General features: G+C 45.4%; 5 long non-coding RNA genes across 12 annotated transcripts in view; 1 reads left to right on the forward strand and 4 right to left on the reverse strand.

Annotated features, from left to right (window-relative positions):
- Positions 1 to 27,853: 27,853 nt before the first annotated feature.
- Positions 27,854 to 32,082, reverse strand: LOC123129022 (uncharacterized). Its single transcript, XR_006463572.1, has 2 exons — positions 31,984 to 32,082; positions 27,854 to 28,795 (listed from the first exon to the last, which is right to left on the reverse strand). It is a non-coding gene; the product is annotated as an uncharacterized lncRNA (long non-coding RNA).
- Positions 32,083 to 36,427: 4,345 nt separating this feature from the next.
- LOC123131358 (uncharacterized) lies at positions 36,428 to 37,942 on the reverse strand. Its single transcript, XR_006464156.1, has 4 exons — positions 37,724 to 37,942; positions 37,589 to 37,635; positions 36,781 to 36,966; positions 36,428 to 36,567 (listed from the first exon to the last, which is right to left on the reverse strand). It is a non-coding gene; the product is annotated as an uncharacterized lncRNA (long non-coding RNA).
- A 1,164-nt stretch (positions 37,943 to 39,106) lies between these two features.
- On the reverse strand, positions 39,107 to 40,122 carry LOC123131359 (uncharacterized). The gene is made up of 3 exons (XR_006464157.1): positions 40,063 to 40,122; positions 39,321 to 39,418; positions 39,107 to 39,240 (listed from the first exon to the last, which is right to left on the reverse strand). It is a non-coding gene; the product is annotated as an uncharacterized lncRNA (long non-coding RNA).
- A 4,853-nt stretch (positions 40,123 to 44,975) lies between these two features.
- On the reverse strand, positions 44,976 to 50,439 carry LOC123129023 (uncharacterized). 5 transcript variants are annotated; one of them, XR_006463576.1, is made up of 9 exons: positions 49,705 to 50,439; positions 49,045 to 49,207; positions 48,778 to 48,832; positions 48,204 to 48,228; positions 47,234 to 47,294; positions 46,885 to 46,943; positions 46,533 to 46,667; positions 45,792 to 46,223; positions 44,976 to 45,513 (listed from the first exon to the last, which is right to left on the reverse strand). It is a non-coding gene; the product is annotated as an uncharacterized lncRNA (long non-coding RNA). The 5 variants fall into 5 exon arrangements; XR_006463574.1 differs by lacking the exons at positions 48,204 to 48,228; positions 48,778 to 48,832; positions 49,045 to 49,207; positions 49,705 to 50,439 and having other exon boundaries at positions 46,885 to 47,649; XR_006463577.1 differs by lacking the exons at positions 48,204 to 48,228; positions 48,778 to 48,832; positions 49,045 to 49,207; positions 49,705 to 50,439 and having other exon boundaries at positions 45,792 to 45,894; positions 46,044 to 46,223; positions 46,533 to 47,649.
- Positions 50,440 to 71,183: 20,744 nt separating this feature from the next.
- LOC123131360 (uncharacterized) overlaps positions 71,184 to 72,089 on the forward strand; it is a 3,058-nt gene continuing 2,152 nt past the window's right edge. Inside the window, exon 1 of one of the 4 annotated variants that reach the window (XR_006464161.1) lies at positions 71,184 to 71,836. This is a non-coding gene — a long non-coding RNA (uncharacterized lncRNA). The other 3 variants (XR_006464162.1, XR_006464160.1, XR_006464159.1) reach the window with 3 other exon arrangements.

Here is a 72,089-nt window from a genome sequence, read left to right on the forward strand (position 1 = left end):
TGCATTTCGTATTTATGACAAATTATGCCCATCAAGTTGACATAGATATTTGTATATAGGAGGTAGTTGAACCAGAAATTTCAACCGACCCTATTGTCGAGAGGTTAAATTTAGTTGAAAGAGAAAACGAGGATTTGAAGGAAAAATTGAAAAGATTTGAGGGGGAGAAGATGGAATTGGAGTTGCATGTTGCCGATGTCGTCGATGATCACAAGATTAAGATGGAGAAAATGCGCTTGAAGATTAGAAAGATTAGAAAATATGCCATTCATAGTGAGGCTTGGTATCATTATGCTGTTGGATCAATTGTTACCTTAGTTACGATCTTGATCGCATTTGTTGTTGCATTTAAATTCTTTAGCTAGAGAGTTATTTGTTTGTTGCATTTAAGTGTTGTATGATCTTTATGTATGAACTTTATGTATTGTATTAATTTGGTGTTTTCGGTGCTGTGTATTGAAGATGAGCCGGCAATGGATGTACGATGACCGATGCTCTCCCGAGTTCATTAATGGCGTGCGTACTTTTCTGCTTGCGGCTGAGGCAAACAAGCGGGCGGATGGTTTTATGCCTTGTCCATGTGCTGGCTGTAAGAATGGTCACAATTATTCTACGTCAAGAACCATTCACGTCCACCTATTTGAGTCCGGTTTCATGCCCCACTATAATGTTTGGACCAAGCATGGAGAAAGAGGGGTTATGATGGAAGACAATGAAGAAGAAGAGGACGACGACAGCTGTCCTGGCCATGGGTTCCCTGAATACGATGATACAACAATGAGAGAAGAAGCTGAGCCGGTAATGCGGGAAGAAGCTGAGCCGGCAATGCGGAAAGAAGCTGAAGAAGAGGCATCGGATGAGCCCGTTGATGATCTAGGTCGGGCCATTACCGATGCAAAGAGAAACTGCGCAAGTGATTTGGAGAAGAAGAAGTTGCAGCGCATGTTAGAGGATCACAAAAAATTGTTGTACCCAAATTGCGTAGGTGACAAGAAAAAGCTGGGCACCACACTGGAATTGCTACAATAGAAGGCAGAGAATGGTGTATCTGACAAAGAATTTGGAAAGTTGCTGGTAATGATAAAGAATATGCTTCCAAAGGACAACGAATTGCCCGAGAGTACGTACGAAGCAAAGAAGGTTGTCTGCCCTCTAGGGTTAGAGGTGCAGAAGATACATGCATGCCCTAATGATTGCATCCTCTACCGCGGTGAGTACGAGGATTTGAATGCTTGCCCAGTATGCGGTGCATTGCGCTATAAGATCAGCCGCGATGACCCTGGTGATGTCGAGGGCGAGCGCCCCAGGAAGAAGAATCCTGCCAAGGTGATGTGGTATGCTCCTATAATACCACGGTTGAAACGTTTGTTCCAAAACAAAGAGCATGCCAAGGCGATGCGATGGCATAGAGAAGGCCGTAAGAAAGACAAAAAGTTGAGAGTAACCGCTGACGGGTCGCAGTGCAGAAAAATCGAAAGAAAGTACGGGAAGTAGTTTGCAGATGACGCAAGGAACATATGGTTTGGTCTAAGCGTAGATGGCATTAATCCTTTTGAGGAGCAGAGCAGCAACCATAGCACCTGGCCTATGACTCTATATTTGTATAACCTTCCTCCTTAGTTGTGCATGAAGCGGAAGTTCATTATGATGCCAGTGCTCATCCAAGGCCCTAAGCAACCCGGCAACGACATTGATGTGTACCTAAGGCCATTAGTTGAAGAACTCTTACAACTGTGGAATGGAACAGGTGTACGTGCGTGGGATGAGCACATGGGGGAAGAATTTGACCTAAAGGCGTTGTTGTTCGTGACCATCAATGATTGGCCTGCTCTCAGTAACCTTTCAGGACAGACAAATAAGGGATACCGCGCATGCACACACTGTTTGGACGATACCGACAGTATATATTTGGCTAATTGTAAAAAGAATGTGTACCTGAGACATCGTCGATTTCTTCCGAGTAGGCATCCCGTAAGAAAGAAAGGCAAGCATTTCAAAGGTGAGGCGGATCACCGGATGAAGCCTCGCCACCGTACTGGTGCTGATGTACATGATATGGTCAAGGATTTGAAGGTGGTCTTTGGAAAGGGTCCATGTGGACAACCTGTTCCGAATGACGCTGACGGACGCGCACCCATGTGGAAGAAGAAATCTATATTTTGGGACCTGCCCTATTGGAAAGACCTAGAGGTCCACTCCGCAATCGACGTGATGCACGTAACGAAGAATCTTTGTGTGACCCTGCTTCTCGTCGAATATAAAGGGAATAATAAACATGGCAGAGAAAAAGTTTTAGAACCTAAAGTCTCATGACTGCCACGTGATTATGCCGCAACTGCTTCCGGTTGCATTGATGGGGCTTCTGCCGGAAAACGTTCGATTAGCCATTGTGAAGCTATGTGCATTCCTCAATGCAATCTCTCAGAAGGTAATCGATCCAGAAATCATACCAAGGTTAGAGAATGATTTGGTGCAATGTCTTGTCAGTTTCGAGTTGGTGTTCCCACCATCCTTCTTCAACATCATGACGCACGTCCTAGTTCACCTATGTGAAGAGATTAACGTTTTGGGTCCCGTATTTCTACACAATATGTTCCCCTTTGAGAGGTTCATGGGAGTCTTAAAGAAATATGTTCATAACCGTGCTAGACCAGAAGGAAGCATCTCCAAGGGCCATGAAAATGAGGAGGTCATTGAGTTTTGTATTGACTTTATTCCTGACCTTAAGTCGATTGGTGTTCCTGAATCGCGACATAAGGGCAGACTGGATGGAAAGACACGCTAGGAGGGGAATAAATAATATGTATGGACGGACATTCTCTCACTGAAGCACACTACACAGTTCTACAGAATTCTGCCTTGGTGGCTCCGTATATGGATGAACATAAGAATTTGCTACGCTCCAAACACCCGGAGCGGTCTGATGACTGGATTACACGTGAACAAATCAGGAGTTTCGTCAGCTGGTTGCAGACACGTACCATGCATGACGCCTCTATTGAAGATGACCTGTACTTGCTGTCCCAGTTACCATCTTCGAATATAATGACTTTCAAAGGTTACGAGATAAATGGTAATACATTTTACACGATCGCCCAAGATAAGAAGAGCACCAACCAAAACAGTGTTGTCCGCTTTGATGCAGAAACCAAGACGGAAAAGGAAACATATTATGGTTATATACAGGACATATAGGAACTTGACTATCGACGTGGTTTGAAGGTCCCTTTGTTTCGGTGCAAATGGGTCAATATGACACGAGGCGTCGTAACGGAAGACCCGCAGTACGGAATGACAACAGTGGATCTCAACAATCTTGCGTATGCAGACGAACCATTCGTCCTAGCCAATGATGTGCCACATGTTTTCTATGTGCAGGACATGTCTACCAAGCCGAGAAAAAGAAAAGATAAGAAAGCGAATGCATCGTACGATGAGCTAAAGCGGCACATAGTTCTTTCTGGGAAGAGAAACATCGTGGGAGTGGATGACAAGACAGACATGTCAGGAGATTATGACAAGTTTGATGAAATTGCTCCATTCACAGTGAATATTGACCCGGACATCCAGTTAAATGATGAAGATTTTACATGGCTACGGTGCAACGGGACACAGGCGAAAAAAAAGTTTCACACCCAAAGATCTGGGATGTGATCGGCTTCACTATCATCACTTTCTTCTGTGTTTCACACCCAGGAAGGAATCTCTGTAATAGTTAGGGTAGCTAGTTATGTGTTTTGGCATTTGAAACGCGAAGAAATTTTATGTGCAAGCAAATTCTTTCATGCATTTACTGATTTTTTCACCTAAATGACCCTGAAATTGAAAAGCATTTCAAATGAACTCAGAAAAGGTTGAAAGTTGGCATGGTATCATAATTTCACCCACATAGCATGTGCAAAAAAGTAGAGAGGGTTACCGCAAAAACTGGATGCACTTCGTGTACAAAATGGACAATCTTTTTCGAAGTATCAGGGTTTCGGACGAAAACTCATCCGTTACAAAGGCATTTCATTTTTTAAATAACCTAAGCATTACCAATTGAATATAATAATAAAACACACTAATATTAAACATGAAAAAAAGAATCACTGAAAAATCTATTTTCAAAGTTAAGTTATTCACAAACTAGTGATTCACACAAATTTCAAATAATTTAAAATTTAAACTATTCAAATTTGTAAACTACCGGTACTAACAGAAAGTTTGTAATTTTTTATACGTAAAGCAAAAATATTCACAAACAAACTCTAAATACAGCAAAAAACAACTCTAAAATAAATAAAACAAAAATAAACAAACAAAAAAATAAGAAAAAAAAGCCCACCTACTGGGTCACAGCGGCCTGCATACGACTAGAAACCCAAATTCTAGTTGGGCCAGGATGCAGGCCCACTAGCCCAGTAGGCCCAACAGGGCATCGCAGAAGAGGTAGGCCCAGAAGGCCTGCTTAAGAGAGGAGCTCGAGACAGCAGCGACGGCGGGGCTTATAAGCAGGTGCGAGTGCCTCTCGACTAGCGAGGTGGGACTAAACTTCTGCGCCCCTCGCCTGGCAGCGCACACCCTTTAGTACCGGGGCGTGGCTCCAACCGGTACTAAACGGGGGGCCTTTAGTACCGGTTGGTGCCACGACCCGGTACTAAAGGGGGTGCGGTTCCCGCCGCTTCGCCTGGCCAAAACAGACCTTTAGTATCGGTTGGTGGCTCCAACCGGTACTAAAGGTGTGTTCTATATAAGAAACACTTCGAAATATTTCAGTTTCACATCTCACTTCTCTCTGCCGCCGCCCCGTCCCGCGCAGTCGCCGCTCCTGTCGCGCCGTCCCCGTCGACTCCGCGACGCCCGCGTCCTCATCGCATCGTTCCCGTCGACTCCGTGGCGCCCCCGTCGCCGTCCCCTCGCCTCGCCGCCGTCGCCTTGGATCGCGACCTCGCCTCACCGTCGTCGTCGCCTCGACCTCCCCCGCGCATGTTGTGAGCCCCTCCCCCGGCCCCTCTCCTCCCTCCAATCAATCAAAGCCACCGCGCGCCGACGCCGGCCGTAGCGCACACACACACTACATGCACACACACACACACACACACACACACACACACACACACACTACACACGCACACACACACATTTTTTTCTGTTTTTAGTTTTTAGTTTTTTCTGTTTTTCATACAAAGTTTTAGATGAATTAATTAATTAGATTAGATTAATGTCAAATAGTATATAGAAATGTTAGTTATAATATATATAATGTCAAAGGTTTTTTCTGTTTTTTATCAAATGTTATAGAAATGTTAGTTATATAGAAATGTTAGAAATTTTGGAAATGTTAGTTTTAGCTAGATGAATTAGATTAATTTCAAATTGTTAGACGATGATCGATGTTTTTTTAGTTTCTTATATTTTTAGTTATAAAATTTAGAATTTGCATATATGAAATCATAATCCATCATTTAAAAAATGTTACTTTGCTTTTGCGGCATATAGTATTTGTTGTCAACGATGCCCGGCCCGCATCCTCGCCGTCGACCCGTTCGTGACGACGTTCTGCTTCAGATGACCCATGTCCGGGACTGGGCTCCGCCGGGCTGGCACTGGGAGGTGCTACCTTCAGGGGCGCGACGCTTGGTGAGGAACCCGGCCCCGGGTCCCGTCGTCGACCCTCATCTCCTTTGGTGGCGTTCGCGTGGGCCACTTTCGGTGCGGAGGGAGCCGGCCCCACCGGAGGTGGTACGTCGCCGTGTCAGGGAGGAGGACGAGCACGTCCATCGCTACATGGCTGCTATGGACCTCAGGTTCTCCAATACCTGGTAGGTTCTTTTGGGAGATCACCCGAGCTATGATCCAGTGATGGTTCCTTCTCTTTGGGTGTCCACCGCCCGCACCTCAGGAACCACGAGTGGCCTAGATTACTCTGTAGTATTCTATCTTTATTAGCTTGCTAGCTAGCTAGCTAGTGATGTATTCGATATTATATCTATTATTCGAGACGATGTATTCAAGATTATATCTATTATTCGAGACGATGTATTCGAGATTATATCTATTATTCGAGACGACGTATTCGAGATTATATTTGATGATGCTTATTATGTACTATGATTGATTCAGTTTTTTCTTATTAATTGATTGCATCCATGCATTGTAATTTGAATATATTTCTTTTGGATATGGCGGACAATACCGGCAGAGAGGGAGAAGAGGCCCTGTTCAATATCATACGCAATCCTCGCGGGCCAGATGATGATCAGAATGAAGAAGATTATGACGGCTCCGAATATCTAAACAACACCGGGGAGGGTGATATGATATTCCATCGCGACGACCGAATTGATGAAGTCATGAACTATGAACATGACGAAGAAAATGTTGATCTTGAAACAACAAAGACCGGCGAGGTATATATATTTATATAAGCAGGCATCTGGTGATCATCACATGTTTTAAATGACATGAAGATATATTAACGAATCGATCTTTCTTCTTTCAGCCATCCGGATCGAGCAAATCTTCAGGCAACAGGAAACGAGGCCCGAACAAAAAGTTGAAGGAGGGCGTAAAGTACAATATCGAGGCCATCAAACCTAATGGCGAACCATTAGCGCCTAAGAAGATTGCGGACAAGTTCATTCGTCAGTGCGGAGTTCTTGTGAAGGACCAACTCCCGATCTCCCTTCAAGAATGGAGAGAGCCAGCAAAGCCACGTCCAGGAGTTACTTTTGTCGACGACAGACAAAAACTTCTGCTTTGGGAAACGCTCATGGAACATTTCACCCTACCAGATCATTTCACAGATGCAAATGTGGAGAAAGTCAAGGACGCTGCTCTTAGAAAGATGGCGGTTGCATTCAAGAACCACAAGATTCGTGAATGGGCCAAGTACGTCAAGGGAGGAAGGAAGACTCCAGTATTCGAGGGAACACTAGAGAAGCAAAGTTCTCATTGGGACGACTTCATGAAATTCAAGGATTCGGAATTATCTAAGGAACGGTCGAGAATAAACAAGGCCAATGCCGCAAAAAAGGATAAGTTCCATAAGCTGGGGCCAGGTAGCTATGCGGTGGGAATGACTAAGTGGGATAAGTCTGAGAAAGAGATGCTGGATGCAGGTGTCACTCCAGAAACATTGAGCTGGCCCCCCAGGTGCAGGACTTGGTTCTATGCGCATGGGGGGGAGTTGGACCCGAAGACAGGCAAAGTTTCGAAGAAGGCATGTCTGGACGGAGCCGAAGATAAGCTACTTGTTGCAATAGAAGAGGCTCGATCGGGGGTGTTCGAGCCCAAAAGAGAGAACGACGAGCTTACACGTGCCCTGGGAAATCCTGAACACCCAGGAAGAACACGAGGCATGGGCGCTATGGCGTGGTATGAGGGGTTTTCGGACTGGAACGCCGACTACAGAACCCGTGCGAGAAATAAGATTGCGGAGGAGAAGAAGAGGAAGATGGAGGAGGAGCAGAGGAAGCTAGACTATGAACGCCTTCAAGGCCTAGAATCAGCGCACGCGGACTTGGCAGTCAAATTCCAGCGGCAGCAGGAGCAGATCGACTCACTTAGCCAGCAAAGAGGGTCTCAGCAGCTGCAGCAGCTAGCAGATGATCCACCATTGGATAGCACCGTCCCATCCATGCCGAGAAGCAGCGTGGATTCCGCCCCGGGCGACGCATTGCTGGATAGCTACCCAGTGGATGACATCACGGAGAACACTAACTGCGAGCTACACTTCAAAATGAAGAACATATCCATGAAGGTGGCGGACGCCCTTGCTTTTACAAATCCCCCCGAGGCAACCTTCCATTGCAACCCGATTCCAGCGGGCTATGCTCGTGTCTTGGTTGATGAGGTGGTGGACCAATATTCGGGGCTAGAGCTTGACATTTATGGAGGTGACGATGAGCACACACTGGGAGAGGCCAACCATCGTATCATCCTATGGAGAAATGATTGCATCATCTTTCGAAGGCCACCGGCACCGCGTCATCCGACTCCTCGTCGAAGTCCGCCACCGAGTCAGCAGACTCCCGCTCCTCCAAGTCCACCAACGCGTCAGGCCACTCCTCCTCCAAGTCCGGCACAACTTCAGGCCACTCCTCCTCCTCCAAGTCCGGCAAAGCGTCAGGCCACTCCTCCTCCAAGTCCGGCACAGCTTCAGGCCACTCCTCCTCCAAGTCCGGCACAGCTTCAGGCCACTCCTCCTCCTCCAACTCAGCCACGTCAGCCGTCTTCGCCGCCTCAGCAATCACGGAAGAGAGCCGCCTCAGCTATGGTGTGTAGCGGTACAAGTCGAGGTAGTACTGGAGGTACAGGCGGAGGCAAGCGATTTCAATATGGTCCAAGCCTCGCGCCTCTTCCGCAGAGGCCTTACGACAACTCCGAGGAAGAAAACGTAGCCATATCGAAGGCCGAGGTGGAAGCCCATTTTGTACCGAAACTGCCATTGTCGCCAAGGGAGAAAATGCCTGTGGAAAAGATTGACCACTTCATTCGTATGGCTAGAGCACCAGCTCCCAAGCCTATTGACACAGACTATGAGCGCCACATCAAGAAGTTAAATCGAGCACGTCTACAGAAAGAGTCGAGCTCGAGCTCGAGCAAATCAGCTGGCAAAAGGAGCGGTAAAACCGTTCCCCAGCTGGGAGAACAGGCGGCGCAATCAATCCCCCCGCTTGTTGTGCCAACAACACATTAGAGTAGGCGCGCCCAATATTATTGTGGGCAAACCGTTAACGTTCCCGGGGTGGGCGATGTAGTAATAACCGAGGAGCATATTGCGCAGGCTGAAGTGATCGGGATCACTGTTGGACAACTCCTTGATATCGAGCCCATGTCTCCGACTAAAGAGGAGGAAATAAAACGGAAATATGACCGGGGCCAACCTTTGGTCGAGCCAGACGAGGTCAAGAACCTCCCAACGAGAATGTATGAATTGCATCGATGGTACATGGACATTACCAAGATTTCCAATCGAGAGTTCCTCATGGTGAATGTCAAGGAGGAGCATTACTATCATGAGAAAGCTCTGGCCGTTGAGTATTCAGAACTGTTTCAGCTATACAATCAAGACGCACTCGACAAATCTATCGTCAGTTGCTATTGTGTGTAAATGATTTCTTTCTGTAATTTAAGTCTCAAGTTAGCTGTAGTGATCATTTTGATCAATCATTACCTGTAATTATCCTCACTATATTCTTTTCTGTGGTATTATGCAGGATGAAGATTTATGAAATGAAAAAAGGTGGACGCTATGGCATTGGGTTCGTTGACCCAAATACCATTAATGAATACACATGGAAATTAAATCCATATCACGAAAAAAAGTGTAGATGAAAGCATGCTACAGTTCTTCAAGCGCCTCAAATACAATGAAGATATACTACTTCCTTACAACTTCGAGTGAGTCACACTGTCTTATACTACAAATTCTGTTTTTGCCTACTAGCTAGCTACATGTTTTTGCTTACATATGCCCGCTTAATTAAGACATGCAAACGTGTGTGCATGCAGATTTCACTGGATCTTGTTAATCATTAAAGTTGATGAAGGAACAGTTGAAGTACTAGACTCACTACTTAAGAAAGCAAGTGACTACACCATCGTGAAGGGGATAGTCAACAGGTAATTTCAATCATTATTAACTATATCTCGGCCTATTTAATTAGTTCGTAATTTCCTGATAATAACTATTTAATAACTCATTTATTTATTTTCTTTGTCGGCGGGCAGGGCTTGGGCAAAGTTCATCAGGGCCACTCCAGGCCCATGGAAACAAGATCTGAAATGGTATCGACCCCAGGTAAGTAATTAAGTAGTACTAGCTAGCTGCCATCTCTTTAATTATCATGCTTGATTAATTATTATCTGATCAAATTTCATTCTCGTAAAGGCCCTGAAGCAGGCGACGGGGAATAATCTGTGTGCATACTACATTTGCGAGAACATTCGCATGATAGCGTCTGAAAGGAGCAAATCTCAAAAACAAGAGTGGGTACGTTTGTCAAAACACTATTCACAATTTTTACATCATTATCGATATCTAGTCACACAACTAATACACATGCATATTGATCTCCTTTTTAACAGTTCAAAGAGGTGCGGGAGCAGCTCCTACCAACGGAGCGCATACAAGCAATTCAAGAGGAAATAGCGGGATTTTTGCTCGACCAGGTCATAGATCCCAAAGGAGAATACTATTACCCGCTACCGCCCCCATGAACCACTTCCAATTATTATCGTGCTCCGAAGGCACCAATTAGGCTAATGCCACTGCCTCCGAAGGCACCAATTAGAAGAAATTGTATATATATATATATATATATATATATATATATATATATATATATATATATATATATATATATTATGATCGGTTCTACAAGAAATTCTATTTATATATATGCATAACGTGTACAATATGTAGTATTGTAAAATACCAGCAAACGAAAAAGAATTAAATGGAAAACATAAAATTAAACGAAAAAAAATCATAAACCAAAACCCCCTAATCTTTTAATACCGGTTGGTGACACCAACCGATACTAAAGGCTCCTTGCCCCGAAACTGGCTCGTGCCACGTGATTGCTCTTTAGCACCGGATCGTGCTGAACCGGTATTAAAAGGAGAGGCCTTTAGTGCCTACACTTTAGCGCTGGTTACCAAACCGGTACTAAAGGGTCTTACGAATTGGTGCTATTGTCCGATTCTGCACTACCGTTGCATTGCATTGCATGCATGTGCATGTCGCGCCGCGTGAGAAGCACGGTATTACGTAACGGCTCTGCTGCTCTCCTCCATGGCCATGGGCGAGGTTGACGCGTGGTTGACGAGACGCCGAGGACTCGGCGTCAGCACACACTGAGCAGTGGGCACTCCAGCGATGAGTGATCTGATCTCCAACTCCAACCCATGTTTCCAAAATCTAACGACTTCATTGATCCATTCTTTTCTAGCACCAGCTTGACGCGTTGGACGACTTGCCTTTCGTGCCGGTACAGGACCATATGCGAAATATCTCCAACTAAACCCTCCTTTTTCGTTTTCGTTTGTCCCACCGAACAGCTGGACCCACATAGAAAATCTTCACCCAACGAAGCCCCCTCATATGTCTAAATTGTCCGGCACACCATTTGTCCATTTCCACCCCCCAGCGTGGATGTGAGGCCGCCCGAACGCGTTTGCAACATCGGACCGGCCCTGACTGGCCCACCTTCCTGCCACAAAATTCCATTTCTAACCTTTCCTTGCATAAAACCCTAACCATTTCTCTCACTGTCCACTTTGCTTCTAGTCAGCCCTACGCTCCTCTCCGATCACCTCTGTCCATCTTCTCCATTTCGCGCAATGGATCTGAGCTCATGGGTCCGAATCCAGCAACGGCATCGACTGGGAACTCGCTATCTACTTAGACGAGGAGGAGAAAGCCCTCCAGCTCGCGCTCCGCTGCTCCCGGGTCAAGACACAAACTCCATTGCCGGTCCGCCCCAACCCAAATCCATTAGCCGGACTCCTTCAGCACCATCCAGACGCGGATCTAGTAGCACATCATGCACGTCCAACAGTAGCGAACGCGTCCGGGCGCTCCATATCCGCCCTAGATATAGGTTGGGTATGAGGGGAGCCGGTCAACCCGGGCACGACAAATGAGGCCGATACGAGGAGCCCGGGTGTTAGAGGGGCTTTGGGACGCCCGACTGTAGATGGTCTAACTACATGTCATGGCGGATCAAATCGATTGGGGTGCATAGTTGAATTGCATGTGACGTGGTGCAAGACAAAGATGCGTAGTAAGTACTACTTTAGTGATCTACTCCCTCTCTCCTTGAAGAGAGATGCTAGACTTGCGGACAAAATCAGGGGTGTTGGTTGGCGAGGAAGGAGGCCGTAAAATCAGTCCGTGCAAGAATTCCGTAAGTGTAGGATTTTCGCTCCTTGAAAGAGTGAGCACTTCAAACTTTGTCGAAGAGTCAAACTACCTCAAAGTTTGACCGAGTTTGTGAAAAAATATATCAATGTTTCTGAAACCAAATAGGTATATAATGAAAATATATTTTATCTTGAATCTAATGGAACTAATTTGACGGCACAAATATTGATGTATTATTGTATAAATACGATCAAATATACAAAATTTTTATTTTTCAATAAAGTTGGATGTACACTTTTTCAAAGACGAAGAGAGTAAATGATTTTGTATTACTTTACAGAGGGGTAGTAGCTAGCTTAGCTAGTTCAACTGACACTTTGTGGAAGAGAGTGACTTGAAAAGAGCGTTTGCATGCATGCATGTTCGTCTTCTCGAAGCTAGTGAGCGCGGTACCGCCGCTGATCAAACAAGCATCCGAGTTGGAACAATGAACAACCGTGATAGTATCCGAATGAGATCAGATCATCGGCCCGCCCTTCTGGATGATGCGTGCATGGTTGATTCTATGTTGCTACGCATCTTGCGGTGTAGCACGCGCACGCCCAGGGCCGGCGCGGCGGCCGGGTCTGCTACTCTAGTTTGCCGTCGACGCTTTCGCAAACCGGACCACCGGCGGCATACAAAACAGAGCAGATGGTCCCTGTGGCCTCTGAGCTCAACTCAGCCAACTGACATGCATGCATGCACGGTGGAAGATCATATATGCCATTGCCAGCCACTCTGTTTCTTTTCCCACTCGACGCGCCACCGGACACGTACGGACGTACTACCAATACTTCTCTGGACAAAATGATAGTCTGCACTGCAGTAGCTTCAACGGTCTGCACACATATGCATTCGGAACTTACAAAATGTATAGGTTATTCGTGCTAGCTACTCAAAGTTTGAGGTATTGTTCGCATGAATACTTAATCATGGCTAATATATATAATATATAACCTTTTTGAATATAACTCATGAGTTAAAATTATACACAGGTGAATATTTAGTAAAGGTTTTTATTCATCATTTTGTATAATTTAAATATAAGCTGCAACTGTATAATTTTTTTTGTATTCACTAAACATATTTATTTAATATAAATATTTTAAATGTTTTTAATAAATAAACATTTTTATATAATACATGGGTGTACATTTACATGTTTTTATTTACTAATCATCATCGTTATGTATACTATTTATATCCACACAAAAAAAAATATTTATAAATCATGAATATTCAAACATTAGTTTTATTACATACGTTTTATAAATATCATAAAAAAACCTAGTGCGAGCAAAATGGGCAGCACTATTTGCAACCCATTTAAGCCTCACGTGCAACCCATTTTTTTTTGGTATACTACAAGAAGGACTGTTATCGATATTGTACAAAAGAGTACTATCGATGGAGTGGTTTAAGTCGGCTAGTATTCTTGCTGTAGTTCATGAGTTCGACCCGTGGGGGTTAATTTTCCTGTACTGAAACCCTGGACCCGTGAGTGATTGAAGCGGAAAAATAAAATGCATTCTGAGGCGTAGACAGGGGCTTTTTTATGAGAAATAAAAAAATCAGGGGGTTTTCACAAAAAAAAAATAAGCCACGCTCATTCCTCTCTGCTTTCTACTCACCCACAGCGGGCCTCATGCCATGCTGGCGCGCCAAGTCATCGGTCTTTTCGTATCCAACGTGATTTGCACCGTATTTGCACGTCTGAGCCACCAAGTTCTAGCATCACTGGTGTAATTGACTCTATATAGAGCGAGCGAGACCAGAGAGGGCAGAGGACGTGCGTGCATGCATGGTTGGGTTTACGCGGCCGTAAGTCTAGCAATTTTCGGTTTACGCTAGTAGTAACTCTCACTCGTCTTGGCATCTTGCGAACCAGAGCGAGCCGGCACTGGCTACTAGCTATGAAGCACCGATACGGCGACATCGATGCAGCGATACGGGTACGGCGATACGGGATACAACAATTTCTGAAAACATTAATACGGCGATACGGCGAGTATATATAAATAATTAATAATATAACGTGTAATAAAAACAAATATAATAAAATGTGTGAGATGAGATCAAAATACTGCCCCATAATAAAATCAAACAATGCAAAAGTTCACTAAGATAAGATGAAGGCTCAATTTCCTAAACAAGTGCCTGTGGGGTTACATAAATAAACACGTCTTCATGCAACATTTCTAAAACCACTAGTTTAGCTACACATAGGGATCCAAAATTGCATTGTTGTTCTATACAAATATGCCCTGAGAGTGGGTTTGTTTCTAAACGGGCAGCACATTATTGATTGGAGTTCTTGATAAAGACAATGACATGCAACGTAGTAGTAAATACCAAACAGCTTCCCTAGCAGTAGATAGTAGCATCACAGCAAGCAAGCAATACCACCTCGGGGGGATCAGCCAAGCACACCGCAAGCAGTCAGCGAAGCACACAGAAAGCAGCTTCGTAGATTACTTCGCTCTTGCGACGGCAGCGGAGAAGACTCCAGTCGAGTCAGTCGAGGCGGCGGCATGGCGAGTCTAGGCGATTCCAGGCGGCGGCGGCGAGCCACTCCAGGCAGCGGCGGCGCGCTCCTACAGTCCCCCGCCCGATACAGAGAGGAGAGAGAGCAAATGTTAGGGTTAGCTCGTGGGCTTCTTACTGGGCTCGGGGCTGGCAACGCTTGCCACGTCCTTCCCGTATCCCACCATCTCCACAGTGCGTATCGGGTTTATTTTCTTTCTTTTTAAATCAAAAATTGAGATACTCCTGGGATACGTGTATCGAAGCCGTATCCTGAGTATCGGAGTATCGGCGACGTGCAGTACGCCGATACACCAGTTTTGGCCGTATCGGTGCTTCGTAGCTGGCTAGTGGCTAGTTCTGGAGTAGCAGTACGTACGTACCACAAAATGTGTAGAAAGAGGACACGTTGATTGAGTGGGAGCACACAGATTGAGCCAAATGTGTAGCACGGTAGGAAGGAAGGAACCGCGCAATTCATCATCACATGATCATGCATGGAGATGGAGTAGGGAGGAGCGGAGTGGCAACAACGGTGCATGCATGCATGCGTGACGTCAGATGGAGATGCGTCACTAACGGCGCCACACTTGTAGGGCAGGGTACGTAGACCCGACCAGACGCGTGGTTGACTGGAGGCCAAGGACCTGTCGTCCCGATCACACACACTCCACCTGCAGCTGCAGTGAAGATCTCATGTCCAGGCCATGTTCCAAAATTAACTCTAACGGTTTCATTCCTTCCTTTTCTTTTCTTTTCTAAAAAGTACTACCGGACCGGCTTGACGCGTCGGACTTGGACCTACAGTCTTACACGGCATGGAGATGGAGGGCACTTTTGCAAGACCCCAGCCCGTTGACCGTGAGTCAATGGATGGAGCCATGCATGTGCTGCGCCGCGCCGCATGATGCACCCACATGGCCATGGATGGGGCCGGCCGGAGACCCTCCGTCCTCCTTGGCCGCCCCATCCATCCATCCTCCCTCCCACTGCTTGCTTCATCGGTAAGGAATGAACGAATGAACGCGCATAGATCAAACACAATTTCCCTAGCAACTCCCACCGAACAAGCCCGATCGATCCACCCCGGTGCTCATCTCCGCCAGACGAACCACGTCGTCCAGGGCCTCCATGAAACTCCGGCCGGAGATCCCGCTGCGCGAGAAAGGATGGGGCCCCCGCCGCCGTCAGTCGCGCGAGAAGGACGATGACCTGCCACCACTGCCAGCCTCGCGCCCTTTGAGCGGAGGCGTCCTTCGGTGGTGGCGGGGGAAGAAGGGGGAGGCAAGAACGGTGGAGTGGAGGCGTCCTTCTGTTCAGTTTTCATTAATGAATCCCGAGAAAGCAAGTCTCAATCATACATGCAGGGAAGCATGTTCAGAATGAAATAAGACTACCAAGATTCACTTGTAACAGAGGTTCAGAGATAGCAGCTAAAGGAACATAGCAACATCACACTAAAACTTGATCAGTTCATCTGACGGAAAGATCACTACAACACTTTCGGCAGTAACTTAGAAAGTCCATATGGCTCGGCCGCTCCATCGGTCAGTAGTAGCCGTAGCCGGCGGGGCACGGCGGCGCGCTGGGAGGGCAGTAGTAATACCCAGGTGGGAACGGCGCCGGGGCGGGGTACGTGTCGTACACTCCCGAAGCAGGGGCCTGAAGCTGGCCGGAGTGGTAGGACGCCGGCGGGCACGGGTACGCCCCGGGATCCGGCTGCTGCTGATGCTGCTGCTGGTGGTTCCTATTGCCATGTCCGCCGTGCTCACGAAGGACCGGCGGCCGCGGCTGGCGCTGCGGGTTGGGGGCGACGTGGACGAGCCCAGGGTTCTCCTTCTTGACGGGCTTGGGCGGGATTAAGACGAGGTCGACCTTCTTCTTGCCGGTGGCCTTGTGGAGGCTCCTGCGGAGGCGCTCGGGGTCCGCCGTGGCCAGCAGCCGCACCTCCTCGGTGGCCTGCGTCGCCGACCGGTCCAGCACCTTCACCACGCCGCGCGCCAGCGTGAGGTTCCTCAAGGCGGAGCACACCTTGGGCGTGCACCCCTCGCAGCGGCAGTGCATGGCCACCTTGAGCACCAACTCCCTCGCGATCGCCTTCTCCCCGCCGATGCTCCCCGCGTTCCCCATGGACCGGCTGGTTTCCTGCCTCTCTCACTCGGTGAACCTCGAGGTGACGAGGAAGGAAGCAGAGGGGCGGACGGGAGGGCTATATAGGGCTATATATAGAGAGACCACTGGACGTGCATGCACGAGTCGCGCCGCGTGACGGAGATGGAGATGGAGATGCATCGATAAAACATCTGTAGGGTAATAATGGCTTTAATTTGCCTCTCTTCTCTACTACTCCATGGGCCAGAGCGACGCGTGGTTGACGTTGACGCCGAGGACATGGCGTCCCCACCGATCGGCGCACACTGCACCTGCACCGATCTCATCATTTCTAGTCCATGTTCCTTCCATAATCTAACGGCTTTCCACTACCGGGACCGGGCCGGCTTGACGACGCGTAGGACCTGCCTTGCCTTGCGTGTTCCGTCCGTGCCGGCACAGCTCAGGTTGATGAGTTGGAGGACATTTTACAAGATTCACCCGATTGACCGTGAGTCAATGGAGCCATGCATGTGTTGTGCTGCGCCGCGTCGCGTGATACCGGGGATTGTATGATCCAGGGTCCAGAGCAGATCAGTGCGTAGTAGTACTAGCTAGCCTGCTAACCAGTGCGTAGTAGTACTAGCTACTACTTGCAGTATGAAATGGAGGTGAAATGAAATTAAAAATCTTCAACGGCGTCCAGAGCAGATCGAAGCTGTGTGCGATCTGAATGTGGCGTCTCGACGCAGACCAACTTGATCGGAGAGATCACATAGGGAAACAGTCCTTAGCAGACAGTCGGCCTAACTAATCCGGTGTGAGCTCGTGCGCCCCGTATTTATCTCGTGTCCTATGCACCCTGACGCTCCCCCAGTTGCACGAGAACGCGCGAGAGTAACCGCAGATACGGAGCTGAAAGCCTGAAACAATGCCCTGCCGATCGAACGACCAATAACAGCAGCACGAAGCTATGCGCACGGCGGAGTGCGACAGAAAAGAGATGATGTGCTGTGCAAGAGGCCTTCAGAGCTGGTACACCGCCAGCGTCCCCGGCCTTGCGTCGGGCGCGGTCCGGTCCAGACACCGAGCGAGCAGGACGAGGATGGCAACCAGCGGCACACACATGTCCCCGAAGGCATGGTCCGGCTCCTCCACGCCTCCGGCATCGATCGGTGGCACGACTGGGGCAACGGGGAAGGTGTTGTCGAGTCGAGGCCGTTGCGCCGTCTTCTTGGGCTCTCCTCCGGTGTCCCCGGAGCGAATGAGCCGGAACGAGCCTGAAAGGTTTAGTTGGAGAAATTGTCATGATCACGCCGTGCATCACGTACAGCAGATGGCCCATAGCAGTTGAGAAATGGAGGTGAAGACCAACATGATGTGTGGTGTTACTCTGGATGTGGGTGTTTGAGCACCTACCAAATTCAGTGCAACGTGTACATTCAGTGTCCTATGCACCTATTGTTTCCCCAGGGAAAGACAAACATGAAGGAATAACACTACGTAGACAGGATCGGAGTGAATGCTCTACCGATTCAACAACAGCCAGTTTTGTAAGTACGTCTCACCACCATCACTAGATCCATGGTATGATTCATTTTAACATGGATGGAAGACTGAGGCCCTGTTTGGTTCAAAAATAAAGAAATCTGAACGTTGACGGTACCTTTTAAGAACTTTCTTCTTAAAAGGTACTGTCAACGTTCAGATTTCTTTATTTTCTTTATCTTTCACGGGTAATATTAAATGCCAATGATTCATTTTAGCTTAGAAGACTTCATTAGTATGGATTTTTTTTTGTTTCTTCTTTAAGGGCATTATCAACTCCACCAATTCATTTCTTCTGAGAAAACATCTTTTTTTGCAAAAGTTCCACTAACATATGTTTATTCTTGCATATTATAAAAAAACATAATTTTTGTACATATTGTGTGCAAGTTTTATCATTATTCATTTTGTTTCTGAGGGGGTGGTGGTGGTGGGGTGTACGGTTGATGGTGTAGTAGTGCAACTTGCTTGAGGTTAGGCACAAGGCTAATCCATCAATCATAGTACTCCCCGGCTCAGCGACAAAAGCAGGCACACAAAGCAGCATACAATTACTACGTACCACAAATTAGTTTGGATGAAAGGAGGACGTATGTATCATGTATCCGTGCTTATGCATGCAGAATGCATCATGCGTACATGCATGCATGCGTAGATACATATCATGCACGGGTGCGAAATGTGTGCATGCATAGCGAATCTGGAATGGGCTGGCTACCAAACACAAGTGTTGTTTGTCGACTCGACTGACCCAAAAATAACATCAATCGCCATTGATTGAGTGTGTCAGGCATATGAATAACACATCGAGTATCACTGTGAATTTCACCAGGGTGTGCACGCAAGTGCACGCGCACGTACGCATGTGCGCGCGCACACACATAAAGTTTGCCTGAAGGGAGGTTGCACTAAGATGTCCCCTTTTTCTCTTTTCCTTCTATTATGTTCTCACCGTTGATTTTTCGTAAGCATAATGTACGAAATGATACATAAAAATATAATAGTGTCATAAGCTGACGTTCATCGGATTATGCACTAGTTTCTGGTGGCCATACTGTTGTTTTTGTTAATGGTGTCATTTGTCCTTTTTTTTTGCTAATGGTCTTGGCCTAAGGCAAGGGGATCCTATTTCTTCCCTATTGTACAATTTTGTGGCTGACACGCTCTCCTACATCCTTGATCTTGCTTCGATCGCTCGCCATATTACCCCTGTTATGGTGTCTCCCACTTGCAATATGCACCCAGAGACCGGAGACTCCCACAAATTCACACATTGAATAGAGCACCATGCACAAAATAGGAACATTAATGAATGTTTGCAAGAACCAGTGGTTTCACACGCTTACAAATAGAAACATGGTACCATATATTGATTGTGTGCCTGAAGGGAGGTTGCGGTAATATTTCCCCTTTTTTTCTTTTCCTTCCATCATGTTCTCACCATTAATTTTTCGTATGTAGAATGTAAGAAATGATACATAGAAGCATAATTGTGGCATAAGCTGCTCCAATGAGGCTGACCCATGTGCCGGTGATGTAGTTAATCCCCAAGCTCACAAAACAAAATCCTACAAGGATTACCAGAACATTGTTTTTCATGGTAATGGGCTCCTTGTGATATATGTTTTTCGCGAGCATCCCAATGATCATCAATGAGGAGAAGAAGGCGGTGGAGTTGCTAAAGTGAAAGAGCGTAAACTTTATGGGAAACTTATCATGCATAATTGAGGTACCAGCAACGACCTTGTTCGCCTTGTCATCGGCGGCCCAGAAGCCACCAGGCGGGGCGAGGCCCGCGGTGAAGGTGATGGTGGCAGCTAGTGAAGTCAGGAGCAATACCCACGAACAAAAATCCTCCTGCTTCTTTTCAACGCCACTGACCGGCACTATGTTATGGAGGCCATCCACTGCAATCGCCGCCAGCTGTCCATCACTGGAGGGGATGAAAAGCACCGACATGCCATTGGCACCTTTTAGTATCTTCAACAGCTCATCAATCGACATGTGTGGATGATGGTCAATATTGATCTCTTGTTGCCGAGGCTGCGGCGAATCTCGAACTAAATCTTGTCCTGGCGATATTGCTAGTGTGTTTGTTGTGACATCTTCCTCCGGCATATTCCCCTGCAACAAGCATCAGCTGATCAGTTTCTGCGCGTAGTCAGACCGTACAACGATGGGTCGACAACTATCTTTGGTCGGTCTTTGAGACCAGAGCGTTCAGTGACGAGTAAAATCATGGCTAATGTGTAGAGTAGCCCAATTACGGCGAAGTTGTGAGATGCAAATCCAATTTTTGACAGCCATCCGAATAACCACAACTGTAATATGGGCTTAAAAAATGGCACGACTGTATAATATAGTGCATCTGTTCAGTTAGTAAAACTAGTAATCTTGTACGCGATTCTCAAAAAAAAAAGTAATCTTATACGCACAATGCATATTTTAGACAGTTTCCTACCTACATCTTGATGCCAACTATTTTCCTCTACACCAAAAAAAAACTATTTTTCTCTACACAAAACCTACATCAGTGTGCTCTTTTGACTCATGGGCTGGAATTTTAAAAATATAAATTTAGAATTAAAAAATCTTGCATACACGCAGCAAAAAAAAAGACAAGTCTGATAGTGGTGTGCTTATCTGCAGAACCTGCCTGAGTAATATTGACAAACCTAGTAAAATCACCACCCATGACTCTCCTCCTCTCCACTAAATTACATTCTCCGGTTTGTGTAACTTTATTTGATAAATGTTTGCACAATCTTAGCAACGGTTTCCTGTGGTATGAAGATAGGAGCCTCGTCTTTAAGTGCAAGAAGTGTCACTTTATTAAAGAAAAGGTATTGTTTCGGATACAGGATTTCAACTAGAGGTATAAAGTTGGTACACCTAACATAAACTATTAAGAATATAGAAGTTACTAAAAGTGTCCTTGGCCATGCTAGTTTTATATACGGCATTAAAATTTCTTTAATATTGCTAGACGCTTAACACATTATTTACAGAAGGATGCTCCTTTTTTTCTGACAGTTGCGTAGAAGACTTTGATATTTTGAAGAATTTTTTACTGCTGCCTCTATAACTCAATGCTGATGAGAATTTCCCTTTGAAAATTAGATGCCTCTTTCCGACCAAAAAAAGAAAAAGAAAAGAAAATTAGATGTCCCTGAGACCCAAATGGATTTCCATGGGATTATCCACTACATTTATTTTGAATTAGTGACACAAAAATGTATCCAATTAATGCAAAATAAGTGTTGGAAGATTTGGTAACTGTCTAGAAATGAAATAATTTTAGTTTTTTCCTGACGAATAATTCTAGTTTTGTGCTGCTGACTTGTGAGGATCCTGCAAGAACTAAAAAAGTATCCTAGTAGTAAATTTATGTATTAACGTTGATGAGGTGATACATATTGCAGAGGATTGATGATTAAACAAGCAAAGGAAAAAAGGGACACGACATGTAAGGAAGCGGTGGAGATCTCTCTTTATTCATATGTGCTCCCGATCGATGCTCAAAGTAAAGTACCCGACCATGTCTACTAAGAACGCCGATTGAACAACAGAAATGTGATGCTACTGGCTAAGTGGGCCAAAATTTTGTTCTCTGAGTTCACTTTCTCCATGAGATTCTTCTTGACTCCGTGAAAGAACGCTGTATCACACCTTAGGGGCTCATCAGAGGCCTCCCGTAACTTTGGATATATGAGTCCAGCATCTCGTCCTGCTCGGAGATCATCGATGGCGCCCATCGTGAACTCACCCATACGTTGGTAATATTAGATGCAAGTGTTGAGCTCTTGTATTAGGTCGCTCATGATATGCACCGTGGATGTCACACTGTGCACAGTTCGTTGAGCGGCGGCGATGAGCAGCCCGCGCTTGTCCGTGGCCGAGGCACCGGCTGGATCGGCCGAGAGCACGTTGGCACAATGGTCGTAGGACACATTAGGAGCCTTCGAGCACGTTGTGTTGATGAGAGATGAGGTGTTGCTGGCTACGAGGCTAGGGAGGATGGCTAGGGTGAGGAGGAGTACGACGCAGGGCTGCATTTGCAAGGAGCGTAAAAAGCTTCGTGTGAGGATCCGTATGTCGCTGCAGTATGCAAGTCGAAATTTATGCACTGAAGCGGAGCGTTGAAAAGGAAAGAGAATCATGCATTAAATGTAAAGATCGTGAAAATATATACTCGGTACTATTAAAATTAATGGTCTTGCTCCTAGGTGCTCTGTATATTTTGAATACGTACATTTATTCTGTAAATAAAAGCTCATTTAATAAATAGTAGGTGGAGATGTGCCTAGAAAGAGTACTAGTATTCACATTTATGAACGATATTTTGAAGAAAACATTGCGTTTAAGAATACAGATTGTACGTATCAAAAAGATTTGGATTATAAATCGTCATGCAGCTTTACACGGCCAGCCTGTCCGTTAATGATACATGAGCAGCAAGACAGGACCAGGGATATGCATTATTGGTTGATCTCAGAATGGGGTCATTCTGATCTTTCCTGTCTCGTCTTGGTCCGGCCATGATGTCTGTATCTGGTTGTGCTGTCTTGTACTGGGTCATGGCCTGCTGGATACATTGCACAACAGCAATGCGAGGAGATCGGTCAGGAGGCCAAGGGCACGGCCACCGGCCCAGGGCAACACCGAAGTGCGTGCTGAACAAGACGGGCGTCAACACCAACGACACCTAGTGCTGGGTGGGCATGAACGTAACAGGCCCTAAGGGTGAACACCAACTCTGTCTCGCGCGCGTGGGCTATTGGCTTTGGGCCCCAACCTGGCCTGCCAATCCCTCTAAGTTGGGCTTATTGCTAATCAAATGGCCTGTCAGACCCGTGCCTAACCACGGAAACCGAAAGTTGCATGCCGAACGCTTTTCATAGCGCTAGCTGAAGTGAGAAGCCATACGAGAAGTTGAATCTAGGAAGTTTTGGAGAAGCTGGGCACTTTCAGAACACGCCCTTAATCTATCTCATTTCCTTGTCTCATGCTAGAAGTTAGGGCACGCGCTTCCTTGACTTCCCCTCTTGACTTTGTTTGATGATTGCACTATATGAACCTTTTGTTCCTTGATCAAATATCTGGCACCACACCTTGGTAGTCGGATGCTATAGCAATGCTTGAGACATTGAGAGTGCAAGTGATGATGAAACCTGCGAGAGTACAAGTGATGATGAAACAATTGAAGATGAGCTGATGCTATTGGTTGGGTACGAAACTGCTCCATGCACGATCCTCGTGCCCGACGTATGCACGACACAAAATCCAGCGGCTGATGCTCTTTCCATCATACGTATGTCCGGCCTGATTTCATTCATCGTGCATGAATCGTCTATTTATGTCGTGTGTATAGCACGACTCGGTTGGGTATTATGTCATGAACCACTCTAACAAGTATTTGAAGAAGAAGGGGAGGAGGATACCATTATGCATAGGACAACAACGGGTTGTTGAAAACCTGAGTGATCACAAGTGTTGCTACAAGATGTTCAGAATCTAGCTGGATTGTTTTCATGCACTACACAACACACTTGTTGACGTCTTCAACTTCAAGTCCACACGCGAAATGGGTTCTATTGATGCTCTTTCTATGTTCTCGTGGATGGTTGGAGGCCCTCAGTCAGTGAGTCAAGCTGAGATTCTATTCAAGAGGTCCACTGAAATAATTCATCATAAGTTTGAAGAGGTGTTGCATTGTTTGGTATGTTTAGCCGCGGATAATATCAAACCAAGAGATCCACAATACTCAACTATGCATGAAAGGCTTCAAAACTCTGGATTCTTGCTTCATTTTAACAATTGCATTGGTGCAAATGATGGGACACACATATGTGTTGTTGTGCCGGCAATTGACATTGCTAAGCATATTGGTTGCTAATTCTTCCTGCTACTTGTGAGCTGCGTTGGGATTTTCTCGAAGAGGAGAGAATGAAGCAGTACAATAGAGATAAGTATTTCTCTCAGTTAAGAACCAAGATTATCAATCCAGTAGGGGAACCACGCTAATCTTCGTTAGCAGTACCTACAAGCACAAAAGCAAATTCTTGCATCCAACGCAAATAAGGGGGTTGTCAATCCCCTCAGTGATTAATTGCAATGATCAAATCTCGTAGTGATAGATACATAAAATAAAATAATGGTAAATAAATTGCAGCAAGATATTTTTGAATTTTGTATATGATAAAAGTAGACCCGGGGCTATAGTTTTCACTAGAGACTTCTCTTTCGAACAAAAAACATACTGTGTGTAAACAAATTACTGTTAGGTAACTGATATAAAGCGCATAGTTATGACGATATTCAAGGCAATGATCATGTATATAGGCACCACGTCTGAGACAAGTAGACCGACTCCTTGCATCTACTACTATTACTCCACCCATCGACCGTTATCCAGCATGCATCTAGGGTATTAAATTAATAGAAACTGAGTAATGCCTTAAGCAAGATGACATAATGTAGACAGAGTAAATCCAACCAATATGAATAAACCCCATCGTTTTCTCCTCAGTGACTAATATAAATACGTGTCTTGTCCCCTACTATGTCGATGGGATATAGAGCACCGCAAGATTGAATCCATTATAAACCACCTCTCTCATTGCAAGGTAAATCATTCTAGTTGGCCAAACTAATAAACGGATAGATTGGAGAGAAATACAAAGCTATAATAATGATGCATATTTTTTTTAGAAAAGACTCAAATATTTCTCATGAATAATCTAACCATAAACCCACAATTTATTGGATCCCAACAAACACATCGCAAAAAAAGATTATATCGAATAGAACTCCAAGAACATCAAGGAGAACATTGTATTAAAGATCAAAGAGAGAGAAGAAGCCATCTAGCTACTAGCTATGGACCCATAGATTTGTGGTAAACTACTCACGCATCATCGGAAGGCAACAAGGATGATGAAGAAGCCCTCCGTGATCAATTCGCGCTCCAGCAGAGTACCGAAAAAGACCTTCAGATGGGATCACGAAAGAACAAAAGCTTGCGGCGGTGGAAAAAGTGATTTTGGGTGGCTCTCTGTTGGTTTCCCGATTTTATAGAGTTTATAGAGGTGAAATTAGGTCAGACGAAGCCACGAGGGGCCCACAAGGCATCAAGGCATTCCTACCCCCCGGGCGCCCTGTTTCCTTTGCCGTCTCCTCATTTGCCTTCTAGCATCCTCCAGAAGCTTCTAGGGTCTCTCTTGTCCAGAAAAATCATCAAAAAAATTCGTAGAATTTGGACTCCGTTTCATACTGTATTTTTGAAAAACTAAAAACAGGCAAAAAACAGCATCTGACACTTGGCACTAAGTTAATAGGTTAGTCGCAAAAAAAAGATATATAATTGCATATAAAACACCCAAGATTGATACTATAATAGCATGGAACAATAAAAAATTATAGAAACGTTGGAGACGTATCAATATCCGACACAAAACAAGATGACAATGTGTAACTTTGACATGAGATTCACATCAATAGTCACTGGATGGCCCAGAACCGCACATGACACAAGGATTTTCAAAGATACATTGACAAAGTACATGACGACTTCCACACATGACGATTTCCACATCCTCCCGCAGGTCAGCTTGTGCATTAGTGTTCCCTAAATAATATTACTTTCCATTGCGTTGCACTAACAGTAGTATTTTCACGAAAATGATATCTTATTGCTTCGGGTTAGTTCCAATGCGACCAGATATCTAGCTCCATACAATGGAACAAAGTGTCATCTGCCGGAGTTTCGACAAGGCCGTAAACCAAGTGGAAAAAAGGAAGTCTTTAACCATGCTCATTCTTCACTTCGGAATGTCATTAAAGGTGCGTTCAAGATGAAATGGCGTCTTCTACAACATGTCACAAGTTACCCTGTTGCGAAGCAAACTCGGATAATAGTTGCATGTATGGTGCTGCATAATTGAATAAGAGAGAGTAATCTCCATGATAAGGAGATTTACTTGTGTGGTCAAGATGAGAACTATATGTCGGGTAACATTCAATCTGAGAAATCTACGCCACTTCATGGCCTTCATGTGGGAGCCGAGCATGTCAATCTGAATGACATTCGTGAAGATATTGCACACTCTTTGATTGGACAGGACGACGAAGATGGTGACTAGTGTGCCTAAAGACTAGTCTTGTATTTTCTTCCTGACTTAATTGTAATATGGGATCCTGCTTATAGTTTGCAGTCCTTGTTATTACTAATATATCATGTGGTATTAAAGTGAACATGTGCATGTCTGCATATGTTAATGAAATTTTATCAGTGATAATTACTTAGCAATGAGAAATAATTTTTGGGCAAAAATAGGTGCTAAGGATGTTTTTTGAGGTACTATACAACATAACCTGATAAAATCAGTGTTTAAATTACATCTTCAGCATCCAGGAGCATTATAGACTTTCACCACCAACTACATCTTTGCTAGCCGTCCTAAAAAAAGTTACCAAACAAGTGTTTTGGGTTATCAACTTCTATCAGCTCAAGCCCGCTGCTTGTCAGCTTCTATCAGCTTCTGCTGCGTCTCGTTCAGCCGCAGCCCAACAAACAGGGCCTTGATCTATCGTAACCGCGACCCCACGGTATGACTGAGATATAGAGGAGGAATACTTATTGCAACTTGAACTTCAAGTGACAAAGGGAAACGTTTGAAACCGGCACGCCGGCCGAAAGTTCGGCCGGCCGAGCGCGCGTTGTTAGATCAGATGCAAATCAACCGTCTTTATTGCTCCAGTAACTGCCCACCGCTTTGCCTGGACCTTATCTTATCTCTTCACGGGGAGATTTATCAGCCACTCCCTTCTCTCTCTCACATGATGCATATCCTCTCTCGTTCTTCTTCCCACCCACCTTTTTGGCTGTTGCAGATGCGGTCACCGGCGGCAACATGGGACGACTACCACGGGTGCTACAAGGCCACCACTGGCGCCGGCCTCGGCGACCGGACTTGCAACCCCAGGTTCATGGAGCTGCAACCGCGGTGACGAGGAGCTGCATCCGACATTGATTTTTGCTGGAAGTAGTTCTTTTCTTTGCTACAATCGACACATATATTTGGTGATGAGATTTCTTTTGCTGGAACCATCAACAAATTTTGCTGGAACTGGCTTTTTCTGTTGGTACAATCGACTATCAGTGTTTTTGCTGGAGAGAACTTTTTGCTGGAACCAGTGTTTTTTTTGCTGGAACTGCCTTTTTTATTTGCTACAATCGACCTTTTTTCAGATTTATTCCTCTGAGATTATTTTTGCTGGAAACGTCTTTTGCTACCATCGTAGTTTTTTTTGCTGAAACCAGCATTTTTCAAAGGATCCAATGGGACGTTGACTCACAGCTACCTTGGGTAATTTTGTTGCCAGCGTCGCTGGCGAGCATCGACGCTCGACGGCGAGCATTTTTTGCTACCACTGTAATCTATTTTTGCTACAACCATAGTCTGTTTTTGTTGCGAACGTGGTACAAGCGACCGGCGAGCGCGGCTGGCGGGCGTGGTGGCACGGGTGGCCGGCAAGCACGAGAAACCAAGGACAAGTGCGGGCGGCCGGCGAGCGCGCGCGGAGTCCGGCTAGCTAGTGGGGCTGAGCTAGTCCGCTGCCTTTTCCCCCTCGATCCGCTTTTCATCCGCGTTTGACTGAGGGACGGAGAAAGGTTGTATCCTACGGTTAAAAGAAGCTCTATCGTACGTCCGGCAGCCGATCGGTCCAAATTTGAGCCGGTGCGCCGGCGCCTAGCACTGGCCATTGACAAAATAGGTGTTAGCAATGGCTCTATGAGGGCATAATTACCATGTACTCAGTTACAAATACAATATACATACCAGGAGTTACAAGAAGATGAGTACCAGAAGCTGGGTTCTCACGAAGTTACAAATACAATACACATACCAGGGTTCACTACAAGTACCATCGAGTCTTCTTTGCCGTTACTCATTCATACTCCCTCCCTTCCAAATTACTTGTCGTGATTAGTACTGAGCGGAGCTCTTAAGCACCGGATTCGGGGAGTCCCCACAGCTATTACTAGATTATATACCGGAAAACATTTCCTTAATCCGATCCCCCGTCATGTAGACAATGTTAATTGCAAGGACAAAAACGGCAGGCCACAGTTGTTTGGGGCCGGCGTTGCTGTTCCACGTGCCGGCGATAAAGCTAATTCCCATGCTCAGAAAACAGACTCCTACAATGCATGTGAATGGAATAGTCATGATCTTCTCGATATTCCAGTTCTTGGCGAGCGACGCAATGATCGTAAGGACGTGAAGAAGGCGCATGTGTTGCAGTACTGAAACAGGAAGTACCTTCTGCTAAATTTATCTCGCATAATCGGGGTACCAGCCACGTACCCGTTGTCATCCGCCCAGAAGCCACCGGGTGGAGTGAGCCCTGCGGCGAAGGTGACAGTAGCAACTAGTGATGTCAGGACAAACAAGCAGGCACGGAAATCCTCCTCCTCCTTTTTGACAGGGTCGCTGCCCTCGCGTTTGGCGGGCATCAAACTCTGAAGGCCGTCTACGGCCACTGCTGCCAGCCGGCCGTCACTGGTGGGCATGAACAGCACCGGCATGCCATTGGCTCCTTTTATTACCTTCAACAACTCATCAATCGAGGTTTGCGGAGCATGCTCAATAGGGATCTCTCGATGTCCAGGGTGCGCCGAATCTCTACCTACACCGGCTCGTCCGAACATTGACATTTCTTCTGACATATTCTCTGCAACAAACATCAGCTCAATCAACTAGCGGTTCCTTGTTTTCTTGTGTAGAATACATGGCTTTAGTGATAATTTTGATTAGTTCAATTAGAAGTGTCAGATTTAGATCAAAATTTCTATGGCAAGATGTTCTCAGATTCATCCCTCGGATACTTTGAGACATCCTCAAAGATCTGGAGGCGATAGTTCATTTTACTCCCTCCGTTTCTTTTTAATCCGCATATAAGATTTGGTCAAAGTTAAACTTTATAAAGTTTAACTAACTTTATAGAAAAAATATTAACATCTACAATACTAAAGTTATATGTTATGAAAATTAATTTCATGATGCATCTAATATTATTGATTTCATAGTGTGGATGTTGATATATTTTCCTACAAAGCTAGTCAAATTTTATAAAGTTTGACTTTGACCAATTTTTTTATGAAAACTAAGAAGAAACGAAGGGAGTACTTTTTACATTGAATAGAGCAAAAAACCTAAAGTTACAGGGTGGTTATTTCAAAAGCCCACCCTAAGGGGGGCTGTTTGATTAGGTGAAGGGGTTTGGTAAGCGGACGTAAAAAAAAATCCGTTGATCTAGCATTTTCGTTGCACCAATAACAACCTTTAGGGACAAGTTAACACAAAACTACAAGTCCAAGGGTCTTTAACTAATACCCACAACGGCACAATCCTAAAGGTGACGAATAACAAAAAAGAAACGTAAGTACAATGATTAATAAGTTGATGCAAAATCTGACATTGTGGGCATCAGTTTTTTTCAGCCGGGGTCTGCTAGTTCTCGCAACCAGACGGTGACGAGGGAGCCCGCAGCGGATGTTAAGGCGGTTAAGCACAAGTTGTAAAGAAAAAGGCTGTATAGTGCAATATATATGGACAAGAATGCACAGCACCCGGAGGTGGATTTGGAGCACTCGGCGACGCAGACCTACGAAATCTCGGCCGACGGCCTGCTCTACCAGGATCCGAGCCACTTTGGTGGAAATCATTACAGGCTGTGAATACGCCACCGCCTGCGTACAACGAAACAGTAGCTACATGTCCTTGGTCATTTATTCTATCTACGTGGGGACGTTCAGTTTGTCCGGCGAGAATTAAATGAATCCATCATCACATACCTGTGGAGTCTTCTTCTAGCCCGCAAGCACTCCATTGCCAGATCTGGAGAACAGGCTTCCTCTCCTCTGGTACTACTGATTATATTCCAAACAAAAATTGCAGAGAAGAAGAGGATTTGAGTTGGGTAATACTCGTGTGCGTCCGATTATTAGACAAAATCTAAAGCAGTTGTACTTTTTTTGGCGGAAGGAGATGACCCATTCTGCAGATCGGCTTTTCCTTCCTGTAAACTGCATCGATTGCATGTAAAGTGTTTTGATTTTTAACAGATGGAGACCCTGGGTCGAAATCAAGGACTCCAAATCTTATTATTTCATTTAAACATTGTTGAATATGTAAGAACTCTGGCTAGATCAGGCTGTTCCAATAGTTCGAGTTGTCCACGCTATGGCTGCCCCGATTTGTGGCTGCTTGGATTGGACTTTGTGCTTGGATGTGCACCGTGGTGGTGTTTATAATGCGAGATGGGAAGCGTGTGGGTCCGGAGTTTGTGTAAGCGTGTAGTGAAGGATGTACAGTGTCCTTTAAGAGAGATGAGGCAGGCTGTTTTGCAGGGAGGGACTTGACCTTGTTGACTTGCGTGCATGGGTGTACAGGAAGGGCATGTGCAGAGATATTCAGAGGAGTTACTGAGCATTAGTTGCCCCGTACAAATGAACAGTAAGGACGGTTCAAGTCTTGATTTGACGAGATGCTTGTCAACGGAAAACATAATGGACAATTGACGTACTAAAAATTAATTAAAACACGCATCTGATTACGAATATATCAAGGCGTTACAAATTGTGAAAAACGATTGGAACATCTAATTAGAGGGGGAAATAATATAAAAACAAAGATTGCCTCTGAAGCACAACTGGTTACAGACACGACCGCTGAACATAATTCTTCATTATTATGCGGGTGGAACTTGAAGCACAGACATGCGTCTTGAAGTTACTGGCGGCTTCAGGCCACCTTGCACCATACGAACAGCAGGGCGATCAGATTGATTGAGAGAAGAGCGATGATGATGCGGTGGAATTTCCTGTCTTCGCGGGAAGCGGTGATGAACAACTTTGGCCACTTGGCACGTATGATGTTTATGTAGTTTTCCTCCCATTTCCAGAAGGTGCACTTGCGCGACTACAAAAATGAGGAGAGAACACGAAGAACAAATTTTGCAGAAGAACAGGATAGTACTAAAAAATTATGAAGATATTAGGACATACCCACCCGTGCTCGCACTTGTAAAAGTGTTTGCCTGGATTGTTTGTAGTGCGGGAGACCCACCACTGAACCGAACCATTCCATTGTTGTAGAAAAGGCAAACCATGAGGGGAAGTGGTGGCTGCTCCTCCAGAGGAACAAGGGGCACGCTGGAGTTTGACATGGAAGCGCTTGAGCTTGACATGGCAATGAGAACCATCTACCAGCGAGGAACAAGGTGAGAGAGCAAGCTTGAAGATAAGAAAGGATCGTGATGGTATAATATGCAGCTGTTCAGAGGAGGAAGATGACCGTTGTAGTGAGCATTGTGCCGTTGGGTGGAAGAGTGTAGCGTGTGCATTAACTACATTTGGGTGGTTGGAAGTTGGCAGGTGAGACTAGCTTCAGGAGGACATCCATTTGTTTGGACCGAGACAGAAAACGCGTGCACTGTTTATATGATATACCAAGCAGTGAAAGTGGATTACTAGAAGTGAAAAGGTGTGAATACGAAGCAGGTAATATAGTGAGTGGGAATCCCAATGCTAGTGGATGGGAAGGATTACAGTGGGTGTAGTTGCCGAGAGCTCCAATGCAATTTCACACAGCACCCTATGTACCGAGACCACTTATAAATAAAATTAATAGTACTTTCTCTGACCTATAATAAGTGTTGCAGTTTTGAACTGAAATAGAGTTTAACTTAGTTTAAAACTACGACACTTAGTGTGGATTAGCTATTGGAAGCGAGACTAATGGTGGAGTAGCTTCTGCGGATGATGGTCATAGTTTGGTTCACCAACAAGTCTGGCAGCGTGACGGACACAGGCCAAAAAATCTAAAACAAAGACATTATTAAAGAGAGAAGATAAGCACCTTGAACGCGTCCGGAGAGCCGAACGAGGCAGCCCTGCGTAATGTTTCTGGCTAGTTTTGCTCTGTTGCTGGGGTGTGGTGAGAGTGAGCTGGCTCGTGGCTCTCGGGAGGGTTTAAGAACGCATTCACAGCGCCCCAAGGTCCACACACTTCCATCTCATCTCAAATTCTCACGCCTTATCTTCTTACAAGCTTGACCCAGCCACGTACAGCCGCAGCGAAGACCTCAAATCCGTCAACTATTCCATTACCGCCACTTCCCACCACTGTCGTCGCTGTTTGATCTGGACAGGGTTGTTCTCTTCTCCAGCCAAATGAATTCAGCCAGCTTGAAAAGGTATCCAATTCAGTCTTGTCTCGATTCCTCTTTTGTATATATTCTACGTTTATTTATGAAAATACCGTAGAATGACGTTCCATGCGTCAAAAAAATAGTCTGCTGAAATTCGGTATTATTGTTGCTTTTCATAGTATTTCTAGTGTACTCTTGCATTGATGGACGGTGAAATCAACACTTGTATCCCTTCTATTTTTGAACAAAATAGGAGGTTCCCTCCGATTTCATTAATGAAACCAAACCAGAACAACCATCATCCCCTTCCATGCCAAAAGAGGGGGTTCCCTCCGATTTCATCAACACTTGTATCCCTTTTTAGAACTGAGGCTTCGTCCGGCCTTAAACTGAGGCCCTTGAGGTTTACAACTAGAGTTCAAAGCAAAAAACTAGGAAGTTCATTACAAGTCAGGCGTGATAAAACAAAGTGGTGCATTGCTTGGAAAGCAGTAAACACATAATCACAACATATGGGGGTCATTGTCGGACCACCATCGCAACAAGCCCAACCTAAGGATGGGTGACTCCTCTACTGGTATTGTCCCATCTCGAGGTAGCGTCTGTCACTTGATTCGCTCGCTCAGCATTTTTTCCGCTTAGTCCACTATTGTTTTATAAAAAAGATGGTTGTCACTTTATTTTGAAAAGGTTTTTAAAATAGAAAAATTTCATGGATTTTCAAAAAAACCAGGAATTTTCATATATTTCAAATTTTAAAACTCATATTTTTAACAAGTTCATTAATTACAAATATATTAAGAATTTATAAATAGACTTTGTAAATTTTAAAATGTTCAATAAACTTAAAATATTCATGAATTTTAAGAATATTCATGAATTTTAAAAATATTCAGGGACTTGAATTTTTGTTGACAATTTTTAATAAATTTCATGAATTAAAATTTAAAAAATTAAAAATAAAGAAGAGAAGGAAAACCCCAAAAGAATAACTAGGAAAAAAGTAGGAACCCTCAACCAGTGATGATGAGAGATGAGGTGGTGCTGGCTACGAGACTAGGAAGGATGGCTAGGGTGAGGAAGAGTACGACTCGGGGCTGTATTTGCAAGAATCTTGCATTTAATCTAAAAGATCATCTAATTATATACTCCTTGATACTCTTAGGAGTATTAAAAGAATTAATGGTCATGCTCCTACATGCTCTGTATATTTTAAATAGATCTGTTCTGTAAATAAAAGCTCATTTAATAAATACTTCCTCCGTCTTATAATATAAGAGCATTTTAAGACTAAAGATTCTTTTATATTATAGGACGGAGGGAGTAGTAGGTGGAGACGTGCATAGCCTAGAAAGAACAGTACTAGTGCTCACATTTATGAATGAGGTTTTAAAGAAAATACTCGTTCCTTGATACAAGGTGTCTAGATTTTTGAGAAAAAGTCTGAAATATAAGGTGTATTATGTTGCATCACTCGTTTGGGTAATTTTTTAATGGATTTGATTACATTTCCTTATATAGGGCAAGCTCCTCTATTTTCTCATGTCAATTAGTCAGGTGTAATCTCGCCCAAAACTTGTGAAATTTCCCCTTCATATATGTTCTTTGATTTCCATGCCAAAAATTATACACCCTATATGTAGGAACGAAGGGAGTATTGTATTTAAGCATACAGATTGTACCTATCAAAAAGACTTGGATTGTAAATCTAAGAATACAGATTATACATACCCATAAAAAAGAGTTGGATTATAAATCAACATGCAGCGTTACACAACCAACCTGTCCATTAATAATGATACATGGATGATGATGAGCAACAAGACACGATCACCGAGTATGTGCAAGCACGAGATAATGCATTTGTTGGCCTCAGAATGGGGTCTCGTCTCGACCCGCGATGTCTGTTCCTGGTTTTACTGTTTTGTACTGGGTCATGGCCTGCTAGATACATCGCATAGCGACACGAGGAGATCCGTCAGGAGGCCAAACGGCACGGCACGGCACAGCAATGCCCAGGGCAACATCGAAGTGCGCACTGAACATGACAGGCATGAACACCAATGACACCGGGTGCTGGGTGGGCATGAACCTAATAATGTGACTTGAACAATGTTGTAATTTCAAGTTATCTATGTACTCCCTCCGTCCGAAAAATCTTGTCCCTTAAATGAGGTGCTAGATACATTCATTTGAGGGACAAGTTTTTTCGAACGAAGGACGTAGCGGCCCTATGTTTATAGAAAACATGAATCAGATGTTCACCTTCAAATCGCACAGCAATAAGTAAAAAGCTTAGATGACGCCCTTAATCTATCTCTTTTAGTTGATTGTTTATTTGTGTGGCTAATCATGCTAGAAGTTGCACCACACACGCTTCCGTGATCTTTGACACATTGATATGCGACCAACGTTGCAGAGGTCGTAACAGCATCCCCAAGTATGACTGACACTAGTGGATGGGGCGCGCCCGTGGCGCTCCTCCTGAACAGTGCATGTGCGGTGCCAGGTTGGAAGCGCCCATTCTGCTGTCTTTTTCTTTATTTGTTGCACAGATGCATGTATAACTGACAACCTTGTTAATCAATGACAACAACCAAATTGTTAGAGCTAAAAGTAGATTAAATTTGGTTTAGTAGCAATCAACTGTATAGCTGGTTCAAAAGGAAGGGGACGCCAGTTTTGATCATAGCATACACTTTGTAGATACTGTCCAAAACCGGCGTAAGAAGCACACTACATTGACGTATGTACGACTCTAACGGCCTTAAGAATCACACTACATTGAGTATATATAGGTGGCAATGACGGTCAGCAACGATTTATCTACAGGGCGGTGAATGATGAATTCTCAAAATAAAGGACATTGGAGTTGACCCGACGACGCACTCCACGACGAGCTTGTTGAGGAAGAGGTCGTCGGTAAGGCGGTGCTCCTTGAGGCCTTGAAAGTGTAGCGAACAGCGGAGCAACAGTGAGCAGGCCTCCATCTCATCGCCCTGGCGAGATCGGGCGGCAAGTTCTCAAGCTTCCTCCTGGCCTGCAAAAATATGTTCCTCGCCAAGAAAGAGTTCATAACCTTGTCCTATTATCAATTCAAACGATAGCTAACCTAAAAATAATAAGAACGATGCATTCCAAATAGCAAGAAGCATGCGCAATAGAACCAGCCCAAGTGTGGCAACAATGTGATGGCAATAATAGGAAATGGAGTGGAGTGTTGTCTCTCCTCCTCCCATCATATTCTCTCAACGCGTCACATAGCACGCCTGAATACACATCAATTTTTGGAACATAGGAAACCTGCAATGCAAAGAACAGAAGTTGTTCGCTTCTTCAGCTACCTACGAATCAAACTTTGTTCCTAGGATGCACAACCTATACAAACCACTAATTTTGTATGCTACAAACTACTGTACCTTGAAGCACAATCAACATGCATGAGCTACCTCCTAGTAACTCATAGATGGATTATTACTATGTGACAACAATATCTTTCTTACATTCACACTCGATCCAAACTAAAAAAATTGAAACAAAGTGCAGTGAGAAACTAATCTAGCTAATAGACAATTTGAGTGTTATATAAGATCTGCTGAAGAGTGGGGACTTGTCTGATGCATTTTATTCACCAAAATACAATAGATGTATTCACCGAAAGACTGTTGTGTTTAAGATTTATAAATCCATAACAACAACAACAACAACTGAAGTGGGTCTTTGAAATTTATACTATAGCACCTTCCAATAAAATGAAAGTTCATCCTATTGCATCCAGGAAAACTATATGAAACTTCTTGCTTATTGGAAGTCCTATAAGCTGCTTCCTGATAAATACTCCCTCTTTAAATTAATATAAGACCTTTTATAGATCTCTAAAGTAGAGATCTATAAAAGGTCTTATATTAGTACAACAGTGAACATCCACATTTCCATCATATTCAGCAATAATAGGCATGTATAGGCAACAGTTCCAGAGTTCAAAATACAAGCATATTTCCACTCATATTCACACTTTTGGCAATGGATCTTTGAATTAACCACAAGAGAACGAAACTGAACGATGAGTGATTCAGAGAAGCAGTTTTCTGTGAACTCCTACTTCTGAATTGTGGACACTACAAGCTGTACAACGAACAGACTGAATGAGATGCATGTATACCAGAAAGGAGGGCGAGGTGGAGATTGAGGCGGGCTATGGAGAAGCCCTAGTTTCCAACGTGGCCGTCGGCGGACTTGAAGTAGCAGGTGGCGGCAAGGGAGTGCGGCTGCATATACCAAAGGCTCTACATCTGCAAAGTACCCAACAAAGGTACAAGTCATTAAATCAATGAACTAGCGCCCCTAAAATAACTAACAATTGAATTGCAAATAGATAATTACCAAATACCACTTCCAGTTGAGTTTAGCTTATATATCCAAGACATAGAAGTAGCATGCTATAACAAAAAATTCTGGAAAACGAAAAGACGCCTGTAAAAATGAGAGGATATGTTATTCAATACCTTGTATGGTGTATGTGTGACTTAAATGTGTGTTGACAACCATCAAAAGAAGGAAGGTTATGCCAAGCAAGCTATGACAGTGACACCTAGAACAGATAAGAAGCAGATCACCATTGTGAAAGAAAGACCACTAAGATATAGCAGCATCATGATGTTGCTTCTCTCCATAGGCTCTGGACCTGATACCTGCAGCATAAAAATACTCAGAAAATGATGGCATAAGAAGGTTACCCAACAATAGAAAAGCGGACTAATTATAGTCGATTGTATCTACTTGGTTAGTTTAATGCTGATCCTTGGTAAAATTGATGTACTAAATAATTAAGAACATAGGCATCTGATTTTTGTACAATTTAATTATTCTGTTGTATGCAACTTGGGCTCGCTTGCTAAGACCAAGAAACTTCCAATAAATTTATTTGTACTAATTGACTCCATGATACTAACTGTATGCTATTGTAGTTGATATCTATGTTATACATACATGTTCAGTAGACACGTATCGTGAGTAGATAAAGTTTGGTTTGTATTTCTTTACTTTAAGCAGAAAATATGGCCTTGTGTACATGTATTTCCATTCTCATACAACGGGATATATTAGAAGGAATAATCATGTGTATGCTCCAATATCTTATGCACAGTGAACTGGAGCACCTCTTCTAATTTTAGTTGTAAGTACACAAGTCGTTTTCGAGCAGGACATAGTTTCTTTAGTTTGCCTCTCTTTTTTTAGGACTAAAAACTATGGTTTTGTTTACTTTCATATAACCTACACTCATAGACATAATGCTAACTGAATACACCATACCTGATCCAGAAATCTCTTCTGAAGTTGTTGGGAAAGCAAGAGAGAGCCTAGATGCAAAGCCAAGCTAATCCATGTCAAAGCGCAGTAAATAATGCATAAGCGAAACAGTATTCAAAGACAATCCAGTGAACTTACATCCTTAGCTCGGTTGGATCTTGCTTTGGTATACTGTTGCTCTAACAGGAGCAATGCTAACTTCCAATCATCAAGAGGAGCAAAACTGGATAAAAATATAATTCACGCAATAGTAAAGCAATACAGAGTCAGAGAAAAAAAATTGAATGCACGGTTGAACATCCTACCCTCTAACAGTAATAAAATCCCCAATTGGAACCTTTCCCTTTCGAAGCTAAACGACATTCAAGGCGATGCTTCCAGTAGCAACAATGTCATGGGCAGTAGATACTAATTAAGGATCAAATATCAAACATTAAGGAGAGTATAATTCTAAAAGAAAATTGGCACAGAACATCATCGAAGCTTTGTAGGATTTGGCATGAAAGCAACACAAAATTGAGATAACACGAAGTGGTTTTAACCAAGGTAGACACTTTAGAGAAATAACATCAAGAAAGCCAAGCTATGGTTATTCCAATGGAGAACACAAAAAGCACCAAACAAAATATTAGCATAGCACATGGGCTCAAAAATCAAGCAACATCTTCCAAGAACATTTATGCCTCTACATCGATGATGGTTAAACACCAATAAAACAAAGCCTTTCTGCAAGGTAAGTGGTATAAGCATTAGAGTCAAGTTCATCAACAAATCTATAAGCCCAAGCCTAGTACAAATTCTAGAAAAGCGTAACAACAGCCTGGTTGTCAGAAATTAACTATAGTTAAAACCCACTAAATATGGTTGGATATAAATTAGGAAAACTTGTTTGCTTATAATAAATTAAAAAACATGGTTAAGAAGTTCACTTATCTTTAATATCTGTAATCTCTACCACATCCAGGCTTCTATGTCTGAATATACGATATTTTTTCAGAGAGTTTATGTTCTGTTCCCTAATTTTCTGGTCCTCCACCCATTGTGAATCTCGAGACTCGTGCTAAAGCTATGAAACCGATAGGGGCTTAACAGGGGACAAACGGGCAATGTCTTCAATTCTCTTGGCAGCATGAACATTTTTCGAATACAACGTCTGTTCTGGGTGTTTGCATCGTGGCTCCACCAATGGACACCCTACGGTTTACACCACCAATTGAGTGTCTAGCTAGGTGTCTTCTTTATACTTTTGAGTCTTGGATGGATTTTTTCTTGAACTGTAGAGAGCTTCCTGTTCTGCTTTGAGTTAATCCTGGAGCTTCTTCTGATCCTGCAGTTATGCACATTTGAGGAATTCAAACTTTTGATTGAAATGCAAAAAAGATGTCGTAAGGAATTTAGATAGTAAAATGCAACTGCAGAGTACCCTTTGTGTTTTCTTTCTTGTTCTTTGTCCTGTCAAACAACCATGTATTCATCCAGCCTTGAGAGAAGGAGTACCTGCAAAATAGTTCATGAAAAAACCTCAAGGAAGAAAGAAACACAAACACCATTTAGAAATGAAGTATCAGTAAATAGACGTACGCCATCATATCATGTGAACTCTTCCTCTTTCATTTTCGAAGCTATGATTTTCGTGGTCAAAACATCTACCATTCCTGCCCAAGGTGAAGAAAATATAAATCACATGAAGTGGTAACAAAAAATAAGCAGTACATCATCTCAAACTAAGGAGTACCCAGAATCTTGTCAACCAAAATCCGATCTTTCTCGGCCCTCTTGAACATAAGATGTGCCCCACTCCCAGCATTGTAATGATTGTCATCCTAAATATTCCTGGTAAAGGGAACAATCAATAGTCACAAAAAAGGAGCAACAATTATCCGAAAAACAAACATGTGAAGCTCAACTGAATATAAAATTGGCCAGCATTCATACTTTGTTGTAATCTTCCAGCCAACAACGAGCTAAATCATGTAAACCTAACTCCCCTAATCAATACCTTGAGGAAATCACAACAACACCCTTTGATGCGTCACTCAGTTAGAACCTTCAGGGGACATGAAAATTCAAGCCAACAATGTATCCACCACTTGACGCACCAAAACTGCAGCTATGACTACTGGTAATGAGCATCTCGCCACGCGAGCTACAGTTTTTTCCCCAAGTACGGCCTACAGAGAGATGCGGGTCATGCCTTCTTCTGCGCCCGGTCATGACGCCACGCCCGCAAATTCTACCATGGCAGTTTGTTTAGCTCAATTACTAAAATGATATACATAATAGTTTGAGAAAGTTCAGCGTGATATAAAATTGAATTAGGGGCATCTCAAATGACAAGTTATCTTTGTCTCATGTCCCATTGACATCTTAAAAGGAATCACCAAAGTAGTTACATCATTCTTTTGGTTCTATTGCAGGTTCTTGACAAATTTCAATTCTTCATAGTTGTCCAGGAGAAAGAAAGGGATCGGGCTCACTTGGTAGGGAAAGATGGCCTGCACGCCCGCCATGGTGCTCCTCTGTCACACCCGCAGCCTGCACAAACCAATCGCACGGATCAGCTTGAGAAATCCAGAAGAAGAAGAAGAAGAAGAGGGGAGGGGAGGAGGATGGAGGGCATAAGGTTGGAAAAAGCGGTAGGCGTAAGCGAGGCGGTTGGCCTTCGCCTAGTGCCTAGGCAGTGCCTAAGCGCCCTAGGCGTGGCCTAGGCGGTAATATAATTTTTACTCGTAGTATCTTTGTGATTATTATATGGGTGTTGATATTAGTTTAGGGCATATAAATAAGTTGATTACCATCTACTGCCATTGGAATATAACCCGTTTTGCATATTAGTGCGGTATGTGGCATGATTTCTTACTTTGGTAGATAATTCCTTGCTTGCCCTGCCTAGACATCCATTTATGCCCTAGGCGAGGCGTTTGGCCACTGCCTATCGCCTAGGCGTGCCTAAGCGCCTCCTAGGCACTGCCTTTTCCAACAGAGGGCATAAGTACCTTTGACGTCTACGTGCTGCAACCCGTCACCGGCGTCGAGGGCCACCACATCAGCAAGCACCGAGAGAAGCCCGCCGCCGTCGTCTCCCCATCCCCATCCATCCATGGGTGGGTGTGGGGCTAGGGTTTTGCCCCCATCCATCCATGGGTCGGGTCAGACCTCCATGGCCAACCACGAGGACCAGGTGGATGAGGGCGTGGTGGTGCCGCTGCGGATTTGGGCACCCCCTCACCTTGTCGCGCGATACGGGGCTTTCCCTCCCTTGGAATAGAGTAGGGATAGAGATAGAAGGTGAAGGGTTGGAGCGGCGGCGCTAGGGGAGGAGGAGGCCGCCGGCGGGGGGGTTGGGGTTGGGGCGGCGGCGGCGGTCGGATTGGGGATGACGAGAAGCAGTTCTCGTTTCTGGGGGAGAGGAGGGGAGAGAAGGATGCGTGTGGTGTGACCCCCGATCTCCTTTTCCCTCTTGCCCAATCGCTAGTTCGCTACCGTGTTTTACTTTTGTCGTACATGTGATGACGTGGCTATCACGGGGAGGCATCCTTGATGCACACGTTAATGTTTTGGATATGAGGAATCAACTCATTACAACTTCATGTGACAAAATACTGAGTTACTAATGAGTATCAAAAGCTAGGTTCTCACGCAGTTACAAATACAAAACCAGGGTTCACCACAATTAGCATTGACCGCATGAGTCCATAAGTAAGTTTGCACGCAGGCTAGCTATTACGGATTTTTCTTCTTGTTTCTTCTGCAAGTCTTGTCTTTGCCATTGCTTATTCGTAACTGTAAGTGGACCTCTTAAAGCGACGGATTAGGGGATCCCCGAATCTTTTGGATTATACTACTCCAAATCGGTTCAAACGTAATGTAGGCAATGTTAAGTGCAAGTACAGCAACAACAGTCTTCAATTGTGAGGCTAGCCATAGTGGGGGTAACATAACCGGTAACATGCACTTGGGACTAGCAAACATGCTTATATGGCACACAATTAAATAAGAGAGAGAGGGTTATAGTAACATAGGTAGATACCATATCATGTTAAATGCTATGCTACTTTGTGTCATGCATGGCAATAAATATGGTAATCTATGATACTACTTTATGATACTATGCACTATGAAGGTAGTATCATATACTAGTATCATATGCATGATACTAGTATATGTTACTCTCCACGAGGAGCCACCGACTTTGATCCAGGTGCCGCTGACATAGGCAGATCCTAGGCTTAGGAAACAAAGTACTACAAGGAGTGTGAAAGGAATAGTCATGATCTTCTCCCTATTCCTGTTCTTGGCGAGGGACGCGATGATCATTAAGGACGTGAAGAAGGCGAATGCGTTGCTCATGTAAAAGGCGGCATACCTTGTGGGAGATTTGGTGTCCATGACCGGGTCACCAGCGAAGTATTTCTTGTCCTTGTCGTCCGTGGACCAGAAACCACTGGGTGGGGTGAGCCCCGCTGTGAAGGTCACGGTGGCAGCCAGTGATGTCAGGAACAACAACCAGGAACAAAAATTCTGCTCCTTGTTTTCATTAGACACGTTGCCCTCGCGATTGGCAGGCACCAGATTCTGAAGGCCGTCTACGGCCACTGCTGCCAGCCGGCTGTCACTGGAGGGGACGAACATCACCGGCATGCCGTTGGATCCTTTTATTACTTTCAGCAGTTCATCAATCAATATGTGTGCACTATGAGGCTAGTCATAGTGAGAGTAACTTAGCTAGTAACATAGCACTCTAAGAAAATTTCGCTTATGTGGCAAGTAGTTAATGGGAAGTGGTAACATAATATGTTACTGTAACATAGCGGTTCCAAGACAAAATGAGTCTACAAGCTAATAAATGAAGTCATCTATGATACTACTAGTATATTACTTTGCACTATGAAGATAGTAACTTAAACCCTGTTTGGTTCACAAGTCCTAGGACTTTTTCTAATCCCAACTTATGAATCCCAAGTCCCTAAAAAGTCCATATCTGTTTGTTTCTGGGACTTATAAGTCTCTATAAGACCATATTACAACTATAAGTCCCTATAAGTCCCTCCTTGAGAGTCTTAATTCATAAGTCCCAAATGCCCACTTTAAGTCCCTATAAGTCCCTCCTGTTTGGTTTAGATGGGACTCATAGAGACTTTTTTAAGTCCCTAAGCCAATAAGTCCATGGAAACAAACACCCTCTTAGACTAGTGTCATATGCATGACACTAGTATAAATTACTCCCAATTATGACCAGCCTGAGTTTCAACAGTGATCTCTTGCTGCTGAGACTGCGACAAATCTCCAGGTGGTAGACCTTCTCTTGACGATATTACCACTATGTCTGCTTCTTTTGGCAGCGATGAAACTTGAGGCAGTAGGTCATCCCCTGATGGTACTAGTAGAATGCCCGTGCGTTGCCACGGGCATTTTAAAAATCATTCCGGTTCATCATGATCATGTTTTACTGGAAAAAAATGTGATTTACGGATTTATGATATTCCTCATTGCAATTAATTTCACTAAATTTCTCGATCTATCAAACTATGAGTAAGTGCAAAAGTAAATGAATCTGAGTTGAGTGGAATAAGGAAGGATCAAATGAATGAGCAAACAAATTATGCACATGCCGTTCAGTTCTTCTCCATCAGAAAATGGATCCCAATACGTTGTTACTGCAACATTGCATTGCTCCACGAAATTCATTAGCCTCGCTGGCGCTAAGGAACCCCATTTGGCCATTTATTCCGCCGTCGGCCTCAACATCGCCTCTCACATTTCTCAGCTAGCTCTGCCACGATGCCATGTCCTTCATGTTTCACTTCATCCTACATTACTCCCATAAGTACTCTGTCCGTATTCCTAAATATAAGTCTTTTCAAATATTCCAATAAGGGACTACATACGGAACAAAATGAGTGCATCTATGCTCTAAAATATGTCTATATACATCTGTATGTAGTTTGTATTGAAATCTCTAAAAAGGACTTATATTTAGAAACAGAGGGGGTACTATTGTTCAAGCACGCATACCAGCCGTTAGATCAAGCACATCCAAACGGTTGCGATCCACCCTTTTTCACCCTCTGCTCCCATCGCGAGACGTCTCCCACACAGCGTCAACAACGCTCCTCTCATGCACGCGTCCAGTGTGGGTCATGGCCCCTCATGAGCCACCCTCACCAGCCACGACCTCGTCGTAGGTCGCACCTTGCCACCCTCATCGCTGCCGCAACTCTTCCCTCTTCCTCCCTTCCGGTTACGTCATGTCGGCCATTTCAGATATGAAAAATGCCAATGAAGTTGTTGCAGCACGCACATGAGAAAACGCTCCCTCCCCTCACCACCATAGAATTGACGATGTAGCTCTGTTCCATTGTCGCAACATCGTCGGTAGTGGTGGCAGCTCCTTCACCCGCGGTCGTGGCGTGGATGCAGCAAAATCCTTTGCCAGTTCGAGCATCCAGAAATGTCTACACTGGCAATTTCATCGGCGAAGGTTCCAACATTCCACAACCTGGCTCAAGTAGTAGCCGGTTCTAGCAAAATTGTTTGTTGGTTCCAGCATCCGCTTCACCATTCACAATATTGCCTAGTTGTGGTCACCATCAGGCCTCTCGTGTTCACGGGTCGTAGCAACCACCAAACACGGTTCCAGCATAATAATTTCACCGATGAAGTTACATGATAATTTCTAAATCGTCACTTGATTTTGGAGCGATCTTCTTCTTTCTTTCTTTCTTCCTTGCTCACGTGAACCCTCCTCAAACCCACCCAAACCACATGTGCTGCCCCGCCCTAGCCGACAACTCTGTCTTGTCGATGCCACACCAGAGCACATCCATCTACCCCCCCCCCCCCCCCCCGCCAACACTCAGACACACACACACACACACACACACACACACACACACACACACACACACACACACACACACACACTTCTTCTCCGACGCCAACAACCCACCCGACACCCAAAACAATCAGGCCTCCACCTCGTCTCCACTTGTGACGTTGTGGTCAGCCACTTCATCACCTGCTCCAGCTCGTTCTTGATGATCCCTCATCAGGATGTGTCGGGGCCAACCGTGGCCTTCCCATCTCAAGCTCGGTACTCTACCCCTCATCTATTTATCTCTAGAAATTGACTTGCGCTACAATTGATTTCAAGCAACTAACGAATAGCAAACGTGCTTGCATTCTCCTTGTCCATTTGCATCTTGCAAGAAAGACAGTACTTTTCCTCATGTCTTTCTTTCTCTCTACATGACCAAACTGCACCACATATACAACACATGCAGATATGCTACACCTCGGTTACTATGCTAGACATGCATATTGTTTGCTAATTTTTTCCTGGTACTTTCTTATTTCTTTTGTAAAAATATATCTGAAGCACCATTAGAACACAGTATAAAATCCAATTTATTAAATATGATAAAATCCACTAAATAATGCCAGTAAAGTATATACAAATTTGCACTTCCATTACTTTGAACGAAAAATATACATACATCCGCGTCCACTACTCCTTTCAAACAATGATAAAACATGATCACTTGTCCGTCTTTCAGCGGACAATCTTTGACTCCTCTAGTGACCTGGGAGCTGCGGAGATCACTCCTCAACTGACTTAGCTGTTTGTTTATCTAAACAATAAAAGGCTTAGCTTTTCGTTAATTTCAGTCTTGCAGAGTTGCAGCCCCTCAAGTATTTGGTCTCTGTATTTTCTTGTTTTTTGTCAGTGCCTTGTTTCCTAATTATCCGATGTATTTTCTTGTAGAGTCAGGCTTATTCTACACTAATTCTAGAACATCCTCGAGTTACCTAGCCTCCGTGGTAGCTCCTCCTCCCTTTTGCCGCTCCATGTGCTAGCCTTGAAAATGCCCAATTATATTGTGTCCTTGCATTGTTATGTATGTAGTTCTGATCAATCACACAAATACCTAAAAGTAAAGAATAAAACTAAAGTGAAATTGCTAGGAAAATGTCAAGAAATCACATACTGCTAGTTAGGGCATCAGAATATCACATTATACTATCCTCTACAATGGTTACATGTAAAGAAAATTTGGAGGCATATACAACTAAAAAGTAAATCATTGTATCATGGAAATGACATACAAATATGGACCATGGAATAAAATACTATTGGAAGGCATGTCTCAAGGATTGTTTAGAAACTTGATCACTGTATCATGAAAATGATATTGCAAGAGCTGACCTTTCCCTTGGGCACATTCCCATGCTTTGACTAAAATAGAGCATTTGCAGTTCCTGCTTGGACGCTCACGTTCTTTCCGTTTACTCACTTCAGATGCTATCCCCTGATCAAATCAACAGCTAAGCTGATTAGCCAGCCAACCAGCTCTACTTTTGCAGTTTGCATTGAACACTCCAAAGGGAAAATTAGAGGGCACCCATGGCTTCAAGGATGAGGTAGTAACAGCAAGGTCGATGAGTAGCAAGAGCGCACCAGACACGGCCGCCCCAGCCCCTCCTCCCCGACGGCACCGCGGAGATTGAGCCGTTGCCGCACAGGGAGAGCCAAAGGAGCCGGTCAGGGAGACAGTACTGGCACACGTCGTTGTACACACAAGGAGTTAGTACGGTCACACTTCATCCTCCATTAACTCTGACATGGGCATGTAAGCGCCTGCTACAGAAAACGGGCGTGTAAAAATCCGCACGAGAATGCAAAGAAAATGGACAGTAAGGGGTTTGTTAAAAATGGTGCATCTAGTTGGTTAACAAACTGCAGCTCAAAGAAAAATAAATCAATTACTTGGTAAAAATGTCCCAATAATTCCTGGCCAGAAGCTATGTTGCAACAAAGATTAATTTTAAATTACCAATCACCTCCAAGCATGTTCTTACGTCCAGCCAAAGCTATGGCACCTTCATCAGGAAATAATATATTTCAAACATGAGTACATGACTCACGTAGCTAGTTCCATATACATACCCTGGGTGTATACACTACTGCAATTTCAGGCGACAGTGTGATGCTATCCGTTAGTGAAGCTCCATGAATGCTCCATTTATTTATTCAATCAAGGCATTTATATCTTCCCCCGTTCTCCCATCATCTATTTCTCACCTGCAAAGACATCAGACAATCAATAATGTAGAAGAGCCATCGTTATTTTTAACTACTTAAGGGCAGCCAGCCATAGGAACATAGCAGGTACTGAACCAAATAATAACAAAGAGATACAAAGGATTTTGAATTTTTAAACCACAGTTAGTCTATGAAGAGCATCTATATAGCAAACAAATATGAACTTTCACAACAATAAGGAATGACAAGTAATTACTTTGCTCCCTTAATAGTTGATACTGGTATGCACCCATATGATCTTTCTGAAATTAGTACCTTCAATGGACCAATATTAGTATTATCAGTGGGCCAATATCTACTCCAACATGAAAAACAAATCGTGGTGTAAAAAGAGATATACAGCTGGTCCAACTTATTCAAGAGATTAACAAAGAAAGAAAATCTCCGCAATTAGAGTATATAGCTTGCGTCTGAAGATATGGACATGCTTAGATATTTGTTAAATAAGTAAGCAATATCAAACTTGAGGTATGTATGACTGAAGAAGAAGCAAAACATCTGCATTAAGAATTCAAAGCCAACGAAGGAAATGCAGAGGATCAGACATCTACAATAAGTAGACTGGGGGCCCATATATACCAATGAGTTCTTATGTTCTTCATGGAGCTGAAATCACTCACAAACTCAGTTAAGGAGGGAGATAGAAATGCTAATTACTCTGCCATATGGAAATAGCAATACATGAGAGAGCAGTCACTGGAAAATCTGGGATCCTGATTTATATGCACGAACACTGATGGCCTGACTTACAAGCATGAACAAATAAGGTTAACCTCTGGAGGCTAGGTGATTTATATGCACGTTTGGCTGCCGGTGAGCTACAACTGGTGCGTGCAGTATGCACTGCTTGCCGGTGGCAGCGACGGAGAAGGGGCCATTCGGATTAGATCAGAGGGCTAGGGTTTGTACGGGGAGGAAGCAAAGTTCTTAATTTCCTGATTGGCCAAACAAGCATGTGCTTCAGGAACAATTCAATTTTCATTGATTGATAAGCTTCTAATCTTGATAAGAAAATGAGCTGATGTCTACATCAAAAGAAGGGAATAAGAGCAATACTGTGGATATAGCCATCATTTTTGTACAGGTAAGAAAGGTATCATCTTTCCGGATAAACTCTTCTTATTTAATTACTCATTTAAACATCTCCTAATGTTCCTGGTCATGTAAGCAAATATTAAACCTCATCTCCTTCGAGGGACAAAAAAATCAATGTTCATTTTCACATTGACTGAGTAAATTTATTGTTCCTGAAAACAATTGAATGCATAATGTAGTTTATGAAAAGATTCCAAATTGTGCTGATCCAATTTTCAGTTTCAAGGAATGGCATATGTATAGCATATAGCCTACGACCTGTGATCATGACATATTTACTTGCCTGACAATGTTAAATAAATTAAAAATTCTGAAGTGCAATGGCACCTTACTCCACACAAAGCGTTTAAGATAACTTCATTTACATAGTAATACAATTTTTTTTTGAAGAGGACCATGTCTTCTGAAGGGGAGACATACCTTCTTGACAGCCTTCACATTTTTCCTACATGGCCAGCTACAAAGAATCTCAGGCGCCATATACAGAGTAAGAATTAGCAAAGCTTGCAAGAATAATACTTCTGAATGAAATCTTGGATTCACCACAATTTTCAGCGAGTCAATTGAAGTCTTAAAAATGCTTTTAATTATTCAGGAAAAAATCCTAAACAAAACTTAGGAACAAAGAAGCTAATCTCCAATGTGAATCATTAAAATTGATCTGTCCAGGGACTTGGTCGTTGGAGCATTTGCCCATTCGGCAAGTATATAAATACATCAAGAAATACATGAAGTCGATGCAAGTTTTCTTGAGCTAATCAAGAGGAGGTGCATTCTCTTTGCATTTGGGAGGCCTTTTAGTTGGTTCAACCATGATAGTAACTAAACACATGAGGCCTTAACTCAAGACGCAAGTAGGTCATCTAACCTAGAAGTGTCACCCATTGTTGGCCAGGGCAACAATCCTAGAGAATTATTACTTATACGGTGTCCAGGGACAGTAATGCAGTACCATGCATTGTAGATATTTGATTCATGGATACAGTCAACTTACGCATATGGCTTCATCGTCGGATTCAAGGGTGCAGGTCCTGGATGGTCGTTGCAAGCTGCGGAGAAAGAAAAACTCAAATTGGCGTCCGTGAGAAATGAGCGCTAGCATAGTAAGGGGCAGTTTCATTCATTCATCCATCCATTGAGTGTGGTTCAGTTTTCAGCTAAGAGAGCCAACCAATTTTATTTATGACAACAACTGTAAAAGGACTAAGAATGATAGTTAGATGGGGCAGCGAGGAGAGGAGGAAGGCTAATGGATTCTCACCAGCGCCGCCATAGACGCTAAACAGAATAATAACTCCCAAGCTTATCATTAGGTCAACCTCGCCGTCATCATCGGGACCACACCACTACCTCAGCGCAACCTGGTCCTTTGATTGAAATTACAACTTTCTTCACCATTGGTTTCATTCATCAAGAGGATTTCCCTACAATTGGAAGAAAACATGCCATTATGCAAACTTCTTAGCACAAAAGTACGTGAAGCTTAGCAAATACTACCTCAAAACATAATCCTCGTAGTAATTCTTTCTGGTCATAACGAAATTACTTGTGAATATAATTAGATTATCATACATTCGATATAAGAAAACACTTTCAGCTTCACATGGGTCAAGTATCTTACTGCTACCTATCATTGTATGATGCTTTAGTTCCAAAAACTCACATGAATCAACTCGATGGCTTTCTTTGAAATAAGAAGAATGTCGCTCCTTATTTTTGCCATTGTTTTCGCTGCTATACTTGCTATTCTCGTTGATGTACAACAAGAACACACATAGTGCAAAGCCCTTTCGTATTGACATGAAAAGGCCGATAGTTCTATGGTGGCATATATACAATAGCTTTACTCGTACAACCGTACATGCCCTAAATACAGTAGAATGCTTTCAGACTTAAGCACGTGAAGAAAAAACAAACTTACGATGGTGGTGGAGGTCGTTGCTTGATGCAGTGGCCACACACGCGCTGCTTGAGGGCTCATGGCGCACAGTGACTTGGACCCCAAAGGCCACGGCCTTGGATCTGTCAGGAGGAGGTCACGAATTGCTGCTGAGGACATACTGACGGGGGAGAGGCAAGGCCGCTCGTGCTGCCCACAACGCGACCACGCCCTGCCCCGGGGTTCCGCGACGGCAGCGGCAGTGGCGGTGTCGGCCCACAACCACTCGCTGACCTGTGGTTCAGCGATGGCGGCGGCGATGGAGGCCTCTGAGGTTGGATGCCGGAGGCTGGGAAGCCTGGTTCCGCGTTGGTGGCGGTGGCGACGGCGTCATCCCACAACCACGACCTAGGAAAAAGATCGGGGGAGGATAGGATCGAGAGATGGGTCGGATCCGCGATGCCCCAGCAGGTCCACCCCATCAACGACGCGACCGCCCCTCTCCCATCCTCGGTGCCCGCAACACGAGTTGGTGGCTAGGGTTAGCCGCAGGGGCGCGCGCGGGGGGGACGGCAAGGAGGTGCGGGGATCAATGGGGGAGACAGGGGTGGAGCCGCGCTGGTGGCGGCCGACGCGAGGGGCGGATGGCGTCGGCTGGAATCAGAGGCGGGGGCGGGGCAGGGCGGCGGCGGCAGGTCCTGGCAGGAAGGTGGGAGAAGGGATCGGCTGCGTCTTTTTTCGGCGACGACTCGTGCGGGCAATTGCATCGAGGGCACGAGGGTGCGAACGCCTGGCTAATTTTCTTAAAACCAACGGAGGGGAGTTGGTGGACGGTACGAAAAAAATCTACCAAGGTTAACCTACGAAAAAAACCCGAACGAAAGTGATGGGACGAAAATTGACCGGCGGAGACTACCAACTGCTCCATTAAAAATAGAGATTGCCACTATGTGAGCTTCTTCCGACATATTTCCTGTAGGCCCCATAAAACAATAAGGGCATGTACAATGGTTGATAAGATAGTCTTATCTTAAGTTTTGCATGTAATTTAGAGATAACAAAAAAGAGAGTCTACAATGGGTCATCTCTTAGTCTTATCTTCAATAACTAGCAATTCCTAAAAACGTGGTGAGACATATTATGCTAAGAGATCATCTCTTGTCTTCTCTTAAATAAGAGAAGACAAACCTTTTTTTATGAGTTCTCTCTCCTCCACCTCATCATTGATCCTACGTGGCACTACTAAGATAGCACCATTGTACATGCCCTAACAAACATCAGCTCGGTCAGGCGCTCTGTTTCTTGTTGTTGTAATAAAACCGACGATTATAGAGACAAATACATCTCCAAGACGAAAACCGACACAATTTCAATTCTTCCACTTGGCGCTTAGTTGCAAGATGTAAAAAATCCTTGTGTCCCCCATATATTCTTGTAAATAACCTTTGAACTTGTTTATATTATTTTCCTGTCCTAGTGATGGCTCGCACAGCTTGGAAAATATACCCTCTTTATTTCCTTTTCCAACTTTTTTTAGGTAACACATCCTAGGAATCTAAACGATCAATTTTTTTAAAAAAGTTCGAAAATAGTATATATGAATCCCAACTGAATCCTTGCTGCTTTTGTTCAGTACTAGTCTATATCTAATAATAAAGGGGCTATTATTTCTTGCGGCACATCATGAAAATTGCCCCCAAAGTTTCAACATATTACCCACCAATGTCACCTATAAGCGGTAAAAAAAACATTTTGAATAGATGAATCCCCCTCTTGGCCCGGCCCATGCAGTAGGGACCTCCTATACTACGCTCTGCCCGCTGGGAGAAGATGCAGCGTGCCCGTTTGGGCCGGCCTTGTCCAGGCGGCCTGTTATTTAAATTTCAGTTTTTACTTTTTCTTTCTCTTTTCCGTTTTTGTTCTTTTCTACCCATGTCCGGCGGCCTCTTTTTGAAATTTAGTTTTTTCATTTCTTATTTTTCTACTTTAAAAGATTTGGAAATTCAAAAAAATCAAAATTTTAAAAAATGAGTATTTTGAAATAAAATGTTTAATAAATTTTAAATGTTTATGGATTCAAAAAATGTTCGTGATTTTGTAAAAAAATATTTTCTTATTCAAAAAATGTTTGAAATTTTGAAAACAAATGTTCATGAAATAAAAAATTGTTCATGATTTTTTAAATGTTCATGTATTACAAAATGTAATTAAATTCAAAAAAATTGGCCAATTAAAAAATGTTCATGAATGGAAAAATATCCTAGAAATTCAAAAACTGTTCGTGACTTACAAAATAGTTTATTTGTTCATAGAATGTGTGCTGATTCAAAAAATGATCATGTATTTCAAAATATGTTCGTTAAAACAAAAAATGTTCATAAATTTCAAAAATTGTTCCACAAATTTCGAAAATATGTTCGTTAAATCAAAAAATGTTCATAAATTTCGAAAATTGTTCCACAAATTTCGAAAAATATGTTCGTCGATTCTAGAAATGTTCGCCAATTCAACAAATTGTTTAAAAAATGTTCATAACTTTTTTGAAAAATGTTTGCAAATAGTATAAAATGTTCATGAATTTAAAAAGGTTCTTGATTTTAGAATATGTACAGAAATTTGAAAAATGTTCAGGATTTCAAATATGTTCACGAGTTTAAAAAAGTTTTCGTAATTTAGAAGATTGTTCATGATTTCAAAATTGAGAGTGATAGTGTATCTCGGTGATGCAGCAAAATATGATCATGACATTGGAGATTATGAATTATTTTTCCGTTGTAACGGACGGACCCTTTTGCTGGTGTATCAAAAATTGACAAAACCGGGTTTGAAGACAAGGACGTCAAACTATATGTAGACAATAATAACTGGAGTATATCACTGACACATGGCACTAATTAAAGGCAGAAGATGCTACTGTAAGTACGGAAGTATATATGTATAGCCCTCTACGGCGCACTGATTTAGTCACATTCTGTGTGCTCACAAACAAAACGCATTCAGAAATAAGCATAGCATTGTACATAGCATGCATTTATGAGAGAGAGAGAGAGAGAGAGAGAGCTTGACTGCATAGTACCTCTCTTGTAGCGCTGGCCAAGCTAGAAGATCGAGGTCACCGCCCTCTCTTGAGGGAACAAAACTTGAACGAGCTATGCGCCGAGCTATAGTGGGAACAGAAGTTTCCTCTTGTTACGGTGCAAGCTCTTTCGCGGGGAATATCCGATCACACATCCTTGTTCGTGGACTCAGGGGAGCTGAACCACATGGGAAATAAAAACACATTTTCATTCGAGATGGCCTGGTTCGAACGCGAGGGGTTCTTGGACCTGATTGCCTGGGAATGGGCTAGGGGTGCAGGAGGTAGGACAGCGGTCGAGCGTTGGCAGAATAAGATTAGGCATTTGAGAAGTTTCTTACGGGGTTGGGCTAAGCACCTCAGTGGGATGTGTCGTGGAATTGTCACGGCAGATGTCCTCATGAAAGGACTTGTCGCGAGGCCAACGCATCTATGTGGTAGCTTGAAGGGGTTGAGTAGAATCGAGAGACGCAACACACAAGACGAGGATTTAGACAGCTTCGGGCCCCGGGAAACATCATCTGGTAATAACCCTATATGATGTTTGTGGCTAGGTCTCATTATGATCATGAGGGAGTCGCCGTAAGCCGGCTCTCCTCTTTGTGTCTAGCCTTAGATCTTGTTTCTTGTTTTCTTCTCCCCCTTTGGGGAGCCCTGCCCCTCCTTATATAAGTTAGAGGGGCGGGTTACATGTGGAATCCAAATAGGATTAAGACTAGCCTATCTTCTACTACAAGCCGGATACAAGTCTGGTTCTTGATTTCTTGTAAGGGAGATATTCCTCATGCCTTTCCTCTTAAGCCGGCCTACTACAACGAAAGCCGGCCTTTTGGGCCTTGAGCCTCCTGGACCCCCGGGTCTTGTTGCTCCTTGATCCGCTTGCCAGGTCACCCATAAGTCGCCAGGATCGGGCGGGTCGCTTAGTGTGTCGTCTAGTCAGTGCGGGTCATTAGTGAGTCGCCATGTCCGGCTGGGTTATACATCCAGCCGGGTCATACCGCGGGGTATATCCCCGACATTAGCCCCCAAATTTAATTTGGATTTATCCATGTTAAACTGATCCGTAACATAAACACAAAAACAAACTGATAGGTTATACTCCGGGTTAAATATTCTTGTAAGCCGGCACCTGATCATTTTAAATCCTTGTCATTTCCTTCTTGATACATGCCCATGTACTCATAGCAAATCTCCTTTAGTAGATATGTTCAAACTTTGTGAATGCAAAAAATCCAGATACTTCTTTTGAGAAATCCGGGTAAATAGGCCAGCTTCAGAGTCAATTGGCTGGCATTGGTCTCTTGTAGAGAAATATTGTAAGAAATAATCCACTTGAATTGGCTTCCAAAACGCCGGCTTAAAACATACTGGTCTTGAAATACTCATCTGACTTTCAGCCAGCTTGAAGAGGTAAAATTTTCCGGTTTATCATAACCAAAATTGCCGGCTTGTAAATATTGATAGCACCGGGTCATAATTGTAGCTGACGCCGGGTCATAATTATTGGTGACACCGGATCATGATTGTTGCAAACACCGGGTCAATCCGATCTGCTCAAAACTGAGAATTTGAACATATTTCTCCCTTATATCCATATTTACCTGTAGCCCCCAAGGGCCGGTTTAATCAGCATGAATAAGCCGGGACTTATCACAATGGCTTTAAATAAAATCCAGCTGTGTAGCCCCTATGAGTCGGCTATAGTCATAGTAGTGTAGCCGGGTCATCCTAGAGTTGTCTTCAGCAAAGAGCAATATGCATTAGCCCCCAAGTGTCGGGTCATTATGTAATAATGAGCAGGGACTTTGTAAATATGATGATGTAAATTTGAGCAGTAATGTGTAGCCCCCAAGGGCCGGCTTAGTAAGATAATACTGAGCTGGGACTTTTCATTGAAAATAATATCATATGATGTTACCCCCATCTTGGGGCTTGAACCCACGTCCACAAGGTTAAGAGCTTTGTGCTTTTACCAACTGAGCAGTGGATTCTTCAATATATAATGGAATAAGGCTTGTGTATCTTGAATTTTAACAGGAGCAATTGGTAGCCCCTAAGGGCCGGCTCATTACAATGGGATGAGTCGGGTCTTCAATAAGGCCAATAATGACTTTGCATTAGCCCCCAAGTGTCATGGTGCATGCTTGCAGCGACATGAGACTTGCATATTTGATGTAACCTCAACTTGAATAATGTAGCCCCCAAGTGCCGGGTCGTAAGCCTGCAGCGACTCGGGACTATTTCCTCCATTGTAAAATAAATCATGCCCATTGATAAAGATAATAGCTGTTGCGCTAAAGCGACTTTGAAAACCTCAATCATAATACTGGTTATTGATAATCATAATATAAATCCAGCCATGTTGGCTATTCAAGATTTGAATAATATAATCCGGTATGAAAACCTCAGTCATTCAATATCATCATGAAAATCCAGCCAAGTTTGGCTATTTAAAGATTTCAAATACCTTATCTGTTGACAAGTAAATCCGGAGTACCCGGCGGCTCTTGGCCGATGGCGATTCAATATGCCTTCATTGTAAACTGGAATTTTTATGACCCGGCGGCTTATAGCCTTTTGAGAAAAATCCAGAACGGATAATCATTTTGAAGCATCAACTTTGGTAATGAGCTTTAACTTAATCATTTATTTGTCATATTTCTACAAATCCTGCAGAGAGTTTAAACAACATATGCCCTGGCGACTTAGCGTCAAAACCAGGGCGGGTCATAATATCTCATATATAACCACTGTGATATTGAATTTGTACTGCCGACTTACATAACCTGTGCAGTAAGGGTGATAACCCAATCCTTAGAAGCCAATGCTTCCACATAGATGATGATTGTCATAAATGGCGACTTATAGTCAAAAGTCAAGCCGGTTTAAGTATAAACCACTTATATATATTTGAGATATAATCCCAAAAAGGTCTCAAGTTAAGTAATTGTGACTGCAATAAACTTTACTAGAGACAGAATAAAACTTTTTAAGGCTTCTGATTCGGATATGATCAGTAAACCGTTCCAAAGGGGTTGAGTTAAGATTCGAATACAGTCATATAGCCCCCAGTGGCTTTGGCGATGCCGATCAAGAGGGTATCGACAGCTATGTTCTCTTTGGTTCGAATACGACTTATGTTTGAACAGGAAGCCCCCAAATGACCTTGAGAGTTGTTTAACGACGCTGATTTGAATACGATCCACGTCGGACCTAAAGGGGTTGAGCTATGATTCGGATACGATCAAGAAGCCCCCTAGTGGGTTTGGCAGTATGCCAATCAAAAGGGTTTCGACAGCTATGTTCTCTTTGGTTCGAATACGACTTATGTTTGAACAGGAAGCCGCCAAGTAACCATATAAGTTTTGGCATTGCGCCGATCAAGAGGGTACTGATAGCTATGCTCGATGAGCAGGAAGCCCCCAGGTGATCATAATAAGATAAGCCGTAAGGCAGGATATCCAAGTTTGAACCGCGCATCATGGCAGCAAGTTCTTTTGGCAACCTTTAATTTTTCTGAGAACTCAAACTTGCGAGAGATTAAATCTTTTTGAACCGGAACTTTAAACCGGATTTAAAAGCTTCAAAACTTTGTGAGAAACAAATTTACCTTGAGCCGGATTTTGAACCGGATTTGATAGCTTCAAAGCTTTGTGGGAGAGGATGTCTCTTGAGCTATATTTTAAAGCGGAATCTTCATTTTGAGCCGGAAATTTTTCTGACGGCCTTTAAATATTCGCCAATAAAGAGTAGCCTCCGGGGCCGGGTTATCTTCCCTTCAATGACCCGGAGTTCTTGAATTCATTGAAACCGGTTAATTTTGCAGAGTCATACCATTGTAGCCCCTGAGTCTCAAGACGATTTGAGGAGTTGTCTTGAGATTCTCCATATTCGATCGTGATGTAAACCGGTATGAGTCACTCAAAAGCTCAGTGATATAACTTGTCCTGTATTGAAGAACTTGCAAGCCAGAGCAATTGCTCTTTTTAAGGAAAAGCAATATATAATATAAAAATATACTGGATGGATTTCACCTGATGCGTCAGGTCAGCAATTATGACCGCGGAGTTGATGATCACCATGGTGAAACTGGAATCAATCACGGCCGAGTCGGCCGCGGGTGCTGACAGATCTATCGGCCGCGGCGTTTTAAACTGGTGTGGACGGGAGAGTCGACCGCGGTGTTGTAAACTGGTGCGGTCGCGAGAGACGGCCACGATATTGTAAGCCGGTGCGGCTGCGAGAGACGGCCACGATATCTAAGCCGGTGCGGGAGTCCGTTGAGTAACGACGACCACCTGTGCCAAAAAATATTGGCGTGCCTCCATCTCCGCGGTATAATATTATGTTTTGTTATAAATAATTGCCCTGCATAAACAATATTGCAGACCAAGGCAAAGATAAACTTGTTTTTTGACAAAAACAATATGTGCTAATAAATCAAACTTGGATGGATAACACCTGATTTGTTTGGACGACGGATGGTCCGTTTACCACGACAGAGGTGGCTCAGGCAGACCAACGACTTATTATAGTTTCGGCGGCTCAGGCAGACCGGCGACTTAATATAACTCCAGCGGCTCAAAGCGGCAAGGGCGGCTCAACGCGGCTCCGGCGGGTTGACGTAGATTAAGCTGCACGGGCAGCGACTTGCGCACACCTGTTCCATCAGTAAGAGGGCGCAGACGCCGGTGCGTGATAGTGCTGACGTACGCTTCATAGACATAACATGGCACCTCCTTTGCTGCACATGAAAATATACAGACCAAAGTGATTGTTCCTTGACAAAAACCAATAAAATAGATTTAGATGAATATCACCTAATTTTTTTTACCGGACGAACGCGGATGCTGATGATAAAATCATAGCAAATGTCTGATGTGACCCTAGCACCGTGGCCTCATAAAAAGAGCATTTGACCACCGCTTGGGTTTGATCTCAAAAGCTTTGAACCACCGTGGCCTCACAAATCGGCCCCTTGAACCATCACGCATGCATGCATTGCTCAAGATGTACCCTTTGTCAGTATACTAATCTCCAGACCTTGTACTCCGCGAAAACATCGATGCCACGGTAAAAGCAAAAGCAAGGCCGGCTCAATACGGCAGAGGCCGGGGCGGCTCATGCGCAACGGATCAGGCGGCAGCGTGGTGGAAGTTGGCGACGCTCCGGCAGCAGCGGGGGTGGCTCGCGCAGCAAGGCGGCTCGAAGGCCAGCTCAAAGCGCGCTCCGTTGACTGCTGCTGCAGCGGGTTCGGGCAGCTCCAAAACGCGGCCACGACGGCTGAGGCCGCAAATCCCACTCACTTTAGCTAATTAAATTTTCCTCAACCCGTGCATGAGTCAAACTTGTAGTACTAGTCGCTCGATGAATCGGGCAATTGGATTAGAGAATACAACAATCTTCTAGTACTCAACAGTGCTAATCTTCATTACGTACTAGTGAAAATCCTTTTGGAGTTGATTTGTCCTTCACGCCCAAAGTAACAAGAATAACAATTGACTCCCTCGGAACTCGTAGTCGACGGGGCGGGTGGAGGCGTGCTGAGGCCGCAGTTTTGCGGCGGCTCAAAGGTGATTTTGCCCGAGATCGGCAGTTTTGGATGCGGGACTCCGGTGACGGCGAGTTACTAAGGCAAAGGTGGGGCGAGGCCAAACAACTTCAGAGGCAGCCGGCGGCTCGAAACCGATCGCAGGGTCGGAGACAGGCGACTGCCACTTGAAACCGTGTTTCTGTCCAAACTCGCTTTCGGGTCGTGGCTTGACTTCTGATTTTCTGTTGGACTGCATGCGAGTGCACTTGATTGGTAGTGTCGCTCCCTGACGAATAGTAGTACACAAGTAGTACTATTTGATTAATCCCGACGGGAGTAGTTGGCCTGTTTCTGATCCTCACCTGCGAACTGATGAATCGCCCAATGCTAATACCGCTGTCGCAGAGCACTACGTCAACCTTGACCGATGAACTCATTGTTGATGTGAATTTTCCACGCCGGCTCTTGTTGAGCCGGAAAATTGCGAACCTCTCGAACCCTAGAAAATATCCCTTCAAGAACTCAACACCACCGTGCGCAGGCCTCATGGTGGGTGCCAACTGTCGTGGAATTGTCACGGCAGATGTCCTCATGAAAGGACTTAGTCGCGAGGCCAACGTATCTATGTGGTAGCTTGAAGGGGTTGAGCAGAATTGAGAGACGCAACACACAAGACGAGGATTTAGACAACTTCGGGCCCCGGAAAACATCATCCGGTAATAACCCTACATGCTGTTTGTGGCTAGGTCTCATTATGATCATGAGGGAGTCGCCGTAAGCCGGCTCTCCTCTTTGTGTCTAGCCTTAGATCTTGTTTCTTGTTTTCTTCTCCCCCTTTGGGGAGCCCTGCCCCTCCTTATATAAGTTAGAGGGGCGGGTTACATGTGGAATCCAAATAGGATTAAGACTAGCCTATCTTCTACTACAAGCCGGATACAAGTCCGGTTCTTGATTCCTTGTAAGGGAGATATTCCTCACGCCTTTCCTTTTAAGCCGGCCTACTATAACGAAAGCCGACCTTCTGGGCCTTGAGCCTCCTGGGCCCCCGGGTCTTGTTGCTCCTTTGATCCGCTTGCCAAGTCACCCGTAAGTCGCCAGGATCGGGCGGGTCGCTTAGTGTGTCATCTAGTCAGGGCGGGTCATTAGTGAGTCGCCAAGTCCGGCTGGGTTATACATCCAGCCGGGTCATACCGCGGGGTATATCCCCGACAGGATGTATAAGATTGAAAATGATAGGCTACTTTCTCTTATACAGGTCCTGGACATAAAGGTCGTGTCGGTGTCAAAACCGGCGGATCTCCGGTAGGGGGTCCCGAACTGTGCGTCTAGGCGGATGGTAACAGGAGACGAGGGACACAATGTTTTACCCAGATTCGGGCCCTCTTGATGGAGGTAAAACCCTACGTCCTGCTTGATTAATATTGATGATATGGGTAGTACAAGAGTAGATCTACCACGAGATCAAGGAGGCTAAACCCTAGAAGCTAGCCTATGGTATGATTGTTGTATGATGAAGTTGTCCTACGGACTAAAACCCTCTGGTTTATATAGACACCGGAGAGGATTAGGGTTACACAAAGTCGGTTACATTGGTAGGAGATCTTGAATATCCGCATCGCCAAGCTTGCCTTCCACGCCAAGGAAAGTCCCATCCGGACACGGGACGAAGTCTTCAATCTTGTATCTTCATAGTCCTGGAGTCCGGCTGAAGGTATAGTCCGGCTACCCGAACACCCCCTAATCTAGGACTCCCTTAGTAGCCCCTGAACCAGGCTTCAATGATGACGAGTCCGACGCGCAGATTGTCTTCGGCATTGCAAGGCGGGTTCCTCCTCCAAATTCTTCATAAAAGTTTGTAAACACCAAGAGTAGTGTCCGGCTCTGCAAAATAAGTTTCCATGTATTGCCACAGAGAGAATAATATTAACACAAATCTAATCTGCTGACGTATTCCGCAGCGTGACACCACACTACGGTCAAGTCTTTATTCGAATCGTTTTCACTTTTCCACCTCAGCGTGTTTTGCGAGGCGGTTTCCTTGGCATGTCTTGTCAAAGCAAAGATCGTGTCCCCCATTTACGGGATTCTTATCAATACGGACGTGGGTAATCCAACCACGCCATTTATCACGGCGCTTGAGAGGCAAGCGAGTTTTACTAGGCTGGTGGGGACGCATAGTCGCATCCGCCCATATAAGGGGATAAGGATCCACCTTTTTACCTACACCTTCTTCCTCCTTTGCCTATCCATCTTCTGCGCACCCGAGCTCCAGCGCCCAAGCCCGCACTTCCTACCTCAACCTTCTCCAACAATGTCCGGAGTGGGAGGCAAGTGGATGGTCTCCTCCGTCACGGAGGGCCATGTCAAAAGGCTAAGGAAGGCCGGATACTTGTCCAAAGACATCGCGCACCGGCTTCCTGAGGAGGGGCAGCTTCTCCCCATCCCAAGGCCCCATGAGAGGGTAGTATTTCTTCCCCACTTCCTCCGCGGACTGGGTTTTCCTCTCCACCCATTTGTCCGCGGGCTCATGTTCTACTATGGCCTAGATTTCCACGATCTGGCCCCGAACTTCATCCTCAATATCTCGGCGTTTATCGTCGTGTGCGAGGCTTTCCTCTGCATCCGCCCCCATTTCGGCCTCTGGCTCAAGACCTTCAATGTCAAGTCAAAGGTGGTGTGCGGCAACCAGGCGGAGTGCGGAGGTGCCATGGAGGGCAAAATAGCCAACGTCCTATGGCTCGAGGGCTCCTTTGTGAAGATCTTGAAGGGGTGGCAGTCAGGGTGGTTTTACATCACCGAGCCACGCGATCCGAAGTGGATCGCAGCCCCTGAATTCCGATCCGGACCCCCTACGCGGCTCACGTCCTGGAAGGAGACGGGCTTGTCGTGGGGCGACGAAGAAGAGGTGACCGGACTGCAAAAATGCATCCAGTCCCTGGTGAACAAGCAGCTCAAGCTTGTCAACGTAGTCCAGGTCATGCTCGTCCGCTGGATCCTTCCGTGTCAAGAACGGGACTTCAATTTGTGCGAGTTCAACCCGGCGCAGCACCGAACTCTGAGCAGGCTCTTCGACATGACGTACGAAGATGCCTGGAAGGGGCTAACCAAAGGCGCCGAGGCTCCCACATCCGCCTCCGAAGACCGCGGATTCAGCTCGCAGTGTCCTGCTGGCGAGGTAAGATATTTTCATCTTTTACAGGATGTTAAGTTTTTTCATAGTTTGACTCTACGCGGGATCTAAACTCCCTCACCTTTGAGAGGCTTGACAGGCGAAGTCCGGGCTGATCAACTGTCCGGCTCCCTTGCCCGAAGACCCAGCTCCTGCTCTCCTAGTGAAGCTGCTGGTTCCGGCACCTTATGTGGTGCCGGAGAAGAAGGCCAAGAAGAAGAAGGCCACGGGGACTCGAAAGAGTTCCCGGCATATGGTGGTGTCGGACTCGTCGTTCGACGAGTCCGAGACGCACTCCTCCCGTGAAGACGAGGAGGAGGAAGAAGAAACCTCTCCCCCTCCAGCGGGGGTAGGAAAGAAGAAGAGGGCTGCCCCAGTAGCGGAGGCCGAGGGGTCCAAGAAGAGAAAAACCCCTCCGCCGGACTACGCCCCCGACGCCGACGAGGACGAAGAGGAGTGGTTGGACAGGGCCAAGCGTCCGGCGAAAACATAAGTGTTCGGATATCAGAGTAACTCATGATATTCCTTTTGTTGCACAACTTTCCCTAATGTCGAATATAATCATGCAGCCCGCCCAAGGACGGGCTCAACGAGTCGTCGAGCAGCTCCTTGGATTCATCGGACGTGAATTTAGTTCCGCCCGCTGCCTCCCCCTGTGCTGCGGATGACGCCGAAGTGGTGTCGCAACAAGCTCCGGGGCAAGAGGAGGTGGTCCAGGAGGAGCCGTGAGGCGACCTACCGGACTCCATGAGTAAAGGGGACAAGACCCCCCAGGGCTCCAAGTCCGGCTTTAAGCCGGACACTGCGCCGAAATCATCAACGGTTCTGGACCGCGACAGGCGAACTCCTGCCAAGAGGAGCAAGCCTATTGAGCCGGCGTCCTCCATCCAACCAGAGGCGTCGGATAATCTGCTGGAGGTGCTTAAGGGCGCCTCCATCGACGAGGAGCACTGTACCATCATGAGTACGGTGGTCCAGAAGGTTCGGTCCGCCAAAAGCGGACTGACTGAAGCTTGTGCTAGCCTTCTAACAGGCTTCGAGGTAAGTAAAAAATATGTAAAAATATTACCGCATAGACAGTAGCCCCTGATGCTCTGTTTGGCGTTCGGAAAGAAAAGCCGAATAGAGGATCTATTAAATATCGCAGGAGTCTAACTAAAAAGGAGTCAATATACGTATGCAGGCTTCGCTGCTGGCCACCGCCACACTGACTGCGAAGGTGGGTGCCCTAAAGCAGGGCCTCGAGCGGACCAAGCAAGAGCTTGGCTTTGCCAAACGGCAGCTCGAGGAGAAAGAAGGTAAGAGATACCTTATAGGAAAAAAATGCCTATAAGAAGACGCAATTGCAAAAAATGACAGGAGTACACTGCTTATTGTAGGGGCCACAACTGAGGTGGCGACCCTCAAGCAGGCGTTGTCTGAGGCCGAGAAGAAAGCGGCCACGGAGCGTACCGAGCGGGAGAAATTTGAGGCGTAGGTCGGCGAGGTGCAGCAAGAGCTTCAGGCTCTCAGGAAAAAACATGAGAGTTTGGAGCTCGACTCGAAGACGCGAGCGTCCGAGCTTGCTGCGGCCCTTAAAACTGCCAAATCTGCCAAGGCCGAAGCCCAGAAGGCCCTCCAGGAATTGGATGCGGTGAAAAAGATAGCGGCGGGTAAGGCATTCTCTATGCAAAGCAGACATATAAAAGTAAACTACTTGTTACTTACCCGAATCCGGAGCTCTCCAGGGGCATTCACAGATCTTCCTCGCAGCGTACCCGATGCCGCCGCATTCTACCGAGCCGAGGAAGGCAGCTCGATGGAGAAGGTGTTCTGGTCTCAGTATGCTAAGGCCGGACACCTTGTGCCCTTGAGCGACCAGCTGAAGCAGCTGGTCGAGCTCCACAAGGCGGCCGAACAGGCCCTGAAGGGCTTCATAGTTTGGCTGTGGCCTGGAGAGGCCCTGCCTGGGAGCTACTTCGGACTGGTGTGGCGGCTGGTGGAGGCTCGAGGTCATCAAGTGCTCCGTCTGCATCGAAGGTGCCCGTAGGGCCCTTGCCCATGCAAAGGTGCACTGGGGTAAGCTGGACGGTGAGAAGCTTGTGAGGGACGGGCCGCCGCCGGGGAAGGAGCATCACAAGCCCGAGAACTATTACAAGGATGTTCTGGCTGGTGCCCGCCTTATGGCGGATGAATGTACCAAGGATGTAATTTTTGAATGAACTCGCTCGTGTTATCCCGTGCGCTGAAAACTTGTTCATATGCGCTAAGAAATGCTTGTTGAATTTAAAATATTGCTTTCTGTGCGGCCGTTTATCAAAAATTTGAGAGATGGCCAGTCGTCGGCTTCTGCCCCCATGCCACTAGTGCTGGGGTGTTCGGGATAAACCTGAGCGCTCTTTTTCCCATTATTGGGTTCGTCTAGGGAGGCGCTCAGCACAACGAACAAGGCAATCAGACTATAATGCTTGAACACTCTCACTTAGCCATAGAACTCTATAATTTTAAATTTCGGCGAAGCCCCTAGTATTCGGAAGACCGAGTTCGGGGCGCTATCCACGCCTTGGCTGGACAAAGCCGGTTCCTCGTTCGAAGCGGCATAAGTCTTTAAGGACTCGAAAAACCTCTCGAACAGCGACCGGTCTCTCGCCTCATCATGACAGTCAGTTTTAGCTTTCTCTACTGAGGTGCTCAGCCCAGCTCAACTGGGGCACAATCGCAGTAGTTCTCCTAGTGCTACCTTAGCCGATATAGCGGAACGTAAGGCACCAAAACATAGGAGCCGGGCAAACCCAACTATTGACCCAAATCATGATTCGGAGCCGATGCATATAGTGCTATAAGTTCGGGGTGCCGCACTTGTGAAAGTGTACGGACTTCTCACGCCATATTGATGGGTACTGAAGCCCCTGACGTATTTTTGCCGTACCACAGTGTACGGATGCAACATGTTATTAATAAACATATATATATAAATAGGATAATGCAAAAAATAGACAAAGAGCTATGCATTGTTTATAGAAAGGCTGCTATGAAGGCGGAACGATACAAATAGTGCGATAAGCAAAAGAAATTGGACTATTTAACATGTCCTGGCCAGGGGCAGGCTGCGGAATTGTATTAAAAAACAGGTATACTACTCGCAGTAGAGACCACCTGGGAGTTCCATAATGCGGCGTGGCTTGTCTGCTTTCCTGGATCTTGCATCGTTTGTGCGGCAGTTGAATTGCCGAACGGGTCGTCCGAAGTATGGAGTCCTGAGAATAAGAGAAAAAAGAAAAAAAAGGGAATCTGGCAGCCCCTGGTGCGGTTTAAGCCGTATTTCGGGCGTGCCGTGATAGTGCCTCTTCCCCTGTGTCCATGGTATTTCAAGAGCGTAGTTATGTACGCGAAGCACTAGTTTCGCTATATCGCGAGGGCTAGGGTTGGGGCCGCGTTGCTACGCTAGCTCAGAACGTGCCAGGCGGTCTTGTTGTAGGATACTCCGGGCGCGCTTGACAGTGTCCGGCTTTTTGAAGGCCGAACTAGAGAACTGCCTAGAGAGGTTGCTTTGTACTTCTGCTGCGAGCGCTACCGTGTGCTCCTCCGTTTGGAGAGAGCGCTCAGTGTTCCCATTGACCGTGATTACTCCTCTAGGGCCTGGCATCTTGAGCTTGAGGTGTGCATAGTGTGGTACCGCGTTGAATTTTGCGAATGCGGTTCGCCCGAGCAGTGCGTGATAGCCACTATGGAACGGGACTATGTCGAAGATTAACTCCTCGCTTCGGAAGTTATCCGAAGATCCGAAGACCATTTCCAGTGTAACTGAGCCTGTACAGTTGGCTTCTACACCTGGTATGACGCCTTTAAAGGTCGTTTTGGTGGGCTTGATCCTCGAGGGATCTATGCCCATTTTTCGCACTGTATCCTCGTAAAGCAGGTTTAGGCTGCTGCCGCCATCCATGAAGACTCTTGTGAGATGAAATCCGTCAATGATTGGGTCTAGAACCAATGCAGCGAAGCCGCCGTGACGGATGCTAGTGGGGTGGTCCCTTCGATCAAAGGTGATCGGGCAGGAGGACCATGGGTTGAACTTTGGGGCGACTGGCTCCATCGCATATACGTCCCGTAACGCACGCTTCCGCTCCCTCTTGGGGATGTGGGTTGCGTATATCATGTTCACCGTCCGCACTTGCGGGGGAAATCCCTTCTGTCCATTGTTGTTCGGCGGCCTGGGTTCCTCCTCGTCGTCGCTATACAGCCCCTTGTCTTTGTTTTCGGCTCTTAACTTGCCTGCCTGCTTGAACACCCAACAATCCCTGTTGGTGTGATTGGCTGGCTTTTCGGGGGTGCCGTGTATCTGGCACAAGCGGTCGAGTATTCGGTCCAAACTGGACGGGCCCTGAGTATTTTTTTGAATGGCTTTTTCCGTTGATCGGATTTGTAACCTCGGAATCCGGCATTAACTGCCGTATCCTCGTTGGTGTCGCTGTTAACGCGGCGCTTTTGTTTGTTCCGACGCGACCTGTTACTTTTGTCCTTGGTATTCGAATTACCGGGGTTCTTGGTTTAGTTGTTGCTGCGAGCTAGCCAACTGTCTTCTCCCGCGCAAAAGCGGGTCATGAGTGTCGTGAGGGCTGCCATAGATTTCGGTTTTTCCTGTCCCAGGTGCCGGGCAAGCCACTCGTCACGGATATTATGCTTGAAGGCCGCTAAGGCCTCTGCGTCCGGACAGTCGACTATCTGGTTTTTCTTTGTTAGGAACCGTGTCCAGAATTGCCTGGCTGATTCCTCTGGCTGCTGAATTATGTGGCTTAGGTCATCGGCGTCCGGTGGTCGCACATAAGTGCCCTGGAAGTTGTCAAGGAATGCGGTTTCCAGGTCCTCCCAAGAACCGATTGAGTCTGCTGGCAAGCTGTTAAGCCAATGCTGGGCCGGTCCCTTAAGTTTGAGTGGGAGGTATTTGATGGCGTGTAGATTATCACCGCGGGCCATGTGGATATGAAGGAGACAATCCTCGATCCATACCGCGGGATCTGTTGTGCCATTGTACGATTCGATGTTTATGGGTTTGAAGCCCTCGGGGATTTTATGATCCATTACTTCATCTGTGAAGCATAATGGGTGTGCGGCGCCTTTGTATTGGGCTATATCATGATGCAGCTCGAAGGAGCTTTGTCTGTTGAGTTCGGCCCGGCCGGATTCATTGCATCCGGAGTGATAATCACCGTCACGTGCCGTGGGGCACCTGCGCGATCCGTAGATCGATCTTGTTTGCCTTGCCTTGTCCTCCAGTATGTCGCGCAGGTCGGGCGCATTTTCCCATGCCTTAGTATGCTTGACGTGGCGCCGTGGCATGGCTTGAGTGGAGGGCTAAGAGGCCTCTCTGTCGCGGCCACGAGGTGGCCGGTCGGCCATGTCATGCGCTGGTGATGTAGGTGCTTCCTCCTCTAGTCGGGGTAGCAGCCTGCGCTTTGGGAAACTCTTGGAGGGGCGTTCGAGTTCATGCTCTTCGGCCGCAAGGACTTCAGTCCATCTGTCAGCTAGCAAATCCTGATCAGCTCTAAGCTGTTGCTGCTTTTTCTTGAGGCTGCTTGCCGTGGCCATAAGCCTGCGTTTAAAACGCTCTTGTTCGGCGAGATCCTCTAGCATGACGAACTCGTCGTCGTCGAGGCTTGCCTCGTCTTCGGAGGGAGGCATATAATTATCGTCCTCAACCTCTTTGTCCGCCGCCCTCTCGTGAGGGCTGGCTTCTCTGTCCTCCTGTGCTGAATCTTGCTGGAGGGCGTGTTCTTCGGCGCTATCCGAAGTAGTATTATCTCCCGTGCCGGAATCACCGTTTTTGCTTTGGCGGGATTTAGAGCGGCGCCGCTGACGCCGGCGCTTGGGCTGTTTCTTAGAGGTATCGTCCCCCGCTGTTCCATCGCCATCTCCATCCTTTGGAGTGTCCACCATGTATATGTCATATGACGAGGTGGCCTTCCAACGCCCTACAGGTGCTGGTTCTTGTTCGTCTCATGCATCGTCGTCCATGCCGTTGATGTCTTCGGAGTCGAAGTCAAGCATATCGGTTAAGTCGTCGACAGTGGCTACGAAGTGGGTGGTGGGTGGGTTTTGAATTTCTTCATCGTCCATATCCCAACCTTGCTGACCGTAGTCCGGCCAGGGCTCTCCTGATAAAGAGAGAGACTTTAGAGAATTCAGGATGTCGCCGAAGGGCGAGTGCTGAAAGATGTCCGCGGCAGTGAACTCCATTATCGGCGCCCAATTGGATTCGATCGGCAGGGGCGCGGGAGGCTCAGAGTTCGGAGAGGAATCCGGCTCCTCGGAGTCACGGGCCATGCGGAGTGCGGGGCTGGAGTTCAGCTCGATCGCCTCTGAGATCGCAGCCCCTGAGGCAGCGTCCAACCGCTGATCCTCGATCGGCAAAGTAGGCTCTGAATCAGTGGTCAGAACCGATGCGTGTACGGCCTCGAAAGCGCTGTTCGGCGGCAGAGCTATATCATGCCCATCGAGACAGTGCAGCGCGCTTGGCTGTGGCTCGAATCCGTCGAAGATCAAGTCCCCGCGGAGGTCAACAGTGTAGTTTAGGCTTCCAAACCTGACCTGATGGACAGGGGCGTAGCTTTCGATCTGCTCAAGATGGCCAAGCGAATTGGCCCGTAGTGCGAAGCCGCCGAAGATGAAGATCTGTCCGGGGAGAAAAGTCTCACCCTGGACTGCATCGTTGGTGGTGACCGAAGGAGCCATCGGGCCTAAAAGCAATGACACAGAGGAACTCTCAATGAAAGCACCAATGTCGGTGTCAAAACCGGCGGATCTCGTGTAGGGGGTCCCGAACTGTGCATCTAGGCGGATGGTAACAGGAGACGAGGGACACAATGTTTTACCCAGGTTAGGGCCCTCTTGATGGAGGTAAAACCCTACATCCTGCTTGATTAATATTGATGATATGGGTAGTACAAGAGTAGATCTACCACGAGATCAAGGAGGCTAAACCCTAGAAGCTAGCCTATGGTATGATTGTTGTATGATGAAGTTGTCCTACGGACTAAAACCCTCCGATTTATGTAGACACCGGAGAGGATTAGGGTTACACAAAGTCGGTTACAATGGTAGGAGATCTTGAATATCCGCATCGCCAAGCTTGCCTTCCACGCCAAGGAAAGTCCCATCCGAACACGGGACGAAGTCTTCAATCTTGTATCTTCATAGTCCTGGAGTCCGGCTGAAGGTATAGCCTGGCTACCCGAACACCCCCTAATCCAGGACTCCCTCAGGCCGATTCCACAATTTTGCTGCCAGCTGAGCTTCAGGTTAAAACTGAGGCGGAGAAAACGTTGAAAGAACTTCTCCGCGAAGAAGAATTGAAGTGGGCTTTAAGGGCTAAGGTCCGCAAAGTGGTCCAAGGGGATGCGAATACTCAATTCTTTCATTTGATTGCTAATGGTAAGCACAGAAAGAAGCGAATCTTTCAACTTGAACAAGATGAGGGCACTATTTTAGGACAAGATAACCTAAAAACCTATATTACCAAGTATTATAGGCAGTTATTTGGACCTCTGGAGGATAATTGTGTGTCCCTCGATGAGTCCAGGACTGAGGATGTACCTCAACTATCGGCTGCCGATAATGATATTCTGGTCGCCCCGTTCTCAGAGAATGAGGTGTTTGATGCTATTGCACAGATGAAAAACAATAAGGCTCCCGGACCGGATGGATTCCCGGTCGAGTTCTATAAAAAGTGCTGGCACATTATTAAGGGGGATTTGTTACCTATCTTTCATGATTTGTTCTCTGGACAGCTTCACTTATTTCACTTGAATTTTGGAACTATCACATTGCTTCCTAAAAAAATGGATGATGTGAGAATTGAGCAGTTCAGGCCGATCTGCCTCCTCAATGTTAGTTTCAAAATCTTCACCAAGGTCGGGACTAATAGACTCACACAGATTGCGCATTCTGTGGTGCAACAATCCCAAACTGCTTTCATGCCGGACAGAAACATCCTTGAAGGGGTGGTCGTCCTTCATGAAACGCTCCATGAAATCCATTCCAAAAAATTAGATGGAGTAATCTTTAAGGTGGATTTCGAGAAAGCGTACGATAAGGTCAAATGGCCATTCCTCCAACAGGCATTGCGTATGAAAGGTTTTGATGAAGCCTGGCGCCGACAGGTTGAATCATTTACGCAAAAAGGGAGTGTGGGAATTAAAGTGAATGACGATATAGGTCATTACTTCCAGACACATAAAGGCCTAAGACAAGGAGATCCGATGTCCCTATCCTGTTTAACATTGTGGTGGATATGTTAGCAATTTTGATAGAAAGGGCTAAGGAGAATGGTCAAGTAGGTGGCTTGGTACCTCATCTCGTTGATGGAGGTGTATCCATCCTTCAGTACGCTGATGATACAATCATCTTTATGGAGCATGACTTGGCCAAGGCGAGAAACATGAAGCTGGTGTTATGTCTTTTTGAACAATTGACCGGGTTAAAGATTAACTTTCATAAGAGCGAGTTGTTCTGCTTTGGTAGAGCCAAAGAAGAACAGGAGGCTTATAGGCAATTGTTTGGGTGCGAGTTGGGGGATTTACCTTTTTCTTACCTAGGTATTCTAATCCACCATCGTAGGCTGACAAACAGAGAATGGAAGTGCACCGAGGACCGATTTGAGAAGAAACTGAGTTGCTGGAAGGGTAAGCTCATGTCATACGGAGGCCGATTAATTCTGATAAATTCGGTGCTCACGAGTATGCCTATGTTTCTCTTATCGTTCTTTGAGGTCCCAGTTGGTGTTAGAAAAAGACTGGACTTCTATCGATCGCGTTTCTTTTGGTAGGGTGATGTACATTGATGTTGTTAATTCGAACTCCATTCCTACCTCCAAGAATGTTTGGGATGTCAAAGTTTCTTTGAAAATAAAAGTGTTTATGTGGTTTGTTCATAAATAAGTTATTTTAACCAAGGACAACTTGATAAAGCATAATTAGACATGACCTACTAGGTGTAGTTTCTGTGATCGGGATGAGACGATCAAACACCTCTTTCTTAATTGCCCGTTGGCCAAAGTCCTTTGGCGGATGGTCCACATTGCTTTTAATATTACTCCACCGAATTCTGTCAACGCGTTATTTGGGACATGGCTTAATGGGATTGAGCCTGACTTAGCGAGACACATTCGGGTTGGAGTTTGCGCTTTGATGTGGACTATCTGGAATTGCAGAAATGATTTGGTTTTTAACAGAACATCACGTATTCATTTTTTGCAGGTTATTTTCTGAGCCACGACACTGATCCGTTCGTGGTCGCTACTCACTCGGATGGGGGCCAGGGAGCATTTGGTTACTGGATCTATCCGCTGGTAGATGATAGCTCGGGATATCTTCAACCTGTTTGGATGGCGGTCATGTAATAGGATAGGCAATTAATTCACCTATCTATCTTTAGCCAGCCGGTTGTGGCGCCTTTTCTTGGCTAGTTTGTGTTTCTAGCCCTATTTGGCTCTGTGTGAGCTTGCTGTCCTTTTTTTTTCTCTACAGTTGAAGACTTCGAAACCTTGTTGGAACCTTTTTATTTGGTTAATAAAATGGCCGTATGCATCACTCTGATGCAGAGGCTGGGGAGATCCCCTTTTTGAAGAAAAAAAATGCACCGAGCTATACTAGATCTGCTGCAAACTTGCAACTCAACCCGAAGGTTAGTGTCATCCAAAACATTAACGTGCGCATCAAGGGCGCCTCCTCACGATGCTGGGCACAAGGGGCTGGCCAGGTATTATTTCTGCAGGAGAAAAGAATGGATGAAAAACGCAGGTAACACCTCCCCCAGGTAACTTTTTTCCTTGTTATCTTCACGACGAAGGCAGCTAGCCCACGCATGCAACCTTTCTCTCCTTACCTCCACCTATCGGCACGTCCTCCCCATCCATGGCCATGGGAAGCGGCCGTGCAGAGCAGGGCGTCACCAGCGGGAGAGGCGCTGGCTGCGCTCAAATCGGCCGGCCGCGTAGTGTGGGGAGCTGGGGAAGATGGAGAGACGGCGGATTTAGGGGTCTGAGTGGTGTAGATGTGGCTGCTGGAGATGATCGGATCTCTCGTCTCCCCTATTTTCATGTCGCCACCACCTCTCCTGTCATCCATGTCAGGGCCTCGCCCTCACTGCCCACCGGCGCGACCTCCGCGTGGTGGCGAAGATAGCAGCGGCTGGTGCCGTCGCCGCCGATTTAGCTATGTTTGTGTGCCGGGGCGGTGGTCTCGGTAGGCCGAATGGCAGGGTACAAGGAGGCCAGGAGGAAGAAGAGGAGGAGCAGGAGAGGCCCGCCACTGAGGGGACGCGAGATGTAGAAGGTGCAGGGGAGGCCGTTGGTGGCGGAGACGCTGGTGGTGCGCAAGGCAGGGATGTGCCTGCCGAGCCCCCCCGACGGCGATGGGTCTGGGTAAGTTCGTTGAGCTTTTAGGTTTTGGTTTTGGTCTGTTGGACTGGGTGAGGTTGGTTAACTCGATTTTCTTTGGTCTGTGCTTCTGTACACGAAATTTTTTGTTGGGACCGTAGCCTGGGAGACAGCCGAAGGTAGATACGAGTAATTCATGTTTGGAATGCTAGCATATGCTTCTGTGTCGTCGCTGGATTATTATTATTGCAGTTCAGTAGTAGTCATTCTTGGCACTGCTAATTATATTTGTAATGCT

Source organism: Triticum aestivum, chromosome 6A (assembly GCF_018294505.1).
Source record: "Triticum aestivum cultivar Chinese Spring chromosome 6A, IWGSC CS RefSeq v2.1, whole genome shotgun sequence".
Classification (NCBI taxonomy): Eukaryota; Viridiplantae; Streptophyta; class Magnoliopsida; order Poales; family Poaceae; genus Triticum; species Triticum aestivum.